Source organism: Lathyrus oleraceus, chromosome 5, assembly GCF_024323335.1.
Source record: "Lathyrus oleraceus cultivar Zhongwan6 chromosome 5, CAAS_Psat_ZW6_1.0, whole genome shotgun sequence".
NCBI lineage: Eukaryota > Viridiplantae > Streptophyta > Magnoliopsida > Fabales > Fabaceae > Lathyrus > Lathyrus oleraceus.
Genome location: NC_066583.1, coordinates 650,098,303 through 650,170,391, shown reverse-complemented (window position 1 = coordinate 650,170,391; position 72,089 = coordinate 650,098,303). Strand labels below are relative to the sequence as shown.

Below are 72,089 nucleotides of genomic sequence, written 5' to 3'. Positions count from 1 at the left end.
CTCTTTCTTTCCTCTGACATCTTCGGGAAAATACTTCCTCAGAAATCTCTCTCTGAATACAGCCCAAGTAATCTCAGCATCTCCAGCAGCTTCCAACTCAGTGCGGGTAGCAACCCACCAATCATCAGCTTCTTCTGACAGCATATGTGTACCGAACCTGACCTTCTGGTTATCAGCACACTCAGTTACTCTGAAGATCCTCTCTATCTCCTTCAACCACTTCTGAGCACCATCTGGATCGTATGCTCCCTTGAACATTGGAGGATTGTTCTTCTGGAACTCACTCAACTGACGAGCAGCTCCCATTCCCATAACATTCGGATTTCCTCCAAGTACTCCAGCTAGCATACCCAGAGCCTCAGCAATTGCAGCATCATCCCTACCTCTTCCAGCCATTCTATTCTGAAAACCCAACAAACTAAAACAAATAAGTACTGATAGGGTTACACAACACCTATCCCGTACAGGGGAAACAGAATAACTACGACTCGACACGACCGACTATGCTCTGATACCACTAATGTAACACCCTTCTAAATACCCCAAATTATTATAATAAAAATACACATATATATTCATCAGAGTAATTATGCCCCGAAGGGTGTCACACAATCATTTCACAACAATTATCAAAATATCCTGTCATGCTCATTTCTTTAATCAAAATAAGATTCTTTGCATAAATCGCAGCGGAATCAATTCAACATCAATGTAAAACATGTAACACAATACATGTCAATCATTCAACAACAGGAATCAAATTAATTAAAACATCCCCTCCCGATGTTACATCTATCAGAGCATGACCCATAAGAAACTACTCTAGACTCCAAGCATTAGCTTCTACTCAACTCATTTCTCGTTACCTGAAAAATAGGCGTAAGGGTGAGTTCCTCAATCAATATAATAAGCATTATAGAACAATATGTAATGCCAAGTAATTAACACATTAATTCACCCTAATCAGACTACGCAGTCAGCAACAGCAATATTCGTTCAAATATCATACTCAACAGTAGATTCTCAGCCATATTCAACATCAATAACACAACACACAATACACATATAATACTGGAATACATCCATTCATATTATATGCCATACATTCATTATGCAATGGGACTCTATGCATGCGGTACCGACTATTTGTGAACATATAGTTCAACCTCACCGTCCAAATCCAGGCACGGCTACCAAGCTCACTAGTCCCACTCATTTGAGACATAGTGACTCACTCACTAATTCCTCACCATGGGAATTAGCTACCACCCCAAATGGGCCATGAAATGCACGCTAATCACCTAGCATGCAAACATCAACAACAACAATCAAATGATATACTCACTAATTCCTCACCATGGGAATTAGCTACCACCCCAAATGGGCCACAACATGCATGCTAATCACCTAGCAATGCAACATCAACAATAATCAAGAATAGACACATGCTCACACTCTAAGCCATAATACAGTCTATTCACAAACGTATACATTCACATCATCATGTATACCATCACACATTATCAACATAATTAATCACAAAAGCACATCATATCATGCCACATAATCAACCACAGTATTAGCCCGCTCTACTAATACCTATACCACTCAAAACAACGGGAAATGATCCCTACAACATCATATCTCAGCTAAGTACATCACTCAGCCTAAACAACCAAAAACTGCACAACAACAGTTCAGGAAAATCCCAACTCTGCCCATACGCGTACTGTCCATGCCATACGCGTATTGCCCAAACCTGGCCAACTCCATACGCGTAATGCCTACTCTCTTACGCGTATTGCGCATTTCCTCGCCCAACTCATACGCGTACCACCTATCCCATACGCGTACGCTACGCGTAACAACTTCCCATTATGCGTACCAACAGAGGCCAATTCACGTTCAAAATGCCATCTTTTCCACCCATACGCGTAAAGCTTCCCCCCATACGCGTACCAACATCTCATACGCGTATTGCCTAGTGCCATACGCGTATGACCAGAGACCAGAGCTCTCAGATCTGCAATGGCTTTCTCTGCTACGAGATCTACCCAATTCAACCTTCTACAATCCAATTTCACACACAATTCATTCATATCATCTAACACGAATCATACTCTTTCGATTTCACAAATTTCTAACCTTTCTACCTCTAATTCCTGCGAATTTCGTCAATTATAATCCCAATTTTCGTTCATCTCGAAAGTTCACAAATTCAATATATATCATCCAATCAGAGGTAAAACAATGGTCTATCACTACCCAGTACATATCATCCCATAATACCCGTTAATCGATGATAAACCCCCCTTACCTGAGTTAATCCGGCAGCCTCTGAGCTCCAAGCTTCTCCTTCCTTCAACCTTCGTTCTCTGGTTCTCTTTTTGCCCTTTCTGCCTCTTTTCCCCTTTCACGTGAAAACCTTTTTCCAAAAATTGGGACTTTTTATTATTCCAACTTATATATTATTCCAATAATTATTATTCCAAAATAATAATAAAATAATAATAATCCAAACTTCCAATTATTCAATTAAATTAATAAATAAAATATTAATTTAAATTAAATAATTAGCTTAGTTTAATTGGGGTGTTACAGAGATCAGCGTCACAAAAGCTCAAAGTGTTGCAAGCGGTAATGTTTGCAACGATGCTATCAAACTGCTCAAGGGTGACGTCGTGATCAACGTACGCCAGATCCAAGACTTTCTGCAGAGACTCCCTATGAGGCTCTGAATTCAGTAATAAAGAAAGAATGGAAATCTTGGAGGGCGTGTGTAGAAGCTGGTCTACAATGTTGTACTCACTTTTTCTGATGAGCCTCAGCATCTCATCAGATTCTTCATCAACAATGCCACTTGGGCCACCTGAAGAAACAGGAGTCTTTTGTACAGACGAGGAGGGTTTGGCAACATCAAGTGCCGGATTCTGAACTTTCACAGCGGTCCCCACCGGGCGCTCAACAGTATCAGAAGCAGTAGCCTTTGGAGGCGCAGAAAACACACGACCACTGCGGGTCAACCCACTGACATCAGCAATATTAGTCACAGCGGTGGAAGGCAAAGGCGTTTCGACTCCATCCTGGACAGCAACAGGATTATATCTGAAAGGTACAGCTCGATCAGATGAATAAGGCACAGGGCCGGCCGGTTTGATGATCAAAGCAGGGGAAGCCTTCGACTTGTTGCTATTATAGCGAATAACAACGGGCTCTGGTAGCTTGAACACTGGTGATATGACATTCACTTCGGGTTCAACTGTATCAACATTGCGATTCTGGAGAATCTCAATGGTACCTTCATTCAACAGCTTCTGAAGTTCACGGCGTACTTGGTCGCAACCCAAGCGATTAACCGAACAAACGCGGCACTTGTCGTGGTTATGCTCCAAATAGCTGTACTGACACAGCATCTTATGTAAATCAACCAACGACTGCCTGATATGGCTGACATATCTGACCTTGTATTTCCCAAGGTCCTCCTGGATCATGTTCACAGATTTCCCATGCGACGGCAATGGGTTCTTGGTGACATTCGGGCTAGAGTCTTCAAAACTCAGGATTCCACTTCTCATAAGGTCTTGCACCTTAGTCTTCAGCTGGAAGCAATTTTCTATGTCATGGCCCGGAGCGCCAGAGTGATAGACACAGTGCAGATCAGGCTTATACCACCACTGAGGGTTGACCGGTATAGCCGGAGGATCCCTCGGAGAAACCAACTTCCGCTCTATTAGAGAGGGATATAACTCCGCATAAGACATAGGAATCGGATCAAAACTAATCTTCTTCCTTTCATAACCCATGTTTGCTTGATTACTCGAATTCCCACGAGGCTGGTAAGCCTGTTGCTGTGGACGAGATTGTTGTTGATGGTATTGCGGTTGTTGATATTGCTGTTGATGCTGATACTGTTGAGGTTGATATTGTGGCGCACTGTCTTTGAATACAGGTGCTATATGAGCCACCTGATGCTGATGTCCGGCACGTCGTGCAGGCTTCCTCTGAACAGAGGGTCTTCTTTGTTTTGGCTGAGACTGCACGGCATGGGCTTCGCCTTCTTTCCTCTTAAACGCTCCATATCGTTTAGAGGAGGAACTGTCATCCTTAGCCAACCGTCCTTCTCGGACACCTTCTTCGAGACGCATCCCCATGTTCACCATCTCGGTGAAGTCAGAGGGAGCGCTTGCCACCATTCGTTCATAATAAAATGAACCAAGAGTTTTCAGAAAAATCTTGGTCATCTCCTTCTCTTCCAATGGTGGGGTGATTTGAGCTGCCAGCTCACGCCATCTCTGGGCGTACTCCTTGAACGATTCCTTGTCTTTCTGAGACATGGACCTGAGTTGATCTCTGTCAGGCGCCATATCAACGTTATATTTGTATTACTTGACGAAAGCTTCGCCAAGGTCATTGAAAGACCGGATGTTAGCACTGTCCAGGCTCATGTACCATCTGAGCGCGGCACCAGACAAACTGTCTTGAAAATAATGGATCAAGAGTTGATCATTATCAGTTTGTGTTGACATCTTCCTGGCATACATGACCAGGTGAGCTAGTGGACAGGTGTTCCCCTTATATTTTTCAAAGTCTGGGACCTTGAATTTGACTGGTATTTTGACACCAGGAACCAGGCAGAGTTCGGCTGCAGATTTGCCGAAGAGATCTTTGCCACGGAGAGTCCTCAATTCCTTTCTCAGCTCGAGGAATTGATCGTTCATTGCGTCCATCTTCTCATGAACATCTGAGCCCTCAGATGCCTCAGAGTGATAAATGGTGTCGTCTACCCTGGGCATGGTATGCACGACAGGAGGAGCGGGAACAGGGACCGGGCTAGATGCCGGCATTTGAGCGAATGTTGGAGCTGGCAGATCAGGCATAAAACCTGGAGGCATCCCCCAAGGAAAACCGGGAGGCATGGCATTAGGCTGATGGGCGCTGACAGGCACCGTTGAAGTAGACACTTCAGAAATAACCGTCCGCTGAACGGGAGTTGCTGGCTGTTGAGCAGGTTGGTTCTGGGCAGCAAGAAGTTGCTCCATCAAAGCGCCAAGTCTGGCGACCTCTTCCCTTAGATCTCGGTTCTCTTGCTCCAACTGCTCCATGATTCTGGCAGAGTTGACTCTTGTATAATACCGGTGAGTCAGCTTGTCTTCAAAATAAATGAAGAACAGAGGTTAGAACCAGAAGACCAGAAACAAAGGAGTACCTGTTTATGCAAGAATGATGCATGAAATGCTTGTGCAAATGCTTTGTTTTCAAGGAACCCTTAGGGTTTTGTTTGCAATATTTTGAATATTTAAACATTTTAATTGTTCATGGAAAATGTTTCATTCAATATATCAAAGCAAAGAAATACAGCATTCTTGATTATTACAAAGAGAAAAGGTAAATGACATCCTATGGATCCCTAGAAGCTCGGGATGCTGGAAGACGAGAAGTGCACAACTTCTTGATCTCTCTCTCATAGGCAGCCTCCATATCAGCTTTCTCCTTAGCAAGTCGATCATACTTCCTCTTCCAGAATTTGGATGACTGAGGAAGCAGAGAAGTCCAAGTGTCGTTCGGATCGTCGATCACTCGGTGCTCGAGAAATTCAATCATAGCATCTTTCTCCTTGAGCTGCTGCAGCAATTCCTCCCTCTCACGGATCCAGGCACGCGAAAGGTCCTCTTCTCTCAACTCCTCTACACGTTGGGTAGGGAGGGTTGAAGGCCCAGCCACATCCAACAGTGTAGGTCTCGGATGATCATACGGCATCAGGTAGGTGGCAGCTCTCTGTCTGACCCAAGAAGTGTATGGCTCCAAAGCAATGCAGTTCTTTGGACCCAACTCGTTCCTACTCTTCTTGTGAATACTGCGCCATGCACGGACAAATCTGGCTTTCAGGCCTTGGGGATCTTTACCCTCCTGAAAGAACACACCTTCTAACAGAATGTTATTGGGTTTATCCTTTAGGGGGAACCCAAGCTGACGACGTGCAAGTGTAGGGTTGTAGGTAATCCCACCACATGTGCCAAGAAGAGGCACATTCGGGAATTCCCCACAATAATCGATGATCTGAACGGTATCATACACGCGATCATACCAGGTGATATCATCATTGGTGAGAGACATGAGTCTCTGAGACCACCGTAGACATCCCTTGTTCTCCTTGAAAGCAACTGTCTGCGGCAAGTGCGAAATAAACCACTTGTATAGCAGGGGTAGACAGCAGACAATGACTCCTCCATTCTTCATATTCCTCAGGTGCATGGAGACATATGTATCACCCAACAAGGTCGGAACTGGATTAAGAACTGAAAAGATTCTGATGGCGTTCATATCCACGAACTTGTCGAAGTTGGGGAATAGCACCAATCCATAGATGAGTAACACAAATAGAGCCTCAAAGGCATCCTCACTCATGGCCTTCCCATAAAAGGTAGCTTGGTTAATAAGGAACTCGGAAGGAAAACCCTGAATTCCGCCTTTGGTAGTCAGATTAGCTCCAATCAGATCCTCATCTATGTGCAACAAACTGGAAATCTCTCGAGCAGATAGAATACTCTCTAGGCCACTGAACGGCACTTGATCCAGAATCGGAATCCCAATAAGGTGAGAATATTCTTCCAAAGTCGGCAAAAGCTGGAAGTCCGGAAATAAGAAGCAGTGATGCAACGGATCGTAGAACTAAGCCAAGGTACTCATCAATCCTTCGTCAACCTGAGTGGTGAGCAGAGGTAGGAGCTTCCCATAGCGAGCTTTGAAACCCAAGGGATCTAATACATACGATGTCAGATTCCTTAACTCTTTTACATCGGGCTGCTTGAAGCTGTACTTCTTTGTATGCCTTTTTGGTCTTTCCATGTCTGAAAATTTTGCAAATAAACCCTTTTTAAGTTCCTTGAAAATTTTCCTTTTTTCTGATGATATGAATGCGGATGAATGCGTGAATGCATGAATGCAACAAACACACTCAAGGATCAAACAAAGCACACCAAACAAAGGTCGTGGGAAAGCTCATTGTGTCCCTAATATCAATCATCCATTTTGGTGGATTTAGGTTTTCACCTTATCGACACCCAAGTTCCATTGATATTAACGGTACATGAACCGGTTCAGACATTCTTAATATCAACCAGCCGCTTTGGTGGATTTAGGTTTTACACCTGATCCGGGATCCATTGATATTAACAATGTTTGAACGACTCAACCACGAATCACGGGTTTGTTGAGAGTCACGAGCATGGAGTCTCGGTTAAGAACCACCCAAAGGGAGTGTACTAGGGTTTAAACCTGCCAGACATGTTCTATCAGAGGTTCCCATAATCATCGTTCCATCTCTCGAATATTATCGGAGGAACGAATACTCGTATTCCAAGAATATTCTCAAGAGAAACTCTTATGAGTGTAGTATCGCGTAACAGTCGTATCAGAACTGACATCTGAACGACCTCCGCACTACGGTCCTAAAAATAGGCCAAGATGGGTTTGGTAAACTAAGGTCCTTGGCTTCTGCGGCACATGATTGAAAGAATAATGCCTAACCACAAATAACTTGTGTGACATTATTAGTTCAACATGACCTCCACCAAGTGAATGGACTCGCAAGTCAACTGGCTAAGGAATACTCCACACCAATCAACAAGACTATGCCATTCTCCTATCCTAGAGAGCACTCGAGTTCGGGTACAGAACTCATCTCACAGATCACCAAAGCAAACAGCAATTGTATATCAAGCAATTCACACATTACAATCAATACAGTGATCCCAAATTGTACAAAAATATGTCAAATAACAAATAATAATATAGCACAACAAGGGTGAAAAGTAGGCAATACCACCAAGGATCGATTATCCCCAGCAGAGTCGCCACTTTTTCCTGTAGCGGTGTATTCGTCGCTATATGATTTATCGATTAAACCATAAGCAAAGCATACAATGAAATTTTCGAGTCGCCACCGCACTTTTATTTATCCAAAGGACTGGCTAAAAAGCGAACAAAAGCCTAAGAAGTTTTACACGTAGAAAACTAATAAAAAGATCAGAGAGTCTGGGTAAGGGGTAAATTACGCAATGGGAAGATGTTAGGCACCCATCACGTCCTAGGTACTCCTAGGGAGCCCTTTTCACACTTGTTGTATAAAGGTTGTTATTTGTTATGACATAAACATTGTGCAAACATGATTGGGATGATGAGAAAAGAATATACAATTTTATTATTGGGTTTGAACGGATGAACCCGTTGCCTACGTACCTTCCATCAAAGGTAAGGATCAAAACGCCGTAGTTCGGCTAAAGATTTCCAAAAGTGGGTGGATTCAATTTTAAACACAAGCACTGAGGCTTTTCATTATCAATGGGAGAAAACTCGACCAAGAACAACATCCACCATGTGAGGATAGCTTCGACGCACTAGAGGGGTTAACCCTGTTTTCAGTACGGAAGTCTTATAGTCGACTCACTAAGGATAGGCAAGATTTACATCAACCACAATGATAATTGAAACCTATGGCTAATGCATGAAAAGATTAACAATGGACAAAGCCAAAACAATTGAGTGGGTGAAGTTAATTGATTGTGATTATGAAAATGGAGTCAAAGTATGATTAAGATTAATTCACAGAAGTATTATGAAATGAGTTTGAAAAAAGTCAAGGACTTGAGTCCAGGTTTTTAGTTTGAAAAGCATGAAGATGTTTGCACAACACTTATGTCAAGTTTAAAAGCAAAGTGTGAAAAAGTCTAGGACATAATGAATGATGAATGAATGAAGATGGAAAGTAAAACTTCTCAGAAGGTTCACTTCTTGAAATCATATAGGAGATGATTCAAGTGTGTCCTTTGGAATGAGCAATGGATAATAACAAACAAACAAGAAAGAAAAGAAAAGCGGATATCGGATGCCAATCACTGGTCTTATACCAATCTCCTAAAACAGAACTGGATATCAGAGGCCACTCACTGGTCTTACACTAATCTCCTCAAACAAAGAAATGAAAGGCGGATACCGGATACCAATAGATGGATTTACACCAGTCTCCTAAAACAGAAATGGATATCAGAAGCCACTCAATGGTCTTACACTAATCTCCACAAAAGAAAACAAGAATGAAATATGGAAGTCAACTGCCAATCTATCTGGACTTAGGTTAACTCCACAGATGCTCATAGGAAATCCAATGCCACATTACAGGGACTTACAATGGATCCTCACATACAAGAACAAAAGCAACAATATGATCACAGGAAAGCAAATGCCAACTTACAGGGACTTATAATTGCATCCTCACATAAACAAAGAAAGCAAAACATGGATGTCAGATGCCAATCTGTCTGGGCTTACTCTAACATACACAGTATGATCCTAGGAAAACAAATGCCAACTTGCAGGGACTTACAGTTGTATCCTCACATACAAAGTATCAAGAAAAGATAAGATGAGTGGCCAAGGTGATGGTCTTATACTCACTTCCATATCATAGGAGCAATGGCCAAAGAGATGGACTTACAATTGTCCTCAATGGGTAAACAACAATGACAATATCACAAAGACAAATGAGATGATTGTGCATTAATGAGCAATTAATGATGATGATAAATGCATGAAGCATACAAGCAAACATGTGCATATGAGGTAATCAATCAATCAATGAATATCAAACAGCACACTCTATATCCAAACAAGGAGGCTCATACGAGAGGGTTAGGCACTGAGGCCAACTGGAATAGGGTCAAAAGTTGCTCTTAACCTTGCCATTGAGAGGCCAAGGTGAAGCAGATGAAAAGATATGAGGGGTGTGCCTCATTGCTCTTATCCCTGGTCAGGGAGAGCGTTATCAGAAAGTGTGGGAGTTCAGAAAGTAGGAACTCTTTCCACATTATTGACTCGATAGATCTTGGGTTTTGATCCCAATGCTACAACCATGTAATGGGAGCATGGAGAAGACTCACTGAATAGTAGGGGATAGGTTGCTTATCCCTTTGATCTACCAATTGCCTTATTTGAAGGACTTTTCCTGCTTGGGACAAAAATTAAACACACACAAGCATGGCCTCTTAAGGAGGACTTCAGACAGTTTGCCCGGCCAAATAACAGGCCGGGTCTCCAGACTACATGAAGAAAGAGGGATTACCTCAAAGCAAATTGCTAAATAGCAAAGCAAAGCAAGTTCAAAGAACTTAAGCAACTAATGGTACCTGAAATAGTCAAACAAATCAGTACACAGTTCAACAGTTTTAAATCAAAAGGAATTGGGAAACAACAGTCAACACAGAGGGACCAATGTGCAAAGCACAAGACTCAAACTATATGAGTCATACCACCTACAAAACAAAGGTTAGCACATGATATATAATCAAGCTCAATCAAATTTGTATGGTTTCTTTGAAGCATTGATGCTTAACCTGAAACAATGAACTCAAACATAAGCCAGGAGACCTCTAGGACAAGCCTAGGGTCAAAAACAAATGAGAAAGTCAAAACAGCGAATGAAAGTCAACCAAAATCAAATTCAAACTTTTAAGAAGCAAGCATAATTGGTTCCACACTCATATCATGCATCATCATCATTTTATAGACAAAAGAAGTCAAAGCATGGCAAATTGGTGCATATAAAAGTCAACAGAAAGACTTGGCTCAAACCCAAACATAATCAACTCCAAAAATCATGAAATAATTCATGCTCAATCACAATCCACATAATGACATGCATATAAAATTTCAGCTCAATTGGATCATGGGAAGATGGTCAATTAAAATCAGGAAGTCAAACAAGTTTCAAGTATGCACAAAGAAGTCAAACACACATGTATCATCTTCAAAAAATCATAACTAAATGAAAACAGATGAGAAATGGATGGGATTAACACCAATGCAAAGCTCAAGATGTCTAGTATTCACATGTAAAATTTCATGATCATCCAATAAAGTATGAGAATTTCCCAAATGAAATGGCAAGAAGTATCACACAAAGTCAACAATTGACTAGGCAGAGAAGAAAAATCTCAAACAAATAGGAAATGGCACAATTAATTCCAGGAAAATTCACACATCAAATAGACATATAATAGATGGCTCATGCAAAATTTCACATTATTTGAAGGCCAGGAAGCATGTAAACAAAAATCATGAACTTGCATATCAATGGTGTGACACAAATTGTCACACCCTACTTCCAAAATTCATATCTCACAAACCACATATGATAAATTCAAGAACTCTACATCAAAACAAACATGAATGAGTGTAGAATAACCACAAAAAATTTCAGAATCATTGGATGCATCCTCATCATTTCACAAGGGTTTTGGCAAAAGGTATCAAATATGCACACATGTTAAGAACCCTAATGCCATAAAAAATCCAGCCACACAAAAAATAATTAAAAATCATGATAAAAAAGTAGACATTCTCATGAACATGATGCAAAAAATTTCATGATTTTTGGATGTGAAATGAATGAATTAGGAATTTTGTAAAATGATGAACCAAAATGAAATAAACATTGAAATGAATTGATTTAAATTTGGAATTAAATAAACCGTGGGGGCACTTTTGTAAATCCCAGTCCACTTAAATGAAACGGTGCGTAGCACCTGGGGATGTGTCACGCATCAAGTGGTAGCATGGCAAAGGAATAATGCTGCGTATGTAAAACAAAATAAACTAACAGCCCAAACGTGTTTCATGAAGTGAACAAATTACTGGGTGCAAATAAATGAAACGGTGCGCATCGGTTTAGAGCGTGGCAGATGGTGATAGGCAGCATGGTAGCGAAACAGTAAGGACATGCAACAAGCACAAACGACAACAGCCAATCACGTTCTTCCAAATCAAAACAGATTTCTGGGTAATAGAATTAGGGTTTCTTGTACAGTGTTATCGCGTTCATCTTCAACAAAATCATGAAGAAATCATTTGCCCAGAAATCACTAACAAGCATACCATTCGAACAAGTAAATCAAACACAATCATAATATAACAATCATTTTTCTCAAATCAAGCTATCAAAGGAGAATTAATCAAAAACATATTTGATAGTGAAACTTTGAATCCACTTTTCTCACTCAATACCGGACCATTTTTAGTGACTCAAGGCTCATTGGAATCAGCAATCTAAGATCTAACTAAAGCACCTCATGATTTTTGAAATAAAGAGGGTCGAAAACTTACTTGGATTTGAAGAAATGGAGGAAACAGTTGTTATTTGGATGATGCAGCTCGAAACAGATGTCCACAATGCTTTGAAATGATGAATGCTTGAAGCTATTTGGCTCAGCAAGGCTTAGAATCCTTCAAATCTCGATTTGCCATTGTTGGTCCATGGAGAAAACAGAGCTCAGTGCTGCAGTACAGATGGGATTTGCTGCTTGAAAAAGCCTCCAAATGTTGTCCAAATGAAGAAACAATGAAGATGGCTCGTGGTGTTTTGGGAGTTTTGTGCAGAAAAATGTAAATCGTGAAATTGCAAGATTGAGAGAGAATGAGAATTCCTGTGCTGTCAAGGCTGCTGCTAGGGTTGGTTTGTGCAGAAAATGAGGTTTTATATGACTGTTTAACATTGCTAATGGATGTACTAAACATGTTTAGTTCAAATGAAGTGAAATGGCCAATTGCTAATTTTGGACAAATGAACATGGAGGTGCATGGTTCTGCACGAATTGGGCCTCAAAACAGGCTGCAAATGACCTTCTAAACAGATCCCAAATGGCCAAAATGTCTAAAAACATTTAATTCAAAAAGTCACTTTTGCAACTCACTTGAATTTAATAAAGTCAAGTCCAAAAATGGCATTTTGCATGGTAAGGTTTTGGTAAAAGATGAATGCATTTTTGGAAAGAGGGGAACAAATGGAGCTTGTGGGAAAAAACCCCACCAAAATTGGCCTTGTGGTTCATGAGATATGGCTCTTTGAAGTTCATGAATTTGTGAAAATGAATTGATCATATCTTGACAACCATACATGGGATTTGAGAGTTCTTGGACTTTTTGAAAATGGGAGAACAAGATCTTCAACTTTCATGTTGGGCAAAAATCCATTTGGAGCTTGTATCATGATGTAAGTTGAGGATCAAGAAGTTTCCATTTTTGGCAGTTAAAATTACAGGTCCACTTTCTATTTCTGGAAATTTTCTGTTTGACCTCAAATTCTTCCATGATGAGGTTTGACATGATATATGAGGCTTGTCTAGACATGAATGAGCTCCTTCAAATCAATTCCATCCATCAAATCATTGATTAAATCCACAGTTGACCAAGTTTGACTTTCTGTTGACTTTTCTAGGGTTTTGCATGATTGAACCACTTCTGATGAATTCCAAACCCTAATTCCTTGAGAACTTGATTCCAAATGATGTCATAAGACATATGAACTCTTGATCATTGATCATGGTGCCCAAATTCTGCAAGAATGGCCACCATCCACTGCTTTGACTGACTGCTGACTGACTTTGACCTAATTGCTGATGATTGCTTCAGCTGCAAGTAACAAGGTTAAACTGACAATATTTTTGTACTTTTTGGTTGATAAACATATGAAAAGCAAAGATATACAAATGCAAAGTATGCTTGGTGATCAAGAACCACACTCACAAAGCAACCTACCTACCAGGAGGAAAGCTAGGGCATGCAATGATCCTTGAGGCCATGATATGATATGATATGGGCCATGAGGGATCTTAGGGCCAAAATTGGGGTCTTACAATAACCAACCCCCTTACCCAGATCTCTGATATTTTTACTAGTTTTTGATTCGATAAAACTTTTCGGTTTTTGTTCACTTTCTAACCATTCCTTTGGATAAATAGAAGTGCGGTGGCGACTCGACTTGTATGATTTACCTTGGATTTAGTCAATATCTCTAATGGTGACGAAAACCCCGCTACAGAAAAGTGGCGACTCTGCTGGGATGATTTGCCTAGTGGGTTTTGCCAACTTTTCATATTTGTTGTATTGTATTGTATATTTTTTTTTGTGACATATTTTTGTGCAATGTGGGATTACTGTATTGTATGTAATGATTGAATTGCTTGAATATTAATTCCTTGTATGCTTGGTGATCTTTGTGAGATGAGTTCTATACCCGAACTCGAGTACACTTAGGATAGGAGAATGGCGTAGTCTTGTTGACTTGTGTGGAGTTATTCCTTAGCAAGTTGACTTGTGAGTCCATTCACTTGGTGGAGGTCATGTTGGGATCAATAATGTCACACAAAGTAGTTGTGGTTAGACATTACTCTTTCCAATATAGACCTTAGAAGCCAAGTACCTTAGTTTACCAAGCCCATCTTGGCCTATTCTTAGGATGTAGTGCGAAATTCGTTCAAGTGTAAGATTTGATACGATTGTTACGCGATACTACACTCATAAGAGTCTCTCTTGAGAATATTTTTGGAATACGAGTAGTCATTTCTCCGATAATATCCAAAAGATGGGATGATGACTATGGGAACCTTTTGTAGAACTTGTTTTGCAGGTTTAAACCTTAGTACACTCCCATTGATTGGTTATTAACCTAAACTCCATGCTCGTGACTTGCAACAAACCCTTGATTCATGGTTGATCCGTTCAGGTATCCTTAATATCAATGGAACCTGGGTGTTGATAAGGTGTAAACCATAATCCACCAAAATGGATGGTTGATATTAAGGATAACATGATCCATCCCATGACCTTTGTTTGGTGTGCTTTGCTTGATCCTTGAGTGTGATTGTTGCATTCATGCATTCATGCACCCATTTGCATCCATATCATCAATAAATAAGAAAATTCTTAAGGAACTTAAGGGGTTTATTTGCAAAATTTTCAGACATGGAAAGACAAAGAAGGAATATAAAGAAGTACAGCTTCAGGCAACCAGATTTGAAAGAGTTAAGGAATCTGACATCCTATGTATTAGATCCTTTGGGTTTCAAGGCTCGTTTTGGGAAGCTTCTTCCTCTTCTGACTACTCAGGTGGATGAAGGATTGGTGAGTGTATTGGTGCAGTTTTATGATCCCTTGTACCGTTGCTTCACGTTTCCGGATTTCCAACTTTTTCCTACCCTTGAAGAGTATGCTTATCTTGTGGGTATACCTGTTCTAGATCAGTTGCCGTTCAGTGGCTTGGAAAGGGTTCCTACTTCTCAAGAGATAGCAGACATGTTACACATAGATGAATCTCTAGTTGATGCTCATATGACTACCAAAGGGGGAATTCAAGGTCTCCCTTCTGAGTTCCTCATTGCTCAAGCTACTATGTATGGGAAGGCCATGAGTGAGGACGCCTTTGAGGCCATATTTGTACTTCTCATCTATGGGCTAGTGTTATTCCCCAACATCGAAAAGTTTGTGGATGTGAACGCTATTAGGATCTTCTCTACTCTTAATCTCGTTCCGACTCTGTTGGGCGATACATACTTCTCTTTGCATATGAGGAATGCAAAGGATGGTGGCGCCATTGTGTGTTGTTTGCCGCTGTTGTATAAGTGGTTTATTTCTCACTTACCTTAGACGGTCGCTTTCAAGGAGAACAAGGAGTGTCTACGGTGGTCCACGAGACTTATGTCTCTCACTAATGATGATATCTCTTGGTATAACCGTGCATATGATGGTGTGCATATTATCGACTCTTGTGGTGAATTCTCCAATGTACCCCTTCTTGGTACATGTGTTGGGATTAACTACAATCTTGTTTTGGCACGTCGGCAGCTTGGGTTCCCCTTAAAGGATAAACCCAATAACATTCTATTAGAGGGTGTATTCTTTCAGGAAGGTAAAGATCCCAAAGGCTTGAAAGCTAGGATGGTCCGCGCTTGGCGCAAGATTCATAGGAAAGGAAGGATAGAGTTGGGTTCTAAGAATTGTATCGCTTTGGAGCCTTACACCGTTTGGGTTAGGAAGAGGGCGTATGAGTATCTCATGCCTTACGAGTATCCGAGACCTACACCTATGATTATGGCTGGGCCTTCAACCCTCCCTATACAAAGAGTAGAGGAGTTGAGAGACGAAGACCTTTCACGTGCCTGGATCCGTGAACGTGAAGAGTTGCTTCAGCAGATTAAGGAGAAGGATGCGTTGATTGAGTTTCTTGAGCATCAGGTTATTGATGACCCTGATGATGTATGGACTTCTCTACTTCCTCAGTCTTCTAAGTTCTGGAAGAGGAGGTATGATCGACTCGCCAAAGAGAAGGCCGATATGGAGGAAGCCTACGAGAGGGAGGTGAAGAGGCTTCGCGCATCTTATCTTCCTGTGTCTCGAGCTTTAGATGATTGTTTCTAGGGATCCATAGGACGATTATTTTCCTTTTCTCTTGTATATGATTGACGATGCTGCACTTCTTTTCCCTGATATTATTTGATGATATATTTCCATATGTGATAAAATGCTTAATATTTCCAAAATTTGCAAATAAAACTCTAAAGTTCCTTTGAAATAAAAAACAAATTATATGCACAAGCATTGCATGCATCATATGCATAAGCAGGTTTTGTTTCCGGTCCCTTGCCCTGTGGTCTAACCCCGTGTCCTTCATTTATTTTGAAGACAAGCTGACTCACCGGTACTACACTAGAGCCAACATTTCAAGACTGATGGATCACCTAGAACAAGAGATTCGTGAGTTGAAAGAGGAAGTGGCCAGATTGAATGCCCTAATGGAGTCACTCATGGCTGCCCAGAGCCAGTCTTCTCCGACACCTTCAACTCCTCCCCAGAGGACAGTTATCTCCGAGATTGTCTCCTCTATTGTGCCCTCTGCCAGTGCACACTTTGTTCCAACAGCCATGCCAACCGGGTTCCCGTGGGGGATGCCTCCCAATTTCATGCCTGAGGGTCTTGTTCCCACCTTTTCTTCTCTACCGGCATCTAGCCTGGTCCTTGTCGTTCCTCCTCCTATCATGCATACTTTGCCCAGGGTAGACGACACCATCTATCATTCTGAGCCGTCTGAGGGTCCAGATGTTTATGAGAAGATGGATGCTATGAACGATCAATTTCTTGAGCTTCGCAAGGAATTGAAAACTCTCAGAGGGAAGGATCTTTTCGGCAAGTCTGCTGCCGAACTCTGCTTGGTTCCAAATGTGAAGATCCCTGTGAAATTCAAGGTCCCTGATTTTGAAAAGTACAAAGGAAATACTTGTCCTCTCAGCCACCTGGTCGTGTATTCTAGGAAGATGTCGACTCAAACCGATAATGCCAACTACTCATCCACTACTTTCAGGACAGTCTGTCCGGTGCCGCTTTGCGTTGGTATATGGGTTTAGACAGCGTGAACATCTGATCCTTCAATGATCTCGGCGAAGCCTTCGTCAAGCAATACAAGTACAACGTGGATATGGCTCCCGATAGAGATCAATTGAGAGCCATGTCCCAGAAGGATAAAGAAACATTTAAGGAGTACGCCCAGAGGTGGCGAGAGGTGGCAGCACAGATCGTGCCTCCGCTAGAAGAGAAAGAGATGACTAAGATCTTTTTGAAGACTTTAAGTTCTTTTTATTATGAGCGGATGATTGCTAGCGCTCCTTCTGACTTCACCGAGATGGTGAATATGGGGATGCGTCTAGAAGAAGGGGTCCGTGAAGGACGGTTAACCAGAGAAGAAGGCTCTTCTTCCAAACGTTATGGGGCATTTGGAAAGAAGAAAGATGGAGAGGCACATGTTGTGACCTCCCATGAGAAACCAAGAAGACCCTCTGTGAGGAGGAAGACTGTGCGTCCCGCCAGTAACTAGCACCAGGAGGCTCATATAGCACCTGTTTTCAGAGACAATCAACAGTATCAGCAACATAGTAACAATCAGCAACCACATCCGCAATAACAGCAATAACAGCACTGACCGCAGCAGCAGGCCTACCAGCCTCGAAACAGTAATCAAACCAGCACGAGTTACGAGAGGAAAAAGGTCACTTTCGATCCTATTCCTATGACGTACGCAGAGTTATATCCCTCTTTGATAGAAAGGAAGTTGATTACTCCGAGAGACCCACCAGCTATACCTGCTAACCCCCAGTGGTGGTATAAGCCTGAGTTACATTGTGTTTACCATTCTGGTGCTCCCGGCCATGACGTGGAGAATTGTTACCCTTTGAAGACCAAGGTTCAAGACCTTGTGAGGTGTGGTATTCTATGTTTTGAGGACGTAGGTCCTAATGTGAAGAAGAACCTATTTCCCGAGCATGTGAAATCTGTCAACATGGTCCATGTTTGCCCTGGCAAGCACAAAGTCAAATATGTCAGTCATATTCAACAGTCTCTGGTCCAGATGCATCGTTTGTTGTGTGACTACAGTCATTATGAGCATGACCATGATAGATGCCGAGTCTGCTCTGTCAACCGATTAAGTTGTTGCCAGGTGCGCAAAGATGTTCAGGAAATGCTGGACGAAGGAGTCATTGAGATCCTTCAGAACAGGAATATTGATGAAAATGAGCCCGAGGTCAATGTGATCTCCCCAGTGTTCCGGATACCCGAGCCTGTTATCATCAAGTACAATGGTAACAAGCAGAAGGCTTATACCGCTCTGATCATTAAGCCAGCCGGACCAGTACCGTACTCTTCTGAAAAAGCGGTCCCTTATCGCTACAACGTCGTAGCAGTAGAGAATGGGAAAGAGATGTCCTTGCCCTCTTCATCTGTTGTGAATATTGCCGATGTTAGCGGTTTGACCCGTAGTGGCCGTGTATTTTCAGCACCGCCGAAGCCTCAAATTAATGCTGATTTTGGTGAACGCCCGATCGGGAACGCTGTGAATTCTCCGAATCCGGCACTTGCTGTTAAGCCCTCCTCCATAGTGAAAACTCCTACTTCTGTTGGCCCGAGTGGCAATGTGAAAGAAGACTATGATGAGATGTTGAGACTCATCAAAAGGAGCGAGTGCAATGTTGTAGACCAACTTCTACAAACGCCATCCAAAATATCTGTGTTATCCTTACTCTAAAATTCAGAACCACACCGAGAGGCTCTGCAGAAGGTGTTGGACGTGGCATATGTGGATCATGATGTCACTTTGGAGCAATTCGATAGCATTGTTGCAAACATTACTGCTTGTAACAACCTGAGCTTTTGTGACTCTGATCTCCTTGAGGAGGGAAGAGACCACAACTTGGCATTACATATATCTATGGGTTGTAGAGACGACGCCATGTCCAATGTACTGGTGGACACTGGGTCATCATTGAACATATTGCCGAAGTCAACTATCTCAAAGCTATCATATCAAGGGCCTCCCATGAGGCAGAGTGGAGTAGTTGTGAAGGCTTTCGATGGGTCTCGCAAAACTGTGATTGGGGAAGTTGATCTCCCAGTCAAGATCGAACCAAGTGATTTACAAATTACCTTCCAGGTTATGGACATTCACCCATCGTATAGTTGTCTCTTAGGTAGACCATGGATTCACGAGGCAGGCGCCGTGACGTCCATCCTACACCAGAAATTGAAATTCTTGAAAAACAAGAAGCTGGTGGTGGTAGGGGGAGAAAGGGCTCTCCTGGTTAGCCATTTGTCTTCCTTCTCTTATATAGATGCTGAGGTTGAAATTGGAACTCCTTTCCAAGCTTTATCTATTGTTGAGCCTATTGAGAAGAGAACTCCTTCATTTGCTTCCTACAAAGATGCAAAGCTGGCCATTGAGCGTGGTGCAACCACTGGTTTAGGAAAAATGATTGAGTTAGAAGACAACGAGTCCCGGGCTGGCATAGGTTTTTCTTCTGGTACTTTCAACAAGCAAGGGTTATTCAAGAGTGGAGGTTTCATCCACACTGGTCTAGATGAGGAGGTTGCTTCCGTTTTAGAAGAAGATGCAGAGGATTCTGGCAATTTCATCATCCCTGGAGGGGTCTGCAACAATTGGGTCGCTGTGGATATTCCAACAGTTGTCCATAAGTCAACGTAATGATCACTTTGTTTAAAAACCCTTCCCCCATGCCAAAAGGAGGAGTGATAACATTGATGGCGCATAAATACAATGATATTTTCATTCAATAAATTCATGTTAAATGTTTGTTTTTCCATTTATTTTCCCTTTTCGCTTTTGCATGAAATTGGTGATCAGATAAAACCCCAAAAAATAGAATAAAATCAATCTTTTCATATGCATAATGATTTGCCTTGTTTTATTTCTAAAAAGTTTTTCATATCCAAAATTATTACGCAGGTTGATTTCTAAACCCATTGAACATAATGACCCAACACCATCTCCCAATTTTGAATTCCCTGTATTTGAGGCAGAGGAAGATGATGTTGAAGAGATTCCTGATGAGATCACCCGGCTACTTGAGCATGAAGAGAAGATCATTCAGCCGCATCTTGAGAATCTGGAAACAGTCAACTTGGGGTCTGAAGATTGTGTGCGAGAGGTAAAGATTGGGGCACTTCTAGAAGAATCTGTTAAGAAGGGGTTGATTAAGTTGCTACGAGAATATGTTCACGTATTTGCCTGATCATATGAAGACATGCCTGGTCTAGATACTGATATTGTGCAACATTTCCTACCTTTAAAGCCTGAGTGCGTGCCTGTGAAGCCGAAGCTCAGAAGAACTCATCCTGATATGGCAGTGAAGATCAAAGAGGAAGTTCAGAAGCAAATTGATGCAGGGTTTCTGGTGACTTCTACATATCCTCAATGGGTGGCCAATATTGTGCTCGTACCTAAGAAAGATGGAAAAGTCCGGATGTGTGTGGACTATAGAGACTTGAATAAAGCTAAATTCAAGGTGTTCTCGTTTATGGATGGATTTTCTGGATATAATCAGATTAAAATGGCACCCGAGGATATGGAGAAGACAACATTCATCACACCTTGGGGAACATTCTGTTATCGAGTGACGCCCTTTGGTTTGAAGAACGCCGGAGCCACGTATCAACGAGCTATGACTACCTTGTTCCATGACATGATGCACAAGGAGATTGAGGTGTACGTTGACGATATGATCGTTAAGTCAAGATCGGAGGTTGTACTCCCTGTAGAGGTGGAGATCCCAGCAGAGAATGAAGAAAGCTTTTGATAAGAAGGTCAAGCCTCGTGTGTTCCGAGAAGGTGACCTTGTGCTCAAGAGAGTCTTGTCTTTCGCGCCCGATTCCAGGGGCAAGTGGACTCCGAACTATGAGGGTCCGTATGTTGTTAAGAGAGCCTTTTCAGGCGGTGCTTTGATACTTACAACTATGGATGGGGAGGATTTCACTCGTCCTGTGAATTCAGATGCAGTCAAGAAATACTTTGCCTAAAAAAATAAAAACTGAATAGCTCGTTAAGTTGTAAACCCGAAAGGGCGGCTTAGGCAAAAATGAGTGTCTCGGTGGATTGAAAACCCGAAAGGGCGGTCCAAGCAAAAGTTAGAGACATGAAAAATGAATATAGGCATCCCGCTAGATTGAGTACCTCATCCTGGGGCAATCTAGGAAAAAAATTGGGATTTGGCAAGTAACTGCATCCTGACAAGACTTTGTTCTACAACTGTCGTCCGTCAGAATCCTTGCTCATTATCAGCCAAAGCTTCAAATACATCGGATTCAGAATTGGTGGAGAAATGGTCATTATGTTCAATGTAGCCCTTTTCCAATATATATCACCAATTTCAAACTTGTAAAGATCTATGGAGTCTTGCCATTCGCGGACTACCATTCTATCAAATAAACTTGAGCCTTTTATCCAATTATTGGCACTCTTATCTGTTTCTATTCAACAAATGTTTTGCATGTTTTGATTAAGAAAATATCATTGTTTTAAACGATCAAAGTTTTTATAATTTGTTTTTAAACAAAGTGAACATTCACAATGACGAAAGGATACTTAGGAGATCCTCAGTGCTCTCCCAAGGGTGGTACGATCCCCAACAGGGTAAGATTTTTGTCCATATTCCTGGCATGACTGTATCTCCTCCCTCCGAAACCCCTTGTGGTTTATCCTACCAAGTGGATTGCTTGTTGAGAGTCACCTCTCTTCCCTTCAGCAGAGTAGCAATCTTTCTTCCTCAGCAGCTTGGATCTCTTTGGGCAAGAGCGGTATTTGGTGGTTGATCCCGATAAATCCTTTATCTCCTCGGATAGATTCCCCAGTAGAGTTGTTGGTGTCATGGACCTTGTCTGTGATAACTCTCGTCCCCAGCTGGAATGATTGATGATTCATCCCTTGCAGAGTTCTTTGCTTCCTGGTATCTCTGATCCCTAGCAGATTGGATACTCTCTGGTGAACTTGGCTTTCTCTCTTGAGATGTAGTACCGGGTGGTTGATTCCTAGACCTGGTTGTGTTAGATACGTTTGTTTGTCAGCATACATCATACATAAACCACGCATATACATGCATAATTATAACATTCAGATATTCATGTTGCAATCTTTGCAATATATCATTGTTTGTTGTCTCCTGCTATTTGGTGATATATTTCCCCAAGCAGATGTGCGTGTCTGATCTCTCCATATAGAGTCAGCTCCATAGGCAGAAAGCGTTTATCCTTTCTTCCATATTCCCCACCGGGTTATATCCTCGTGGATGTTGATTATTTTTGTTCCTTCCTAACACATATATTGGGATGGTTTTCCCCATTGAGTTATATCCTCACCGGGACAAATCTTGATTTGGTGTGCCTATCTAGTTTGATCCTAGATCGGTCTCTTGAGACTCTTTTCCTGTTTCCCCGTAGTAAATGAATAATTGCTCAATAATTAGTAATTATTATCCCCGGCGGAGTCTGTGTTTCTCTACCCTCATACCGGTAGTTGTAAACCATATTTCTTCCCTTTTTGCAGAGTAACTATTTTTGCTCATCTTTAATTGGTGACAGTTATCTTCATCCAGTATTCGGTGATGATATCCCCTCATCTGCTTGGATAATTGCCCTGATTACGCAATTTATCCCCAGCGAGTCATCTCTCGTCTACCCTGTTGTTGTTGGTAACGTTTGTTTCTCTCTTGAATTGGTCGTCATTATATACCTAGTTTCGGTATCCCGATGCCTTTTCTTTTCGTTCGATTTATCCTTTACTAACCCAGTAATCGGTTGTGGATAATCGCCCATGCGAGTATATTATCTACGTTCTGACGGTAATAGATAATATATCTCATGCACTCTTTGGTCGAAGCTTTGTTCTTCCCCAGTCGAGTAAGAGTCATATCCCCTTTACGGAATCGAATATCCATCCTATAATCGAGTTTGATTTTTAGCCCTCTTGTGGATGATGAGTGTCTTGGGAATATTCCCCAACTCACGTCTTGGTTGGTCACCTATAATATGCCCATTAACCGGTATCCTTGGTGTTCCTTCCTCTCTGCTCCCTATTATGACTTTTTGTCCCTTGTGGAGTCAGAATCCCTGAGTTGAAGTATACCTTTTTGGTTTTCCTCAGACGTTTTGAAGTTTTGATATCTCTCACCCTTATACCGGTCTTGGATATTCATCTCTTCCTGAGCATGTTGTATCTCTCACCCTCATACCTGGCGTTCAGATCACATGTCTCCTTGAGCTTATTACCCAGTAACCGGTAATACCTGGTCCCGCTGCTTCCCCAGGAGTGTCCTTGTGGACATCCCCAGCGAAGTCCCTTAGTGGATTGTTTTCATCCGGATTTTATCCGAAGTATCCGCTGTGGATAGTTTTTTGCTGTATTGGCATATTCCCCAATACATGCATCTTCGAGTCAGCTCGAGTCCTTCCATTGGATCTTTTCCCTTTGGAATTTTGTTCCCCACGCATTGAGTCGTGACCTGCTCGCTCATTTTTATCCCTTTTCTATCCCCAGGAGAGTCCCCAGGATCTTGGTCCCATGGAGTGAATTGCTCATATGGATTATCAGTGGCTTCTGTAACACCCCGATAATAATAAAATAATTATTTAAATTGAGTTAATAATATATTTATTAATTTAATTAAATAATTGGAAATTTTATTATTATTATTATTGGATTATTATTATTGGAAAATATATATAAGTTGGAAATAAGGAAAAGAGCCCATTTTGGAGTAAAAAGGTTTTACGTGAAAAACAGAGAAGCGATCGTGAAAGTGGAAAAGGGCAAGAGAAAGAGCAAGAGCTGAAGGTTGAAGAAGGAAGAGCTTGAAGCTTATAGAGTTGCCGGATTAACTCAGGTAAGGGGGGTTTATCGTCGATTAATGGGTATTATGAGATAATATGTAATGGGTAGTGATAAGCCGTTGATTTGACCCTAATTGGGATTGTTGATGCCGAAGAATTATGTTGGATGAATTGTATTTAGACTGTAATTGAATTTGTGTTTGGGTTAGTTGTGAAATTCCGATCGTATAGCTTTTTACGGAATCGGAATCGGAGGTCCGGAAGTCCTCCAACGGCGGAAAATGCGGAGAATTCTGCATTCTGCCTTGTGTTAGCGCAGGAACTGCTGTTTTGTCTGCGTTAACCGGTTAACCCAGGGCGTTAACCGGTTAACACTGTTTTGAATTATGAAAATGTACTGTTTTGCCTGCGTTAACCGGTTAACCCAGGGCGTTAACCGGTTAACACTGTTGCGTTTTGCCAGAAAATGTGTTTTTGCCTGCGTTAACCGGTTAACCCAGGGCGTTAACCGGTTAACACTGTTGCAGAGTGGAAAAATGTTAAGTTAAATGTGGTGTGCCTAATTGGTGGTTGCCTATATCAGTGTGTGATATAGTAGGGATTATTTCCCGCTGTTTTGAGCAGTATAGGTATTAGTAGAGTGTGCTAATACTGTGTTTAATTGATTTACATGAGAATGATGTGTTGATGATGTATGATGGCATGCATAATGATGTGAATGTATATATTATGCCTGTATTTGTGAATGGACTGTTGTATGGCTTAGAGTGTGAGCTTATGTCCGTTGTGAATTGTTGTTGATGCTGCATTGCTAGATGATTAGCGTGCATAGCATAGCCTTTGGGGCTGTAGCTAATTCCCATGGTGAGGAATTAGTGAGTGAATCATTGTGGATTTGTTGTTGATGTTTGCATGCTAGATGATTAGTGTGCATAGTCTAGCCTTCGGGGCTGTAGCTAATTCCCACGGTGAGGAATTAGTGAGTGAGTCATTAGATCTCAAATGAGTGGGACTAGTGAGCTTAGTAGCCGTATCTGGATTTGATCGGTGAGCTTGAACTGTATGTTCAAGAATAGTCGGTACCGCATGTGTGGAGTCTCATTGCATAAATATATGTATGGCGTATAATATGAATGGATGTATTCCAATATTATACGTGTGTTCGTGTTGTTGTTAAGTATGATTTGAGATTATACTTGTGTTTTATGTTGGTGTTGAGCATGATGTTTGAGTTGATGTGCTGTTACTGAATGTATGTTGCAATTAGGGTGATTGATGTGTTAAATTACTTAACATGACATAATATTTTATAATGCTTATTATATCGATTGAGGAACTCACCCTTACAACTATTTTTCAGGTAACGAGCAATGAGTTGAGTAGAAGTTAATGCTTGGAGTCTAGTGTAGTCTCCTTAGTGGGTCATGCTCTGATAGATGTAACATCGGGAGGGAACATTTTAATTGTTTTGTGGTTGGTTGTTGGACCATTTTACATGTAATATGCTACATGTTTTGCATGATTGAGTTGACCTCTATCCGCTGCGTATTGTGCAAGTATTTTATGTTTTGAATTAAATAATGAGCATGACTAAGTATTTTGGTGTGAAATATTGTGTGACACCCTTGGTGCATAATTACTCTGATTGATATTTTATTGAATTGATTAAATATTTGGGGTATTTTAGAAGGGTGTTACATTAGTGGTATCAGAGCATAGTTGGTCGAGTCGAGTCATAATTATTCTGTTTCCCCTGTACGGGATAGGTGTTGTGTAACCCTATCAGTACTTATTGGTTTAGCTTGTTGGGTTTTCAGAATAGAGATGGCTGGAAGAGGTAGAGATGATGCTGCGATTGCGGAGGCTCTGGGTATGCTAGCTGGAGTACTTAGAGGGAATCCGAATGTTGTGGGAATGGGAGCTGCTCGTCAACTGAGTGAGTTCCAGAAGAACAATCCTCCAATGTTCAAGGGAGCATACGATTCAGATGGCGCTCAGAAGTGGTTGAAGGAAATAGAGAGAATCTTCCGAGTGACGGAGTGTGCTGATAATCAGAAGGTCAGGTTCGGTACGCATATGCTGTCAGAGGAAGCCGATGATTGGTGGGTTGCTACCCGTACTGAGTTGGAATCTGCTGGGAATACTGAGATCACTTGGGTTGTGTTCAGAGAGAGATTTCTGAGGAAGTATTTTCCAGAGGATGTCAGAGGAAAGAAAGAGATAGAGTTCTTGGAATTGAAGCAGGGTAACAGGTCTGTTACTGAGTATGCTGCTAAGTTCACAGAGCTGTCAATGTATTACACTCCCTATAATGAGGCTGCTGGAGAATTTTCGAAATGTGTGAAGTTTGAGAACGGGTTGCGTCCCGAGATCAAACAGGCTATTGGATATCAGCGGATCAGAGTGTTTTCTGACTTGGTTGACTGTTGCAGGATTTTTGAACAGGATTCCAAGGCTAGAGCAGAGAGCTATCAGCAGAGGGTTGATAGGAAAGGTAAGAATCAGATTGATCGTGGGAAACCGTATGCAGCTGGCAAAGGTTTTCAGAAGCAGAGTGGGATGAAGAGGCCTAGTGGGGGAGACTCTAGTGCTCCTGTTAAGTGTTATAGATGTGGTCGGGCTGGACATCGTGTTCATGAGTGTACCAGTGCTGAGAGGAAGTGTTTCAAGTGTGGCAAAGATGGTCATTTGGCTGCAGAGTGTCGGTTGAAGACTGTAACTTGTTTCAACTGTGGAGAGTTGGGTCATATCAGTCCACAGTGTCCTAAGCCGAAGAAAGAGAATCAATCAGGAGGCAAGGTCTTTGCCTTACCGGGTTCTGAGACTTTTGCAGATGATCGTTTGATCCGAGGTACGTGTTATATTAATGGCTTTCCTCTTGTAGCTATTATTGACACCGGTGCTACTCATTCTTTCATATCTTTGGATTGTGCTGTGAAACTTAAGTTAGAGATATCTGAGATGTATGGTAGTATGGTGATTGATACTCCTGCAAAGGGTTTAGTGACTACTACTTCAGTTTGTTTGAATTGTCCTTTGAGTATTTTTGGTAGAGACTTTGGGATAGACCTCGTGTGTCTTCCATTAGTGCAGATTGATGTTATCTTGGGTATGAACTGGTTGGTGTTTAACCGAGTTTCTATCAATTGTTTTGATAAGACTGTGATATTTCCTGAGATTGAGGAAGGAAAGAGTTTGTTTCTATCAGCCAGGCAGGTGAATGAGGAAGTAGCAGATGGGGCAGAGTTGTTTATGCTGTTAGCGACTTTGGAGGCTAAAGATAAACTGGTGATTTGCGATCTCGCAGTGGTGTGTGACTTTCCTGATGTGTTTCCTGAAGAAGCGAATGAATTGCCGCCAGAGCGTGAAGTTGAGTTCTCGATTGATTTGGTGCCTGGTACTAGGCCGATATCGATGGCTCCGTATCGTATGTCTACTGTTGAGTTAGCTGAATTGAAGAGTCAGCTGGAAGATCTGTTGGATAAGAAATTTATTCGTCCGAGTGTGTCACCGTGGGGTGCACCAGTGTTATTGGTTAAGAAGAAAGAAGGTACTATGAGGTTGTGTGTGGACTACAGGCAACTGAATAAAGTGACGATCAAGAATCGGTATCCTTTGCCGAGGATTGATGATTTGATGGATCAGTTGGTTGGTGCGAGTGTGTTCAGCAAAATAGATTTGAGGTCTGTGTATCATCAGATACGTGTGAAAACTGAGGATATTCAGAAGACTGCTTTCAGAACAAGGTATGGACATTATGAGTATTCTGTAATGCCTTTTGGTGTGACTAATGCGCCTGGAGTATTTATGGAGTATATGAATAGGATTTTCCATCCGTACCTAGATAAGTTTGTTGTGGTGTTTATTGATGACATTTTGGTGTATTCAAAATCTGAAGAAGAGCATGCTGAGCATTTGAGAGTGGTTTTAGGAGTTCTACGAGATAAGAAGTTATTTGCTAAACTGTCAAAGTGTGAATTTTGGTTAGAAGAGGTTAGTTTTCTTGGTCATGTGATTTCAAGAGGTGGTGTTGCTGTTGATCCTTCTAAGATAGAAGCAGTGTCTAAGTGGGAAGCTCCTAAGTCTGTTGCTGAGATTCGAAGTTTCCTTGGATTGGCTGGTTATTATAGGAAGTTCATTGAGGGATTTTCTAAGTTGGCGTTACCGTTGACGATGTTGACTAGAAAGGGGCAAGCGTTTGTTTGGGACTCAAAATGTGAAGAAGGTTTCCAAGAGTTAAAGAGAAGGTTAACTACTGCTCCTATTCTGATATTACCGAGTCCGTCGGAACCATTTGAGGTTTACTGTGATGCTTCATTGTTGGGTTTGGGTGGTGTGTTGATGCAGAATAAGTAGGTTATAGCTTATGCTTCGAGACAACTGAGGGTTCATGAGAGGAACTATCCGACGCACGATTTAGAGTTGGCAGCTGTGGTATTTGTTCTGAAGTTATGGAGGCATTATTTGTACGGGTCCAGATTTGAGGTTTTCAGTGACCATAAAAGTTTAAAGTATTTGTTTGATCAGAAAGAGCTGAATATGAGACAGAGGAGATGGTTAGAGTTTCTGAAGGATTATGACTTTGGTTTGAATTACCATCCGGGTAAAGCAAATGTAGTGGCTGATGCATTGAGTCGGAAATCATTACATATGTCTATGTTAATGGTTAAGGAATTGGATTTAATTGAGCAATTTAGAGACTTGAGTTTGGTGTGTGAGAGTACTCACAATAGTGTTAAATTGGGAATGTTGAAGTTAACGAGTGGTATTCTGGAGGAGATCAGAGAGGGTCAGAAATCCGATATGCTTTTGGTTGATAAGTTTACTCTAGTGAATCAAGGTCAAGGTGGTGAATTCAGAGTTGATGAGAATGGCATTTTGAAATTTGGTAGTCGGGTGTGTATTCCGGATGTTACCGAACTTAAGAAGAGTATTCTTGAGGAAGGACATCGTAGTGGTTTGAGTATTCATCCTGGAGCTACGAAGATGTATCATGATTTGAAAAAGTTATTTTGGTGGCCGGGAATGAAAAGAGAAATTGCGAGTTTTGTTTATTCTTGTTTGACTTGTCAGAAGTCAAAGATTGAGCATCAGAAGCCGTCTGGGCTAATGCAACCGTTGGCTATTCCAGAGTGGAAGTGGGATAGTATCAGTATGGATTTTGTTTCTGGTTTACCGAGGACAAGTAAGAATTTTGAATCCATTTGGGTGATTGTGGATAGATTGACGAAATCGGCTCATTTCATTCCGATCAGAATGGATTATCCGTTAGAGAGATTGGCTGAGTTGTATATTGAGAAGATTGTAAGTTTGCATGGTATTCCGTCGAGTATTGTTTCGGACAGAGATCCTAGATTTACATCGAAGTTCTGGGAAGGTTTGCAGAAGGCTTTGGGAACTAAGCTGAGATTGAGTTCTGCATATCATCCGCAGACTGATGGTCAGACTGAGAGGACGATTCAGTCCCTAGAGGATCTTTTGAGAGCTTGTGTTTTGGAAAAAGGAGGTGCTTGGGATTGTTATTTACCTTTGATTGAGTTTACCTACAACAATAGTTTTCATTCGAGCATTGGTATGGCACCGTTTGAAGCTTTGTATGGTAGGAGATGTCGGACACCTTTATGTTGGTATGAGTCCGGTGAGAGTGATGTGGTTGGACCGGAGATTGTTCAACAGACTACAGAAAAGATTAAGATGATTCAGGAGAAGATGAGAATTGCTCAGAGTCGTCAGAAGAGTTATCATGATAAGAGGAAGAAGTCACTTGAGTTCCAAGAGGGAGATCATGTGTTTCTTTGCGTCACTCCGATAACTGGTGTTGGTCGAGCTTTGAAGTCGAAGAAGTTGACACCTCGATTTATTGGTCCTTATCAGATTTTGGAGAGGATAGGGGAGGTAGCCTATCGTGTCGCTTTACCGCCGTCGCTTGCGAATTTGCATGAGGTTTTTCATGTGTCTCAGTTGAGGAGGTACATTCATGATCCGTCGCATGTAGTCCAAGTAGATGATGTACAGGTGAGAGATAACCTGACTGTTGAAACATCACCTATGAGGATCGAGGATCGAGAGTTGAAACAGTTGCGGGGTAAAGAGATTGCCTTGGTGAAGGTAGCTTGGGGAGGACCAGCAGGTGGCAATGTGACTTGGGAACTTGAGAGTCAGATGAAAGAGTCTTATCCGGAGTTATTCGCTTGAGGTATGTTTTCGAGGACGAAAACTCTTTTAGTGGGGGAGAGTTGTAACACCCCGATAATAATAAAATAATTATTTAAATTGAGTTAATAATATATTTATTAATTTAATTAAATAATTGGAAATTTTATTATTATTATTATTGGATTATTATTATTGGAAAATATATATAAGTTGGAAATAAGGAAAAGAGCCCATTTTGGAGTAAAAAGGTTTTACGTGAAAAACAGAGAAGCGATCGTGAAAGTGGAAAAGGGCAAGAGAAAGAGCAAGAGCTGAAGGTTGAAGAAGGAAGAGCTTGAAGCTTATAGAGTTGCCGGATTAACTCAGGTAAGGGGGGTTTATCGTCGATTAATGGGTATTATGAGATAATATGTAATGGGTAGTGATAAGCCGTTGATTTGACCCTAATTGGGATTGTTGATGCCGAAGAATTATGTTGGATGAATTGTATTTAGACTGTAATTGAATTTGTGTTTGGGTTAGTTGTGAAATTCCGATCGTATAGCTTTTTACGGAATCGGAATCGGAGGTCCGGAAGTCCTCCAACGGCGGAAAATGCGGAGAATTCTGCATTCTGCCTTGTGTTAGCGCAGGAACTGCTGTTTTGTCTGCGTTAACCGGTTAACCCAGGGCGTTAACCGGTTAACACTGTTTTGAATTATGAAAATGTACTGTTTTGCCTGCGTTAACCGGTTAACCCAGGGCGTTAACCGGTTAACACTGTTGCGTTTTGCCAGAAAATGTGTTTTTGCCTGCGTTAACCGGTTAACCCAGGGCGTTAACCGGTTAACACTGTTGCAGAGTGGAAAAATTGTTAAGTTAAATGTGGTGTGCCTAATTGGTGGTTGCCTATATCAGTGTGTGATATAGTAGGGATTATTTCCCGCTGTTTTGAGCAGTATAGGTATTAGTAGAGTGTGCTAATACTGTGTTTAATTGATTTACATGAGAATGATGTGTTGATGATGTATGATGGCATGCATAATGATGTGAATGTATATATTATGCCTGTATTTGTGAATGGACTGTTGTATGGCTTAGAGTGTGAGCTTATGTCCGTTGTGAATTGTTGTTGATGCTGCATTGCTAGATGATTAGCGTGCATAGCATAGCCTTTGGGGCTGTAGCTAATTCCCATGGTGAGGAATTAGTGAGTGAATCATTGTGGATTTGTTGTTGATGTTTGCATGCTAGATGATTAGTGTGCATAGTCTAGCCTTCGGGGCTGTAGCTAATTCCCACGGTGAGGAATTAGTGAGTGAGTCATTAGATCTCAAATGAGTGGGACTAGTGAGCTTAGTAGCCGTATCTGGATTTGATCGGTGAGCTTGAACTGTATGTTCAAGAATAGTCGGTACCGCATGTGTGGAGTCTCATTGCATAAATATATGTATGGCGTATAATATGAATGGATGTATTCCAATATTATACGTGTGTTCGTGTTGTTGTTAAGTATGATTTGAGATTATACTTGTGTTTTATGTTGGTGTTGAGCATGATGTTTGAGTTGATGTGCTGTTACTGAATGTATGTTGCAATTAGGGTGATTGATGTGTTAAATTACTTAACATGACATAATATTTTATAATGCTTATTATATCGATTAAGGAACTCACCCTTACAACTATTTTTCAGGTAACGAGCAATGAGTTGAGTAGAAGTTAATGCTTGGAGTCTAGTGTAGTCTCCTTAGTGGGTCATGCTCTGATAGATGTAACATCGGGAGGGAACATTTTAATTGTTTTGTGGTTGGTTGTTGGACCATTTTACATGTAATATGCTACATGTTTTGCATGATTGAGTTGACCTCTATCAACTGCGTATTGTGCAAGTATTTTATGTTTTGAATTAAATAATGAGCATGACTAAGTATTTTGGTGTGAAATATTGTGTGAAACCCTTGGTGCATAATTACTCTGATTGATATTTTGTTGAATTGATTAAATATTTGGGGTATTTTAGAAGGGTGTTACAGCTTCTAATTTCTTTGCTTTTGTGGACACATATCTCCACAGAGTGCTACCATTTTTCATAGCTACATTTGCATCATGAGGTCTCTTAGGGAGCAAAATTCGTCTCTTTGTTATTATTTAAGCCCATTCTACCCCGTCGAGACGAAGATTTTAAACTTCACTTCTCCGGCTAGAATGACCTTAAATAGGGGCATCTGTAAGACCCCAATTTTGACCCTAAGATCCCTCATGGCATCATAACATTGCATTTGCATTTCCTAAAGGATCTTTAGCATCTTGGTTCCATTTGCCTTTGGGTGGGACTCCTTGTGATTGGTTTGAGATCACCAAGCATGCTTGAATTATACATCATTGTTTCTCTTACTTTTTTTTACTAACCAAAAGCACAAAAATGTGTCACTAACATCTTTTGTTTGAAGCTTGAGTATCATCCAAGACACTTGTGGATTCTATTTAGAGGGTCAGTCAACACAAGGGAATGGCTTGAGATACTTCCAACAGGTTCGAATGGGGTCTATTCGTCAGTCAAAACGTTAATCTTGAAGGAGCAAAAGTTTGTTCATGAGTTGTCATGCTCGCTAGGCAAAGCCCACGTGTTTTAAAAAAAAACGAAAAAAACGAAGAAAAAAAAACGAAAAATAAATAAATAAAATATAACAGAAAAATTTTGGACTTGGGCCTCTCTCATTTGAGCCCACAGGTCCATAAAAATCAGGTTATAAATTCAGAGTTTCAGTGAAACAAAATTTCATTATATTCCTATTACCCTGGCAGGGAAAAAGATAGTGAGAGAAGAGGTAAAAGAGTTCAGAGCAACCTCCAGAGACTGAAGGGAACTCATCGGCAAAGAACCAATTCCCTCTCATATAAACCCTAAGAGTGCTTTGCAAACCCAGCCGTGCCATTCAATTTCATCGGTCTCTCCAATCAGGTTTGCCCTTATTCCCATTACTTTATGCTTTTAATTTGAATGCTCTGAATGTATGAGGTATTATGGGTGAATTTCATACCCTTTTGATGCATGTGTTTGACAAGAGGTTTAGGCCTCCTACCCTTGGTTGCTTTTTGTGAGCTTTTGTGAATTTTAATGGCATGATTCATGTGATTACATTTTGATTTGGGGGCAACTCTTGATTACCCTATCTTGTTTCTCTAACCTGTTTATTGAGTTTTGTTTTATGAGGGCTCACATACTCTTGCAGGGATAGCTTGCTTGGTGTTCCACTTTATTTGGTGGGATACCACCTGGAGGTTTATTCTGATTACCTGTACTGACTCGCTTTCTTTGATGATGCTTAGCTTGGAAGGGTATTTGGGTTTCTTACCTCTTAAATTGTTGTTGCCTCGAATCTTTATCCGCGTGGTACTTTATTTTTCCCGCATTTTACCGCTTTCTTAGGTTTCGTATAGCCTCTCGTGGCATGTCAATTAAGGTTGCGCGGTTCCTTCATCTAGGACTGCCTTTTTGCATGAGCATCCCTAAAACCACAAACTCATTGATTTTTCTTCTCCTAAGAACACGTTATCTCCTTCTACTACATGCGAGTAAGTCTCCAAAGGTCGAGCATCCGGTAAATTGTGTAGTAACGTCGTTCACCCCAAAACACAACCCTTACCCCAAAGGTGGTCGAACTACGTTTTGCTCTGATTTTCATCCCAGATGAGATACGTAGGCATAAGACGCGATGTCTTAGGGAACACACTCCTCTTTAACCCATAGGTAGCCGAGCTACGAAGACTCTGATTCTCAGATTCAGATGAGATACGTATGCAGTGGATGCGACATCCGTGCGAGTCATTTTCTTTTGACCCTTCTTTTAGTAAGTAGTACATTAGATAAACATACACGTTTTTCTCATCCCTTCAATCATGTTTGCACAAATAAATTTTCAAAAAAAAACAACAACCTTTGCAACAAATGTGAAAAGGGCTCCCTAGGAGTACCTAGGATGCTTTGGGTGCCTAACACCTTCCCATTGCATAACCAACCCCCTTACCCAGATCTCTGACATTTTTACTAGTTTTTGATTCGATAAAACTTTTAGGTTTTTGTTCGCTTTCTAACCATTCCTTTGGATAAATAGAAGTGCGGTGGCGAATCGACTTGTATGATTTACCTTGGATTTAGTCAATATCTCTAATGGTAACGAATACCCCGCTACATTGGTCGAACTACGTTTTGCTCTGATTTTCATCCCAGATGAGATACGTTGGCATAAGACGCGATGTCTTAGCCAGCACACTCCTCTTTAACCCATAGGTAACCGAGCTACGAAGACTCTAATTCTCAGATTCAGATGAGGTACGTATGCAGTGGATGCGACGTCCGTGCGAGTCATTTTCTGTTAACCCTTCTTTTATTAAGTAGTACATCAGATAAACATACACGCTTTTCTCATCCCTTCAGTCATGTTTGCACAAATAAATTTTCACAAAAACAACAACCTTTGCAACAAATGTGAAAAGGGCTCCCTAGGAGTACCTAGGATGCTTTGGGTGCCTAATACCTTCCCATTGCATAACCAACCCCCTTACCCAGATCTCTGACATTTTTACTAGTTTTTGATTCGATAAAACTTTTAGGTTTTTGTTCGCTTTCTAACCATTCCTTTGGATAAATAGAAGTGCGGTGGCGACTCGACTTGTATGATTTACCTTGGATTTAGTCAATATCTCTAATGGTAACGAATACCCCGCTACAGTTTCTAAAAATGCTGAAATTTTTTGTCAAACTTTGTTTGACCTTGTTGAACTTTAGGATGATCCATTTGGACTTTTCAAAGTTGATTTGAAATGGATTTGAAGTTTGACCTTTAATTGTTTATTTTAATTCAAGTATTATTTTAATTTCCAAAAATACCAAAACTATTTTATTTGTTTCTTGACTTCTAAGTTTCATTATGCTTCTCTTTACTAATGTTGGACCTTGATTCCATCTACCTTTGGTCAATGTATGTTGATTACTTCATTTGAATTTCCATTAATGTTCCCTCTTATTCATCTTTTTCTTCATCTTTTTCTTTTTTGATCAATTAGTTAAAGATTGGTGGTTAGCCTTGATGAATGGGAGGTTTAACCTTCCTTGATTCAAATCTAATTCATCTTGATCATAGATCAAGTGAGTGGCTTTGCATTAAGGATAGGTTGCTTCCTAATCAAGCAAAGAACCTAAATCAATACAAGATCATTTCTCATCTTCTTTTGGCATGGCAAGTTGTAGGAGCTTGATTCACTAATCAAGATCTCTAACTTGTGTTGTTGCCTATATTTTTATTGACCGGCCTCAGATAGGTGTGACTACTACATTAGTCCACTTACGATTTCTTAACATGGCGCTAAATTGCCTTATGGCACACTAACACTAACAATTGACCATTAACATTTAATTCTTGCACTTTACATTTATGCAATTTAATATTCTTGTACATATTATTCATTTGCTTTTTCCCTTTGCTCATTTGAGCACATGTTTATGTTAATTCAATTTGCCTTTTGCTCACTTGAGCACATAATTGTGTATATACTATTGTGCTTGTGTTTTGTTTTGATTGTTGTAAACCAAATACAAATGGACAAAAGGACTTAGACTTTAGGACATTACCTATGCAAAAATGGAGTGAAAAGGACTTAATATTGAAGATGAGTTGGAAGAACTTAATCTCTAAGCTCACTCTTGTCCACTCTTGGTTTGCATTATAGAACTTTTTGATGTGTGTGCTTTTGTGTTAGGGGTTTCTATTTGAGCCAAATTGAAGAACCATTGTCATGTGCATCTAAAGTGAGAGATACAAGAGCCATTGGAGGATTCCTAAGAGCTTATTTGTTTGATTGATTGCTTGAGTACACACTTATTTGCTTGCTTATTCCAAAGCATGGGAGATACTTGGATCATCAATGTGATCTCAAGAAGGGAACTCCATTTATGGTCTTATTTCTTTTCCTTCATCTCTTGTATGTTTAGGACTTATCCATTCTTCTTCTTCCCTCCACTTTAACCCAAGCCAAAACTTTTGTGCAAACATTAACATTTGTTTTCAAACATTAGAAACCTAAGCATTATGCTTTTGATTTTTTCCAAACTTCTTTTCATAACACTTATTTTGAATTGAATCCTTAAGTCAACTTTGACCATATTTTGTAAATACTTTTCATTGGTAAATACAACTCATTCAAATGTTTTGTGGTTTCAATTGCGACTTCTTATCAAAAAGCTTTTCATAAACATTAGCTATTAGGTTTGAGTTATCCTAGAGATTGATATAATACTCACCTGTATCCTTAGTGATGGACAATGAGTCTTCCATGCTTATTATAGGGTTAACCCCTCACTAGCATGTTGAAGCTATCCTCACATGGTGGATTTGTGGTTTTAGGTTGAGTTTTCTCCTTTGGATAACTGTCGCGGCGGGATTTTTCACGAGATTAAGTATTGATTGAACATAACCCATTTGAAAAATATTTTAAATGTAAGAGTCGCCACCGTCTTTTATTTTTTCCAAAAAGAGGAAGGGAAAAATAACGATAAATCCCTTTAGAGTTACGGGTTCGGGGGTTGGTTATGCAAAGGGAAGGTATTAGCACCCTCTACATTTGTGGTACTCCACAGGAACCTTTTTGCTTATGTTTATGTGAATGCTTTGCTTTTTTCGCTTTGATCGTTTGATTGGGGAGATGAGAAAAGAACTTGATTTTATTGTTTTTGGACTCGATAAAGTCGTAGACTTCATGCCTACGTATCTCCAAGGCGCAATGGAGAAATCAGAATCCACGTAGTTCTCCCAAAAGAAAAGGGGAAAGTCTGTTTTGTTGATTTTAGATTTGAACGAGCCTAAACCCTAAAGAAATAAATAAATGGGCTCATTACAGAAAAACCCAAGAGTAAGGCTTATGAGTGTGTGAAAAGGGTTTCTTAAACGGCGACCGTTGGAATCGCATCGGGTTTCTCTTTTCTGGATTTTTCGATTTCTTAACATAAAACGTGAACAATACGATTAAACACACAATACAGAAAATAAAAAATGCGAGAAAGTAAATTATTACAACACAGTTAGCTATGAATAGTTAGTATTACGAATAGTTAGTGGAGTTAATCGAGCTGAAACTGAAACGAAACGGTTAGTAACAACATAAACAAATATAAAAAAAAAAAATATAAACATTTACTTTAGACAAAATAAACATTTGATATAAATAAACATTTAATTAAAATAAACATTTAAACAAATAATTAATTTAACTAACATTTAAATAAAACATATATGCAAAATAATAATAAAAGATAAACAATATTTAGTAAACAAAAGTAATATATATATATATATATATATATATATATATATATATTTATTTATTTATTTTTTAGACAATAAGTATATAGTAGACAAAAATAATATATATGTACATTTAGACAAATAATATATAATAGACAAAAATAATATATATGTACATTTAGACAAATAATATATAATAGACAAAATATATATATATATATATATATATATATATATATTATATATATATATATATATATATATATATATATATATATATATATATTTAGATAAATAATATATTAAAACACATGTCGGCAAGCCGGAACTTTGCCGATTTCAGAGATGAGTGAAGAATATTACCTTGTGTGAAGAGGATGAACTTCTGATCGTCCAAATGATCGACCGAAAGCTGGAAACCGACACCGACGCAGTGCTGGCTGCCTTCGTGAGTACCTGACTTCAACGTCGCTTTTGATCGGTGAAACGACGCCGGAATGAAATGAACCTTGGATATTTGTGACCTGGACTCAACGAACTTCAAAGATATGAAATCGGTTTTGTGTTTCGGTGAATAATCGAGACGATTTTGGGTTACCGAAAATGAAGAACAAGTGAAATACGGTAATGCTTTTGGAAAAATATTTCTTTTCAATTCTCTGTTTCTCTCACCACACGTTTTTTCCTTACTGATCTCCTCCCTCCTCTTTTCTTACTAACAACATCTATAAATATATATATATATATATATATATTTAGATTACTTAAACAATAGGAAACCTAAAAAATATCTAACATAAATTAATAATATATATTTAGATTACTTAAACAATAGGAAACCTAAAAAATATCTAACATAGATTAATAATATATATTTAGATTACTTAAACAATAGAAAACCTAAAAAATATCTAACATAAATTAATAATATATATTTAGATTACTTAAACAATAGGAAACCTAAAAAAATATCTAACATAAATTAATAATATAATTTATATATTATATAATAATAATAATAAACTAATATAATATTAATCCTAATTAAATAAACTAATTAACAACTAAACACAATTAATATTGAGCACAAATAATATTAAACGGCACACGATTAAAATACGATAAAATCGAGCGACACGAACGCGATAAAAACGATGACAATTTGCACAGCAAAACAGACAAATTGATAAAACCAATAAACCAGTAAACCGATAAACCAGTAAAATCAACAACACGACTCAAACAGACTCGATTAAATCATACAGCATAACACGTAATTAAATAAACAACCCTAGGCAATAATAAAATCAACACGACATCACGAAAACGCTGACAAACACAATCACAAATAATCGGACAATACGAAAACTCTAATATATTCGAAATATAGTCAAAATACCGACAAACACAATTAAATAGATAAAAACGCACAAAACCTAATCAAAGCGATGCCACGCACAAAAGAGATAAGCGAGATAAATACGAGGCAACGATATCGGCCAGGTTTTGCTAAAACAACGAAATACAACACGGTAAACAACGAAAACACACAAAACCTAATCAAACCAGTTGTCACGCGAAGTTTAAGAAATTGAGATGAATACGAGACAACGAGATTAATCAAGATGTGGTCAACAAAGCCAAAGTCAAATTTTGGGGTGCGACAGATGCCCCTATTTAATTAACTTAGGCCAGATAGCCGGAGGCTATCGAATGGCGTAAGGTAATTAAATATGACAAACGCCACAAAATTTGGCCGCAAATGCATGTATGCATGATGCAAAAGACAGACAGACACAGAGACACAGGAGTGCAAACTCTAATGGGGAAGGACATACACCGACTCAATGCATGAAGGTAAACACTGAGAATACTCAGCTGGGGAAGATTCACTACCTATTCATAGATGGAAAATAGGAGGAAAAGAGATATCGACTCACTGTTGACGATACATCACTATCTCATAGATGAAAGTGGGAAAAGATCAATATAACAAGAGTACTGATGTGACAGTACATTACCAACTCAAAGATGGAGGTAACAGAAAAGATGAATACCAACTCAAGGATGAAGGTATAATAAGGGCATAATAAGAATCGAACTGCGTTAACTCATGGTTGACAGCTCACTACCCACTCATTGATGAGGTAAACAGGACATGCCAACTCAAAGTTGAAGGCAAGCTTCAAAAGATTGATAATAACACTGCTAGGGAAATCAAATTCCAACTCATTGATGATGGTGTAGATGAAGAATCAGATCTAAGGATCATTGTGCAGACTTACAGTTGAATGCACACTACCAACTCATTGATGAGGTAGACAGAGAAATGTCGACTCAAAGTTGAAGGCAACCACCGATTCATTGACAAAGGTGTTTAAAAGAATTTAGAACATATTCTCCTGGAGATGTTTATCATTACCGACTCAAAGATGACGGTGGAAGGACAAAATGTACCTAACTCATAGATGAAGGTACTCCATCAACTCAAAGACGAAGGTGGAATCAGAAGTTATCTGTGCAGACTCAAAGATGAAAGCACACTATCAGTTCAACAAGGATCAAACATACCCTACTCATAGATGAAGGTACTCCATCAACTCAAAGACGAAGATGGAATCACAGGAAAATGTGCGAACTCAAGGATGAATGCATATTACCAGCTCAAAGTTGCAGGTACTTCACCAACTCAAAGACGAAGGTGGAATCAAAAGGAATCTGTGCTAAACTCAAAGACGAAAGCACGCTACCAGCTCAAAGTTGCAGGTAGAACCATGGAACTTTCTGTGAGGATGTTATCAACTCATAGATGGAGATAGTAATTAATTTATCCGAGGGATAACAAAGGTTACCACTCATGGATGTAGGTAACTCAAGTTTGTAACGGGTACCAACTCAAAGATGAAGGTATAAAGGACTTGGACACAATATCAGTCATGTCTGTTTTACTGAATGAGAGTCACAAAGACTATATTGTTGCCTTCTTTTATTGGCAATTTCTGAGCTTTATCTGGAGACACGAGGTTCAAACTAGGATAGAACTAGAATGAAACGGTCAAACAAGACTTCAACTGAAGAGGAATGAACTCATCAGGATTTACAACTGAAACAACCATCTTCCACGAGGCATAGATCTCTGTGGGGAACATGACCAATAAAAGGTATTTTGCTGCTTATGAGGATACTCTATATGGAGAGATTGACTCAACCCACAATATAAACAAGGAAACAAGGTGCATATGAATGCAAGCATGATATGTCATAGATATGCATGAATATTTAGTAATGAATGCATGATGGACAGACAAAACTAGGAATAACTAAAAATGTTAACAGCTGCATAAGGACTTGCTGGAGATTTGCACTGAGACTCGCTAGGGAGTAGTACAAAGACTTGCTGGGGAATTGGTACAAGAGCACCATATCCAGGTTTCTTTAAAAGTCTGTCTCTGCTGAGGATTCCGTAGAAGAATGGAGATGCCTTCTACTTTAAAAATGCAGGAGATTCCCTGTGGTTCTTGAATTTGTGAGGTATATGAGGATTGAACCTTTCTGAGGACTCCGCTGAGGATACAAGGTGTTATCCTCTGGAAATAAGATGATATTGTAAGAGAAGTCCTGCAATTCTTGAATTTGCTGATAATGCAGAAGGGATTATTCTTCTGGAAGACTCCGCTGGGGATAAAGTCCGTTGGGGATAGGTGGTATCTTTCCAGGGAATAAGAATATAGGGAAAATCTATCCTTGATTTTTTTGCTTTAATTATCATAGAGACTTTCTGTATCTGAAGACTCTGCGGGGGATTATGGTGTCTGATATCTGGTTACGAGATCTTTCCTCTAGGAGACTCTGCCGGGGAACAGTGATGTCTGACCTTTGAATATAAATGAGAATTCAGGAGAAATCCTGCAATTCTTGAATTTGCTTAAAATGCATAACACACTCTTCTTTTACTACAAAACATTACTGAGGAGGAGACATATCCTTCTATTGAATGGACAGAGAACAACAGGAGATTCCCTGTAGTTTCTGAATATCAACTTTCTTCACTCGCTGAGGGATGGAGACCTATGTATTACTCCTGCTCAGGGAAATCAAATCTTCCTTCTCATCCTCTGTTGGGGACATTGCTGATCCCTCCTTAATAAATTACTGGGGAAATACCTGTAGTAATCCCATAGGCTAAATCTGTAACTTAAAACCTGGATCAAAGTCTTCATGATCAATTAACCGGGGAGTCTTCATGATCAATTAACTGGGGAGTCTTCATGCCCCAAGTGAAGGAATAAACTTCTTGAAATATTTCTTGCATGATCTCTTGAGAAAAACTAGGAAGCATAGCTTGGGATATCCAGAATCACAACATCTGCTGGAGAAATATTACCGCCAAGACACCTGTGGAGATTTTTTTCATCATATACATATAAGTATAGTAACATGAACATGTCTAGTTGGAATAACATGATTTCAGAATTACTGGGACCACATGTCTCAATCCTTTTATTGATGTCCACAAATCAAAATAAATAATCTTTATATTTTTCAAAAACTGTTTTTAATTCAAAACTTTTGTTTCAAAACATATCTGTCAAAGTAAAAGAACTTTCGTAAATTGAAATGAAAATTAAGAGTGCCAAGAAATATAGAAAGGCTCAAATCGATTTGATAGGATGGTAATCAGCCAACAGCGTGATTCCATAGATCTTTACAAATTGGAAAATGGTAATTTCGTGGAAAAAGGGTACGTTGAACTACAATGACATCATTCTCTCTTCCACTTTTGACCTGTATTGCAGCCTTGAGAGAGTTGGAGAACTGTTGAAAATATTCTGATACTTCAATGATCTTATCTCTGTTATGCAGTTACTTGCCTGAAATCCCTAACTTTTGCCTAGATTGCCCTTTCGGGTTTTCAATCTACCGGGATAATATTCTCTTTGTTTTTTTTATGTCTCTAATTTTTTCTTGGACCGCCCTTTCAGGTTTTCAGTCCACCGAGACGCTCATTTTTGCCTAAGCCGCCCTTTCGGGTTTTCAACTTAGCGAGCTGTTCTTTTCATTTTTTAGGCGAAGTATTTCTTGACTGCATCTGTATTCACGGGACGTGGAAGCTCTTCACCATCCATGTTTGTAAGAATTAAAGCACCGCCTGAGAAAGCTTTCTTAACAACATAGGGTCCTTCATAGTTAGGAGTCCACTTGCCCCTAGAATCATTGTGAAATAGTATCATCTTCTTGAGCACAAGGTCACCCTCTTTGAATTCTCTCGGCTTAACCTTCCTATCAAATGCCTGCTTCATTCTCTTTTGATATAACTGTCCATGGCACAAGGCAGTCATTCTTTTTTCTTCAATCAAATTCAACTGATCGTATCTGCTTTGACACCATTCAGCCTCTGACAACTGAGTTTCCATTAGTATCCTCATTGATGGAATTTCAACCTCTATCGGTAACACAGCTTCCATACCGTATACAAGTGAAAATGGGGTTGCCCCAGTTGAAGTACGGACTGATGTTCTATATCCGTGTAGTGCAAAAGGCAGCATTTCATGCCAATCTTTGTAGGTAACAACCATCTTTTGAATGATCTTCTTGATATTCTTATTTGCAGCTTCAACTGCCCCATTCATCTTGGGACGGTTAGGAGAATAGTTGTGATGCTCGATCCTGAAACTTTCACATAATTCATCCATCATTTTGTTGTTCAGATTGGAGCCATTGTCAGTGATGATCTTGTTTAGAATGCCATATCGGCAAATGAGATTATTTTTGATGAATCTGACCATCACTTGCTTTGTCACCTTTGCATACGAAGCTGCTTCCACCCATTTGGTGAAGTAATCAATTGCCACGAGAATGAAGCGGTGTCCGTTGGAAGCTTTGGGTTCAATCATACCGATCATGTCAATGCCCCACATTGAGAATGGCCAAGGAGCAGAAATCACATTCAAAAAGGTTGGTGGTACATGAACCTTATCAGCGTAGATCTGACATTTGTGACACTTCTTTACAAATTTGTAGCAATCTGATTCCATGGTCAACCAGTAGTAACCAGCTCTCAACATCTTTCTTGACATAGAGTGGCCGTTTGCATGAGTACCAAAGGACCCTTCGTGAACTTCTTTCATCAACATTTCTGCTTCCTTTTTGTCAACACATCTGAGTAAGACCATGTCATAATTCCTCTTATAGAGCACATTCTGATTAAGGAAGAAACTACCTGACAATCTTCTCAAAGTCTTTTTATCTTTTTCTGTTGCTCCAAGAGGATACTCCTGAGTCTGAAGGAAATGCTTGATATCGTGGTACCATGGTTTATCATCAAAACTGGCCTCAGCTGTAAACACATGTGATGGTCTATCAAGTCGCTTGATCACAATTTTGGGTACTTCGTTTGGAAAACCCACTTGATACATTGAAGACAACGTAGCTAGAGCATCCGCCATATGATTCTCATCCCGAGGAATGTGATGCAATTCAACCTTGGTGAAGAAAGTCAACAATCTTCTTGCATAGTCTTTGTATGGGATCAAGCCAGGGTGGCGTGTTTCCCATTCTCCTTTGATCTGATTGATAACTAACGCTGAGTCACCATAAACAGTAAGATTTTTGATGCGGAGGTCAATGGCTTCTTCAAGACCCATGATACAGGCTTCATATTCAGCAATGTTGTTTGTACATTCAAAGCAAATTCTTGCCGTGAAAGGAATATGAGAACCTTCTGGAGTGATAATGACTGCACCTACTCCATGTCCATAAACGTTGGAAGCTCCATCAAATACTAAACCCCATTGAGAATCTGGTTCAGGTCCTTCTTCAGGAAGTGGCTCTTTACAATCTCTGGATTTTAGGAACATGACATCTTCATCAGGAAACTCATCCTCATTATCATCGTGATCTTCAACGGGTTGGTGAGCAAGGTATTCAGCCAACACACTGCTCTTGATAGCTTTCTGGGTATGATACTCAATGTCGTATTCTGATAACAGCATCTGCCATCTTGCAATCTTACCAGTGAGTGCAGGTTTCTCAAAAATGTACTTGATTGGATCCATTTTGGATATTAACCAAGTGGTGTGACTTAACATATACTGCCTCAATCTCTTAGCAGCCCAAGTCAATGCACAACATGTCTTCTCGAGTAAGGAGTATCGTGATTCACAGTCAGTAAATTTCTTGCTTAAGTAGTAAATGGCATGCTCTTTCTTTCCAGTTTCGTCTTGTTGACCCAGAATACAGCCCATAGAATTCTCAAGCACTGTCAAATACATAACCAACGGTCTTCTAGCAACAGGTGGTAACAAGATAGGAGGCTCCATGAGGTACTCTTTGATACTGTCAAATGCTTTCTGACAATCCTCTGTCCAAACACAATTCTGACTCTTTCTCAGCAATTTGAAGATAGGTTCACAAGTGGCAGTCATGTGAGAAATAAACCGGGATATGTAATTCAATCGTCCTAGAAAACCTCTCACTTGCCTTTCTGTTTTTGGTGCGGGCATCTCTCGGATAGCTTTTACTTTATCTGGATCAACTTCAATGCCTTTTTGGCTGACAATGAAGCCCAAGAGTTTACCTGACCTGACGCCAAATGTGCATTTGTTCGGATTGAGGCGAAGACGGAACTTCCTCAATCGTTGAAACAGCTTCAATAGATCTACTAAGTGACCTTCTTCTGAACGAGACTTCGCGATCATGTCATCCACATAAACCTCAATCTCTTTGTGCATCATGTCGTGAAAGAGCGTTGTCATGGCTCGCTGGTAAGTAGCACCTGCGTTCTTCAACCCAAACGGCATTACTTGATAACAGAATGTTCCCCATGGTGTTATGAAGGTAGTTTTTTCCATGTCTTCGGGAGCCATTTTGATCTGGTTATACCCGGAGAATCCGTCCATGAAGGAGAATATGTCAAACTTTGTCGTATTGTCTACCAACATGTCAATGTGAGGCAGGGGGAAATCATCCTTTGGGCTTGCTCTATTTAAGTCACGATAGTCGACACACATTCGTACCTTCCCTTCCTTCTTAGGAACTGGCACAATATTTGCTATCCACTCTGGATACACTGAAGTGGCAAGAAAACCAGCATCTATTTGCTTCAGAACTTCTTCTTTAATTTTGACGGCCATATCTGGATGTGTTCTTCTTAATTTTTGTTTGACCGGTGGACATTCTGGCTTCAAAGGTAGCTTGTACTCTATGATGTCAGTGTCGAGATCAGGCATATCTTGATAAGACCAAGCAAACACATCTACATACTCTTTCAACAGGCTGATCAATTGCTCCTTGACCTGTGGGGATAACAATGCTCCAATTTTGACTTCTTTCACATTTTCTTCCGAACCCAAGTTGACTGTTTCCAAAGGCTCCTTGTATGGCTGAATAGTGTTTTCTTCATTTTCAAGCTGGCGGGCGACCTCTTCTGGAATCTCATCCCACTCTTCCTCTTCAGCTTCGAATACAGAATGTTCAAAGTTGGGAGAGGGCATGATGTCATTGTGTTCAACGGGTTTAAGTAGCCTGTACAAACAATTGTTTTTAGAGGACTGACCATGACATGCAAAAATGTGTTCTTTTTAAGGTTTTTTTTTGTTACCATTTTCCGAAAAAGCTGAAAAGATAAAAGGACACAAGTGTATAGGAACACAAAGATCTTTTTCATGGATAGTACGTTTTTGACAAAAGTGCCCATTTTACAAAATTAATGCTTCGCGCTTTGGGCTAAAGCGGAAGATTTTTGAAAACTGAAAAGCTTAATTACTTTGATATGTGGACACAATGTCGGATGTCAACTGCGGTCCAGTTCTTCATAACTACTCCTGGTGTCACAAATCTGGGGCCTTCGTCTTCTGTCTTTCCCTCAAAAGTATCCTCCTCAACTGCTACCATGTTGATAAACCCACCGCTGTGAAAGATATCTTTGAAAGGTCGCACCACTGAAGTCTGCACTTGTTTTCCATCAACAAAGCCTAATCCTGCATGGTTAACGTTTTCTGGCAACTCTATCACCTTGCCCCACATTTCTGTAGGACCTGTCTTGACAATCTGCTGGGCGTCTTTGAATGATGCGATTGAACCTTCACTTTTCTTGTAATCATTGATGGTCAGGGCCTGAAATGGAGTTTGAACGACCGTCTCGTCTACTTCTATCACACTAAACGATGAAAGGTGGCTAATCAGCATAGCCTGCTCCCCATTAACCGTCACTATTTGCCCATTCTTGACAAACTTTAACTTTTGGTGTAACGTGGATGTAATGGCACCCGCCTCGTGAATCCATGGGCGTCCGAGCAGACAGCTATAAGCTGGCACTATGTCCATAACCTGGAAAGTGATCTGGAATACGTGTGGTCCAATACCAATAGGCAAATCAACTTCTCCAATGACTGTTTTTCTTGATCCATCGAACGCTTTCACAATAATTCCACTGTGCCGCATTTGCCCCCCTTTGTACTTTAGCTTCAACAAGGTAGACTTGGGCATGACATTCAGAGATGAACCGGTGTCAATTAGGATATTAGACAAAGAATCCCCTTGACAATTGGCTGAGATATGGAGAGCGAAGTTGTGATTCTTTCCTTCTTCTGGCAGTTCTTCATCACAAAAGCCTAAGCCATTGCACGAAGTGATGCTGCCTACAACATTGTTGAACTGCTCTGCTGTCATATCCTGTTCTACAAAGGCTTGATCAAGCACCTTCAGTAGTTCTTCTCTGTGGACAGCTGAGTTCAATAATAAGGACAGGATCGAGATTTTTGACGGTGTCTGTAGCAACTGATCTACCAATTTGTAGTCACTGAGCTTGATAATTCTGAGTAGTTCATCTGTTTCTTTGTCAAGGGTTGAATTGCTTGTTTGCCCTTCTTCTTCTCTTGTCACTGGTACCACGACTACTGGATCTTTCTCAACATTTCTACTTGGGATAACCGGCGGAGCGAACACGCGGCCACTGCGCGTCATTCGGCTATTTGCTGCGATATTGGTAACTGAGGCTAAGGTTTTAATCTCGACCTCTTTACCGTTCTCAATAATAGTTGCTGCATAGCGGTAGGGGACCGCTTTATCTGAAGTGTAAGGCATTGGGCCCGGAGGGCAAATCACCACTGGCTCCCTCGGATGATAAGTTATCTCTACTTTCTCTGGAATGTTGAAGCAAGGAATGATGACATTCACCTCTTGTTCTTGTGATTCTGGAGAACTCACTTGTCCAGAAATCTGAATCAAAGCCTGATCAAGGACGCCTTGCAAATCATCTTGAATCTTTCTACAACCTCTTGAATTGACTGAACATGTACCACAGATCTGGTGGTCATGTTGGAATAGACCATGAGCACATAAAACAGAATGAATTTCAACCAAAGACTGCCGAATCTCCTCTATCTTCGTAACACGTTGTTCATTGAGACAAACTTCTATATTGTTCACTGATGAAGGACCATGACTTGGCATTGGATTGTCCTTCACATTGGGACCCATGCTCTTGAAGGTCGGGATACCTGCTCTTGTCAACTTCTGTACTTCCAACTTTAAAGCAAAACAGTTGTCTAAGTCATGACCTGGAGCATTCTGATGAAAGGGATAAGATACCTCTGGCTTGTACCACCAAGGTAGCACTTCTGGTACAGGAGGTCGTGGTCGTGGTTGCACAAGGTTTTTAGTGATCAAAGTTGGATACAATTCTGCATATGACATCGGAATTGGATCAAAATTGGTTCTTCTTTGTTGCTGTGGTGGACGTTGTTGTAACTGATGTTGATGTTGTTGAGGTTGATGTTGTTGCTGATACTGAGTATTCTGTTGGAAGCGGTTGGTACGCTGTTGAGGGTATTGGACTTGAACTGGAGCGGAAGTGATTACTGGAGTCACGGCTGCTATATGTTGGTGTTGGGAATGGTAAGGATAATTGATCCTTCTTGGATGATTATAGGATACAACATTAGTTTCTTGTTCCTTCTTTTTCATAAAACCGACGTACCTCTTTGCCCCGCTTGAAGATGAACTTCCTTCTCTAACTAGACGCCCTTCTCGAACTGCTTCCTCTAAACGGACTCCCATGTTTACCATGTCAGTAAAGTCTGTAGGAGCGCTTGCAATCATCCTCTCGTAATAAAAAGTATCAAGAGTCTTTAAGAACACTTTCGTCATCTCCTTTTCTTCCATAGGTGGAACAACCTGTGCTGCAATTTCGCGCCACCTTTGCGCGTATTCACAGAATGTCTCCTTTTCTCTTTGTTGCATGGACCTCAACTGATCTCGGTCTGGCACATTATCCAGGTTGTATTTGTAATGTTTGATAAAGGCCTCGCCTAAATCGTTGAAAGTCTTGATCTGAGAACTGTCTAATCCCATATACCAGCGTAAAGCTGCACCGGTAAGGCTGTCTTGAAAACAATGAATGAGCATCCTTTGGTCGTTGGTGTACATTGACATCTTTCGCACGTACATAACCAAATGGGTCTGTGGACAAGAACTTCCTTTGTACTTTTCAAATTCTGGTAGTTTAAATTTTGCTGGCATCCTTACGTCTAGAACCAAACACATATCATTTACATCTCTGCCAAACAGTTCTTTCCCACGAAGAGCTTTTATCTCTTTTTGTAATTCCGCAAACTGATCCTGGAATTCATCCATTCTATCATTGAGACCAGGATCCTCACTTGGGGTAGGGCCGTGATAGACAGGTTCTCCTAGGTGAGGAGTATAGTGAACAACGGGAGGCACATTAGTGAAGACAGGAGCATTTGGTGGAACGAACTCTTGTTGATATCTATCTTGATTATGTTCCCTGGGTATTTCCCAAGGACGGGATGCTGTGATGGTAACAGAAGTGACTGGGACAGCGTTGATTTCTGAAGCGATGACTGTAGTAACGGGTGCTGCTGTTGTCTGATTCTGAATTTGAGGTTGATTCTGTGCCGAAGTCTGTCCTAAATTATGAACTTTAGCCCTAGCCTTCCTCTGCTTGTAGACGGGCGGTTAACATTTGGTTGCGCATCTCTGCTGCCTGTGCTTGCGCCTGGATCTGTGCATCTTGTGCTTCGGCAACCTGAGCTTGTGCTGTTTGAAGTTGAGCAGCTTGGGCTGCTTGGTTTGCTATCAATGTCTCGACCATAGCAGAAAGGCGGTCAACATGAGCTTTCAATTCTCGGTTCTCGTTATCTGTTATCTCCATTCTTCTTTTGTAGTTGGCTCTTGTGTTGTAATTATGTGTCAGCTTGAAATGGATCTGCTGGCGGGAAGCAACTGTTAGAAGACTGGACCAAGACAGACAACCTGTATGCACGTGATGCATGGATATGCAAAATGAATGATTTTCCAAGGAACTCTAAGTGAAGGGAAAGATAGAATTGCAAACATTTTTGATAACAAAACAAAATTTTCCATTTTAAGCATTTTTATCAAAATATACAAAGTTATCAACCCAAAATACAACCAAGAAAACCATTTAAGGACATGTGTCATCGGGACGAGCATAAACAAGTAGGAGTTGTCCTTCAAGTCTCTCAATTCTTTCTTCATAGGCCTTCTGCATAAAAGCTTTCTCCTTCACCAAACTGTCTACAAGACCTTTCCATGCACCTGAGGACGGTGGAATCTGGGAGTAATCTGTTGTGCCTGAGGAAAATAAATCCTCTTGCACCCTTGGACATTTACCTGCACGATCTTCTCCACTCTGCTCCTTTAACTGTCTCTGAAGTTCTTCATTTTCCATTTTGAGTACCTGGGCCTTATCCTTCCAAGCGTCTCTCTCTTTCTCGACCCTCTCCAAGGTGGCTTGGAGTTCTTCTTTGTCATCTAGCGGAAGGTAGGGGGTCTTCAACGGAGTGGGTTTGATAGGATCATGATGTGGGTATGGCATTTTCAACTGTATAGCTCTGGCTCTGATCCACTGGAGGTACGGCTCATAGGAGGTACAATCTTTCTTACCCAATTCAAGTCTCCCTTTGCGACAAACACGATGCCAAGATCTTACTACTCTCTCTTTCATGGTAGGGTCCTCCTCGTTGTCCCTCAAGAAAATACCTTCTAAAAGAATGTTAAGAGGCTTGTCCTTCATAGGGTAACCGAGTTGTCTCCTAGCAAGTACTGGATTATAAGAAATGATTCCCTTTATGCCCATGAGGGGCACATTGGGGAACTCCCCGCAACTATCAATGATCATCACATCATCTAAAACTCTACTATACCATGCAATATCTGACTGGGTAAGAGACATAATCCTCTGTGACCACTGAAGTCCTGACTTGCGATCCCAAAAAGTAGCTGACTTAGGAAGATGAGAGACAAACCATTTGTAGAGTAACGGTATACAGCAGACTATGGTTCCTCCTCCTTTCAAAGTACGGTAATGGATGGAATGATAGGTGTCTCCGAGCAAAGTTGGAACAGGATTACCACTTAGGAAGATGCGTATAGCATATGAATCCACAAAACCTTCAATATTAGGAAATAGTAACAAACCGTAGATCAACAAGGCGAACAGATGCTCCACAATAATATCACAACCTTGACTGGAAAAATAAGAAACCTTCCCCATTAAGAACTTGGCAGTGAAACCTGGAAGTCCTCCTTTGGTGGTGAAGTTATTCTTGAATTCTGACTTCTTCATGTACAACATTTTTGCAAGAGAACTGTGCTCGGGTAACTTTTCTGAACCAGAGAAAGGTACTGTATCAGCAACTGGGATGTGAAGCAACTGGGCATACTCTTCCAATGTAGGCATGAGTTGATAGTTTGGGAATGTGAAACAGTGATAGACTGGATCATAGAACTGTACTAATGTCTGCAATAACCCTTCTTCCATCCTAAGTGTCAATAAAGATATAAGTGCCCCATATCTGTCTCTGAAACCAATAGGATCTGCGATCGAAGAAACCAGTTTCTTTAGTTCATCTATCTTTGGATTGATGAGATTGTACTTTTTCACACTTCTCTGTCCAAAATCCATGTTTCCTGCAATATTTGCAATCCTCACTTTAAGTTCCTTGGAAAAAGGTTGAAATGATGGGAATGAATGCATGTCATGCATGAATGCAACAAACACAAACATGGTCAAACAATACAAGGCTCAAAATTCATCACCGGCATGGAGTTTAGGACAAAGCCCCAAGATAAGTTCTAAGGTTCACCTGCCAAACGGGTTCTAAAAGTTCCCAAGGTTATGGATCCTTCTTCGGATAATACCGAGTTAAGCAACTGCTCGCTTTCCAATATTATTCTCAAAAGAATCTCGCTTGAGTGTGATATCGCGTATCAACCAAACCAGACTTTTGGTCCGAAGTGGTCACCGCATCACATCCTAAGTAAGGCCAAGATGGGGTAAAGGTAAACTAAGGTCCTTGGCTTCACGGGCCCGTCGAAAGCAACAATGCCTCACAAATGACTTGTTTAGCACTATCACCCTCAAAGAGGCCTCCACCAAGCGGACAAAGGCTCAAGTCAACTCGGTAAGGATTGTCTCCTATCAAGTCAACCTGAATTATCATCCATCCTATCTCAAATGTGCCCCAAATCCAGGTATAGGATTTATCAAAAGTATCCCCCAAAACCCGAAATAACAAACATTACAAACAATACAATTTAGCAAATATTTACAAAGCAAACATATAAACAAGCAAAGATAGGCTAAACCCTCAAATAAGTTTAATCATGTTATCCCCAGCAGAGTCGCCATTCTGTCGCGGCGGGATTTTTCACGAGATTAAGTATTGATTGAACTTAACCCGTTTGAAAAATATTTTAAATGCAAGAGTCGCCACCGTCTTTTATTTTTTCCAAAAAGAGGAAGGGAAAAATAACGATAAATCCCTTTAGAGTTACGGGTTCGGAGGTTGGTTATGCAAAGGGAAGGTATTAGCACCCTCTACATCTGTGGTACTCCACAGGAACCTTTTTGCTTATGTTTATGTGAATGCTTTGCTTTTTTCGCTTTGATCGTTTGATTGGGGAGATGAGAAAAGAACTTGATTTTATTGTTTTTGGACTCGATAAAGTCGTAGACATCATGCATACGTATCTCCAAGGCGCAATGGAGAAATCAGAATCCACGTAGTTCTCCCAAAAGAAAAGGGGAAAGTCTGTTTTGTTGATTTTAGATTTGAACGAGCCTAAACCCTAAAGAAATAAATAAATGGGCTCATTACAGAAAAGCCCAAGAGTAAGCTTATGAGTGTGTGAAAAGGGTTTCTTAAACGGCGACCGTTGGAATCGCATCGGGTTTCTCTTTTTTGGATTTTTCGATTTTTTAACATAAAACGTGAACAATACGATTAAACACACAATACAGAAAATAAAAAATGCGAGAAAGTAAATTATTACAACACAGTTAGCTATGAATAGTTAGTATTACGAATAGTTAGTGGAGTTAATCGAGCTGAAACTGAAACGAAACGGTTAGTAACAACATAAACAAATATAAAAAAACAATATAAACATTTACTTTAGACAAAATAAACATTTGATATAAATAAACATTTAATTAAAATAAACATTTAAACAAATAATTAATTTAACTAACATTTAAATAAAACATATATGCAAAATAATAATAAAAGATAAACATTATTTAGTAAACAAAAGTAATATATATATATATATATATATATTTATTTATTTATTTATTTATTTTTTAGACAATAAATATATAGTAGACAAAAATAATATATGTGTACATTTAGACAAATAATATATAATAGACAAAAATAATATATATGTACATTTAGACAAATAATATATAATAGACAAAATATATATATATATATATATATATAATATATATATATATATATATATATATATATATATATATATATATATATATATATAGACAAATATATAATAGACAAAAATACTATATATATATATATATATATATATATATATATATATATATATATATATATATATATATATATATATATATATATATATATATATATATATATATATATATATATATAATAGACAAAAATAATATATATATATATATATATATATATATATATATATATATATATATATATATATATATATATATATATATATATATATATATTTAGATAAATAATATATTAAAACACATGTCGGCAAGTCGGAATTTTGCCGATTTCAGATATGAGTGAAGAATATTACCTTGTGTGAAGAGGATGAACTTCTGATCGTCCAAATGATCGACCGAAAGCTGGAAACCATCACCGACGCAGTGCTGGCTGCCTTGTGAGTACCTGACTTCAACGTCGCTTTTGATCGGTGAAACGACGCCGGAATGAAATGAACCTTGGATATTTGTGACTTGGACTAAACGAACTTCAAAGATATGAAATCGGTTTTGTGTTTCGGTGAATAATCGGGACGATTTTGGGTTACCGAAAATGAAGAACAAGTGAAATACGGTAATACTTTTGGAAAAATATTTCTTTTCAATTCTCTGTTTCTCTCACCACACGTTTTTTCCTTACTGATCCCCTCCCTCCTCTTTTCTTACTAACAACATCTATATATATATATATATATATATATATATATATATATATATATATATATATATATATATATATATATATATATATATATAATATATATATATATATATATATAATATATATATATATATATATATATATATATATATATATATATATATATATATTTAGATTACTTAAACAATAGGAAACCTAAAAAATATCTAACATAAATTAATAATATATATTTAGATTACTTAAACAATAGGAAACCTAAAAAATATCTAACATAGATTAATAATATATATTTAGATTACTTAAACAATAGGAAACCTAAAAAATATCTAACATAAATTAATAATATATATTTAGATTACTTAAACAATAGGAAACCTAAAAAAATATCTAACATAAATTAATAATATAATTTATATATTATATAATAATAATAATAAACTAATATAATATTAATCCTAATTAAATAAACTAATTAACAACTAAACACAATTAATATTAAGCACAAATAATATTAAACGGCACACGATTAAAATACGATAAAATCGAGCGACACGAACGCGATAAAAACGATGACAATTTGCACAGCAAAATAGACAAATTGATAAAACCAATAAACCAGTAAACCGGTAAACCAGTAAAATCAACAACACGACTCAAACAGACTCGATTAAATCACACGGCACAATACGTAATTAAATAAACAGCCCTAGGCAATAATAAAATCAACACGACATCACGAAAACACTGACAAACACAATCACAAATAATCGGACAATACGAAAACTCTAATATATTCGAAATACAGTCAAAATACCGACAAACAAACAATTAAATAGATAAAAACGCACAAAACCTAATCGAAGCGATGCCACGCACAAAAGAGATAAGCGAGATAAATACGAGGCAACGATATCGGCCAGGGTTTGCTAAAACAACGAAATACAACACGGTAAGCAACGAAAACACACAAAACCTAATCAAACCAGTTGTCACGCGAAGTTTAAGAAATTGAGATGAATACGAGACAACGAGATTAATCAAGATGTGGTCAACAAAGCCAAAGTCAAATTTTGGGGTGCGACAATAACGAAAGACCTTAAGGTTTTTAGACCAATCAATTCACCAACTTGTTTTGAGATTTTTACCCGAACTACGAGATTTTGATCCTAATCTTTTTTAAGATGGTACGTAGGAAGTGGGTTTATCCATTCAAACACAAAAATTGTAAATAATTTGTACATTCTTCTCTCATCCCCCAATCATGTTTGCACAAGAAAATTTTCACAAAATACCAACCTATCTTACAACAAATTGTGAAAAGGGCTCCCTAGGAGTACCTAGGATGTTTTGGATGCTTAAAACCTTCCCATTGCATAACTAACCCCCTTACCCCGGTCTCTGACATTTTTATTAGTTTTTGATTCGATAAAACTTCTCGGTTTTTGTTCGCTTTCTAACCTTTCCTTTGGATAAATAGAAGTGCGGTGGCGACTCGAATTGTATGATTTACTTTTTATTTAGTCAATAAATCTAAAGGTAACGAATACCCCGCTACAACTGCGACACTATCAGTACACTTGTCGAGAATTCATCAAGTTTTTGGTGCCGTTATCGGAAACTGTTGGTACTTTTTTTGTATTCAATTGTAAATATTTTTTGTAATTAGTCATTTTTGTTTCTTCTTAAATTTTATTTCATATTCTTTCTTTTTTTAGTTTATTTTGGTTTAATTTATTTTTATCTAGTGCAATGATACTAAGGTATTTTTATTTTTGTTTTATATGCGAGGTCAAGACAGTCATGCAAGATGACGTCTATGCTAAATTTTCAAAATTTGAAGCTTTTACAAAGGAACTTGCAGCAAAATCGCTAATTCTGGAAAACGCTAGAAATTATTCAAAACCAGAACCTTACATCAACACTGATCATTCATGGGAAGAAGATCCATCATCTCAACTTGAAGAAACCTTGACTCAGTTTATAAACATGACTCAACTCAGTTTTGAGAAAATCAACAAGCATGAAGAAACCGTGCTAAGTAACATGGAAACTTCCTTCGAGAAGTTAGAGATGCAACTTGGTCAAATATCCACCCAATTAGCATTAAAATTGAGATCTAGTAGGGATTTCTATGAAAATATGTTAGATAGTCCTAGAGATGCATAAATTGAAAGAGAAGTCAAACAGGAATTTGAGATGGTCGATGAAGGAGGAATTGCAAAATAAAAAGAAGAAGAAAAATGCACAACATCGGATAAAGAGTTAGAAGCAAGAATAGAAGAAGCAGAGGTGAAAATTATATTTGGAAAAGAACAAGAATGCAATATGAAGATTATATAGTTTTGGATGAAGCTCCAAATTCAATAATTCGTTTAGACGTAGATGTCCAACTACAAGACTTGAGAAAGGGATTGAAAGAATAAAGAGAGACTAAAAACTCTCTCTAATCCTATTATTTTTTTTCCTAATCTCTTAACACTCTCATGTGTTGTTGTTGTTTCAGGCAATGGGTCCAAAGCGAATTCTCTCCTCTCGAGCATCATCATCAATCAGACGAGGGAAGAGTGGACCAAACAGAACCAAAACTTCAACAACACCATGCAAGACGTGTAAGAATTTTTCCGCTCCAATGATATGTTAATTTAATGTTTTCTGAATTTGTATTAATTTCTGCGATTCCCTTTTACGTCCAACAAGTCAATCTCTCAAGTCAATATAGAGTATTAGCTATAATACTTGGTTCTAATTTGTACCAATAGATTTATATTTGTCTTTAATAAACAAGTTTGTTACTGATGTTTCTTTCAGATTTACAAAATTGCAATTTTAGCAGTGAACAAATGAACCATAAGCATCATCAAAAACAAAGGTGACCATCAAGAAAATTCCTTGCGGATTGGGAGTTGAGGAGGAAAGGATCAACCAACTACCTTGTACTCAATCTCCAAATACCTCAACTAGTAAGATTTGAGCCAAATGTTCCATTTTTTATTTTTCCTTCTTATAAGGGTATCAATACAGATACTATTTTCTAGAATTTGGTTTATTTCTTATTTAATCTATTGGTTTGATAAATACACATTGAGGCACTTGTTTGCGGTAAACTCTGAGTCTTTTCAAACTAACCAGTATATCATGTTTATGTTTGAGCCTAAGCCATTTCTTTCGGTGACATATTGATGACACTATAATTCACTGTATTTTCGACTCCGATTTTGCATGCATTCTAGTTGTTTTATTATCATTTTGCTATGTTATTACTATGTTTCACTTTTTTTCAGGTTTTTACTTTAATCAGAGCCCCGATCGAGAAAAGGAGTGAAAACAAGCTAAAAACCCTAAAATTCAGCATTTTACACTTGTGGCTCCCACTGTGGCTGGCGCCATGGGCCCTGCCATGACGTGTCCTAGCTCAACTTCTCTCAACTGCCACATTCCCCACTACTTCCACTAAGGCGCCACATATTGGCCTTGTGGCGGGCGCCACAAGAGGAAAAGTTTTCCCTCCTAAATTCAAATTGAAGGGCATCCTTGTCATTTCCCTTATTTTACTTGCCTATAAATAGAGACTCGAATTCATTTGTTTAAGTATCCAAACTTAGAGCAGAGGCAAACTTAGAGCAAACTTAGTTTCACTTAGGCATATTATCAGTATTTTAAAGTGGTAATCACTTCGCATTGGGGTGTTACCACAATTGTGTAATCGAGTTTGTAATCGAGTTTGGAGCACTTTGGAAGGAAGTTAATCCTGCCGCCATTTTCATTTCCGCTTTGCATTTTATTCAACCCTCCGATTGGAGCAGGTTTTTATTACTTTGCCTTTATCTATTTTATTTTCCCGCACTCGCTTTACTTTATTCATTTCTCGCACTCGCTTTACTTTATTTATTTCTCGCACTCGCTTTACTTTATTTATTTCTCGCACTCACTTTACTTTATTTATTTCTCGCACTCACGTTACTTTATTTATTTCTCGCACTTGCTTTACTTTCATTTATTTCTCGCACTCGCACTACTTTTATTTAAATTAAAATGCACATTTACGTTACCATGTCTAACTAAATTTATAAGGTTAGAATGTAAGGATCGTAATTGAACCAATAATCCATACAATTGTTCGTAGAAACACTTAAGGGCTATTTTAACTTTCAACTTAAGTTTTCCCGCACTTAATTTCCGTTGGGTAAGATCGAAAGCCGTCCAACGTCTTTTTAAACTTAGTTGTTTTTAACTATTTCAAAAACAGCGAAAGCGCTTTGTTTAGTTCATTAGGAGTTTTTAGCTTAAGAAGAAAAGTGATTTTAAAACTATTTCGGACGCATTTATAAGTTTATAGTCTGGTTCGTAAGAACCTCTTTTGGTTAAGAAATCCAGGTTAAAATACTTTTCAACTTAGTCAAGATACTATATTTCTTAAAAATAGGTTTACTACTCTAACGCAATGCGCGCCTTTTTATAAGTGACAATAAGAGGGTTTGATTAGGGAGTACAACTCAGTTCTGAATATGCGAAAGCGACAGTTCCCGTTAAATTGGTTCTTTTTAAAGTAAGAAACACTGCCCATAAGTAGTTCTATTAGCAAGTACTTGGATTATTAATTGATTATGTGAATTACATTCGAGCCCGTCTTTATTAATTGAACTTTATTCAACATTTTACTTTTCATTGCACACTCTAAAAGCCCCTATTTCAATTACCTTAGATAAACATCATAACAATAGATAACGATAGATTGACATTTGGTCTCTGTGGATTCGACAATCTTTTATATTACTCTGACGCGTTCGTATACTTGCGAAAAGCACGCATCAAGTTTTTGGCGCCGTTGCCGGGGACCAATTTTGTCAAATTTTTTACTTTGTTGTTATATCGTTTAGACTTAGGCTATTACCTGCCGGTCAATGCGAAGAACTCGCAGCACCGGAAGTTTAGTATACCCTCTGGCGGAACCTGAACATTATGCTCGCGCACGTTTATTCTTCCATAGAATTAGGGGAGCTATGGCCGAAGATCAAAACCAAAGACCTCTTAAGGATTTTCGCTCAACCATCCAATGAAGAACCTAGTTCTAGTATAGTTAATCCAACCATCCCAGCTAATAATTTCAAACTTAAACCCTCTTTGTTGCAACTAGTGCAACAGAGACAATTCGTAGGTCTCGCTACTGAAAACCCAAACCAACATTTAAAAATCTTTCTTCAATTAGAAGACACTTTTAAAACCAATGGAACTTCTCCTGAGGCGATTCGTTTAAGATTATTCCCTTTTTCCCTCAGAGATAAAGTCATATCATGGTTAGATTCCCTTCCACCCAATTCCATTACGACTTGGGATAACCTTAGAAGAGTATTCCTTGCTAGATATTTTCCCCCAAGTAAGACCACCGTTCTTCGAAACCACATAACTAGATTTACCCAGAACCAAGGAGAATCGTTGTTCGAAGCTTGGGAGAGATATAAAGAGTTGTTAAGAGCATGCCCATATCATGGCTTAAAAAATTGGTTAATCATTCAAACCTTCTATAATGGAATTCATTACAACACTAAGATGACCATCGACGCTGCCGCAGGCGGTGCTCTGATGAACAAACCTTATCCTGAAGCTAGTGCCCTCATCGAAGATATGGCTCAAAACCATCAATCATGGGGAGTCGAACGAGCGACGGTTGAGAAGAAGGAAGCCCAAGGAGGAGTGCATGAACTAAGCTCTATAGACATGATGCGAGCTAAAATGGACGCATTAGACCTTAAGGTCGAGCATATGTGCATAAACCTGAATACTGCAGCCGCAGTTTTGTCGGATTGTGAGATATATGGAACCAAAGGACACCCAAGGGAATCCATACTCGAATACCTATAACCCTGGATGGAGGAATCACCCGAACTTCTCCTATAAGAACAATAACCCTATCCAAAATAATGCACCTCCGAGACAATCAGGTTACCAAGCCCCAAGATCAAATCAACCTATGCAACCTGTACCACCAAAGCCGAGCCTTGAGAAAATTATGGAAAATTTTATCACTGCTCAAACCCAACAAAACAAAGAGTTCATGAACCAAAACATTCACGTTAATGAACTAATTACCCAGTTAGAAACCAAGGTTGACCAAATAGTTACTCATACTAAGATGCTTGAAACCCAGATCTCTCAGGTAGCTTTAAACCAAGCCCCCCAAACCACACCTGGAGGACAGTTCCCTGGACAATCTCAACAGAATCCGAGAGGGAAAGCCAATGCCATTACCCTACGAAGCGGGATTGATTATGATGAGCCACCAAACCCAAGATTGAGTGAACTCGAAACTTCTAAGGTATATACCAAACCCCTGGACGAAGTAAAGGAACCAGTGGAATCTGAAAACCAGGAAAGTCAATAAAAAGGAGAAAAACCTAAAGATAAAACTTATGTACCACCCCCGCCATATAAACCACCTATACCATATCCGCAAAGACTCAAACAAACTCATATCAATAACCAATATCAAAAATTTATTAAAGTTATAGAAAAACTTCACGTAGAAATCCCTTTCACAGAAGACATTACCCAAATACCTTCTTATGCAAAGTTTCTCAAAGACATCCTTACCAACAAACGTAGACTTGACGATCCGAAACCCCTGGAATACAATTTCATTTCCGAGAATAAATTATCCAAAAAAAGATAAAGATCCTGGAAATTTCTCCATTCCTTGTCTTTTGGGAAGTCATGTCATCAAAAAAGCTTTTCTAGACTTAGGAGCTAGTGTGAGCTTAATGCCTTTAGCAGTTTGTGAGAGATTAAACTTAAGAGAATTACAACCTACTAAGATGTCACTTCAGTTAACCGATAGATCTGTTAAGTATCCGATAGGCATTTTAGAAGATGTCCCTGTTAGGATAGGTCAGTTATTTATCCCTACTGATTTTGTTGTCATGGACATCAAAGAAGACAATGATATACCAATCCTTCTAGGTAGACCATTCTTATCATTTGCAGGAGCCATAATAGATATCAAGAGAGGAAAGTTGACCTTTGAGGTAGGTGACGAGAAAATAGAATTTATACTTTCGAAATTTCTTATGGCACCTGTGATGGGAGACGCATGTTATGCCTTAGATATCATTGATGAGTGCGTTAGAGAATTAGAACAAGAAGAAATCATAAAAACAATTAAGTTACCATCAACCCCCATAATGGAAGATGATGACTTTAGAAAACCCTACATCGATGATAACCTTTACGAATGTTTATCCCTTACCCCAGATCCTATGCCATGCCCTAAGAAACCAACCTTAGAACTTAAGGAACTGCCTAAGAACCTGAGATATGAGTTCCTCGATGAAGAGATGAACTGTCCAGTTATAGTCAGTGCTACCTTGAGCCAAGAGGAAACAAACCTACTTTTAAACGTTTTACGAAGATATCCCTCAGCCTTAGGATATAATATCTCTGACCTGAAAGGTATAAGCCCATCCAGATGCATGCATCGGGTTTCGCTCGAAGAAGATTCAAAACCCTCCAGGGAACATCAGAGAAGAATAAATCCTATAATGAGTGATGTTGTTAAAAAAGAAGTTCTTAAGTTACTTGAGGCAGGTATAATCTATTAGATCTCGGATAGTAAGTGGGTGATACCTGTGCATGTAGTACCTAAAAAGGGAGGCATCACAGTCGTGCAAAACGATAAAGGCGAACATGTAGAAAAACGGTTAGAAGGAGGATGACGGATGTGTATAGACTATAGAAAATTAAATAAAGCAACCAGGAAGGATCATTTCCCTTTACCATTTATAGACCAGATGTTGGAGCGTCTAGCCAGACACTCTTACTTCTGCTATCTAGATGGATACTCTGGATTCTTCCAAATACCTATTCACCCCGAAGATCAAGAAAAAACTACCTTTACATGCCCTTATGGAACTTTTACCTACAGACGAATGTCATTCGGCCTTTGTAACGCCCCAGCTACTTTCCAACGCTGCATGATGTCAATCTTTGCAGATTACCTAGATGGTATCATGGAAGTGTTTATGGATGATTTCTCGGTTTGCGGATTTGATTTCCAAAATTGTCTCGCCAACCTTGAGAAAATCCTGGAGAGATGCGTGGAGGTGAACCTTGTGCTAAATTGGGAAAAATGTCATTTCATGGTAACCGAAGGAATTGTTTTAGGACATATAGTTTTCGAAAAAGGTATAGAGGTAGATAGAGCTAAGATAGAAGTTATAGAAAACCTAAAATCACCCAAAACTATCAGAGAAGTCTGAAGCTTTCTTGGACATGCTGGATTCTACCGGCGTTTTATCAAGGACTTCTCCAAAATAACTAAACCTTTAACTGGACTTTTAATGAAAGATGCTGAATTCATTTTCGATGGAAAATGTAATGAATCATTTAATCTTTTAAAACAAGCATTAGTATCAGCACCTATTATGAAACCCCCTGATTGGTCAGAACCTTTTGAGATAATGTGCGACGCTAGTGATTATGCGGTTAGAGTCGTTCTAGGACCAAGGAAAGATAAATAATTACATGCCATTTATTATGCAATAGAACCCTAGATACTTCCCAACTAAACTACACAACAACTGAAAAGGAATTACTCGCTGTAGTTTTCGCTATAGACAAATTTAGATCTTATCTAGTAGGAGCAAAAATTATAGTTTACAATAATCATGCTGCCATTCGTTACCCATTAAGTAAAAAAGATGCCAAGCCCGGGTTACTCCGATGGATTCTGTTACTACAAGAGTTTGATTTAGATATAAGAGATAAAAAAAAGACACTGAAAATGTAGTAGTTGATCACCTTTTTAGGCTAGAACACCTAAAACCAGACTTAGTACCCATAAACGATGATTTTGCCTATGATAGACTGATAGCTAGACTAAAAACCATTGAAGATGATAGCCTAGGCCCTCATGAGAACTTCCAAAAATCCTTAGCAGTAAGTAACGTACCATGGTATGCAGACTTTGTTAATTACCTAGCTGCTGATATCGTACCCCCTGATCTTGACTACCACCGCAAGAAGAAGTTCTTCAACGATGTGAGAAACTTTTATTGGGACGAACCACTCCTTTTCAAAAGGGGTAAAGATGGCCTTTTCTCCGTTGCGTTCCAGAAGAGGAGGTAAAAAGTATCATTGAGCATTGTCACTCTGCACCCTATGGTGGACATGCGAGCACCTCTAAGACATACACCAAGATTCTTCAAGTGGCCTATTCTGGCCTACCATGTGGCGTGATGTCCATGCTTGCATTGTCAAATGTGATAGATGCCAACGCACTGGAAATATTTCAAGGCGTGATGAGATGCCTCAAAGAAACATTTAGGAAGTAGAACTCTTCGACGTATGGGGTATAGATTTCATGGGTCCTTTCCCACCATCCTTAGGAAACAAGTATATCCTAGTAGTTGTGGACTACGTGTCTAAGTGGATTGAAGCCATAGCTGCACCCACAAACGATACTAGGGTAGTGATCAAGCTATTTAAGAACTATATGTTCCCTAGATTTGGAACACCATGTTTAGTCATAAGCGATGGAGGATCACACTTCATATCAAGAATATTTAATAAACTTTTAAGAAAATATGGAGTTAGGCATAGAGTAGCAACACCATACCACCCACAGACTAGTGGCCAAGTAGAAGTATCCAATAGGGAGATAAAACAAATCCTAGAAAAAACTGTTTCAATCTCTAGGAGAGACTGGTCTCAGAAGCTTCAAGAAGCATTATGGGCCTATAGAACCGCTTTCAAAACCCCCATAGGAACTACTCCATACCAACTAGTCTATGGAAAATCATGTCACTTACCTTTCGAATTAGAGCATAAGGCCTATTGGGCCATTAAAACTTTGAATTTAGACTACCTGACCGCTGGTGAGAAGCGTATCCTTGACATTCACAAACTAGAAGAACTCAGGCAATCTGCCTACGAGAATGCCAAGATATACAAAGAGAGAACAAAAGCCTGGCACGACAAAAGAATAGTAAAGAAAGATTTCAATATAGGCGACTCTGTTCTCTTGTTCAACTCTAGGTTACGACTCTTCCCAGGGAAGCTGCCCTCAAGATGGACTGGCCCTTTCGAAGTTTCCAAGATTCTGAGATCCGGAGCCGTAGAAATCAAGAACAAAACCTGTAGTCCATTCATTGTAAATGGACAAAGAATGAAGCTTTACGAAGGAGGAGACATTCCAGCAGACTACTCAAGCCACACACTGATTGATCCACCGATCCCTACTACAGGTGTATAACTTTTGATCGTCAAGCTAATGACGTTAAACAAGCGCTGCGTGGGAGGCAACCCATGGTTTTTCATTTTTCTTTTTCGCATTTATTTAATTTATTTCAGTTTATTTTATTTTTATCATATTTTTACCGAGACTAAATATTTGAAATGTTTGTATTTTCAGGACCCCTTTCCTAACTTTTACAGGATGCAGGACTTCGACGATATGCATGTAGCCTATAGGGATGACGCTCATAGAGAGCGCTACATATCTCTTTATCAGCGCCCTATGGCGCCCACACGTTATCCAGATCAGCACTGCATGGAAGCACTGGGCATTGAGCCAAGTATCCGATTTCTGAGCCTCCAGCTCCACTAGGACGAGTTTGCTGACGATCTGAGCAACACCTACAGGAACTTGACATTGGAGTTCCTCAGTTCATTTGACTATGACCCTTACTCTGGACCGAATGGGTATGCTGCTTTCAGGCTCTTTGGAGTTGAGTACTCTTTCAGCCAGAAAGAGTTTGGTGACCTATTAGGCTTCCAGACCACCCCTGACGCTATCCCTGAGACACTGATGAGATACTTTTGGGGAAGGAAGTGGAAAAGTTCTAGAGTGACATCTCAGGTGGAGGGAGCCAGGATCCTTCTACTCAGTTATCCCAGGCTATAGATAACCCTACTTTTAGATACTTCCAGATGATACTGGCACATTCCTTCCTAGGAAGACCGGATGCTGAGACATTACTGAGTGAAGAGGAGATCTTCCTACTATTTTGTGCATCCCAGTCTCGCGCAGTAGCATGTGGGAACTTTTTGTTATGTGGCCTCAACGGTGTTTCTAGATCGACCGAAGGAGTCATTCATGTAGGAGGGATAATCACACAGATTGTTATCGCTTTAGGTCTATCTCGCAAGCTATTACATCTTCGGACCTACTGTGGGTACACTACCATGGATATCGACTTTTGTTTGACCAGAGGGTTGATGAGGAGAGCCTCCTTCCACCCATGTCAGTTCAGATTGCTAGTCGATAGCGAGGCGATTCATTATTTTACACTGCTTGATCCTATGATGACTAGTGTGCATGATCCAGCTAACTGGAGTTATGCCTTGGAGGGCCAGGGATAGGCTATCGAGGAGCCGAGATCACCACCTATTGCTGAGTACACGCCTATACCACCTTCTCCCAGGATCACTGTATTCTCTAACAATTTATCATTGCAGACCCCAAACATCCGCACCCAGGTTGCAGAGTGTCGTAGAGAGATCGCAGAGCTTAGACAGGAGGTGGCTGACCTCACCTTACAGATGGGAGTATCTGATCTCACACACGTTACCGAGGTCGACTGTTTATATCAGGAGATCGCAAAGCTTAGGCAGGAGATAGCCATGCTCCGTGGTTCTACTCAGGAAGACGACCCCCTACTATTTGATTTTACCATCTCATTCTATTTTGTCTCGTTTATGCTTATATTTTTCGCATTTACCTAACTTATTCTATATCATTGCATTTGGGATATTTTTCTTAACTATGTCAGCATATTGATATTTCCACATTTATATTTATGTTTTATGTTTGTTTATTTTATTTACACTTTTTAAATATGTTAATTGTTTATTTATTTATTAGTCTAATGTTTTAAATTTTATTTTTATAAAATTATGCAAGCCTTATGTCAATAGGATTTACAATGCAAACGCTATCCAGACCCCCAAACCAAAAAGACAACGAGAAGCCCAAGCCAAAATGGCCAAAATCCGGCCCAGCCAAATTTTGCCTTGTGGCGCCCGCCACATTGTCTGTATAAGCTCGGGGAAGACTCCCATTCTTCACCATTTTTTCACCTTAAAACCTCCAAAATCAATTTTTCCACCTTGCAAAAATGTCCTTGAACCCCACAAAAGCTCCCACCTTTCTCATCCTCACACCATACAAATCATTTTCCCGATTTCCATTTTCATTTTCATCCGTCGAATTTCATAAAAATCCAACCTTTTTACAAACCCATTTCATCTTCTTCACCACATTGCAAGAGCTACAAAATGGAGTTCAATGGATTCATTGTTCGAGGAGGGAAACCGGGAGATAGGAAAAGGAAGATTATCGAACGGTTGCAAAATCGGGAGATCCTCCCGACAAGGTATGTTGATGAAAATTGTCTTTACACTTTGGGTATCTACCATAGCATATTTTATTCATTAGATAATTTAGGTTTGCATAGTATCTTTTCAAACAAAGAACCTACCTTTGAGAGATTGACAATCGAATTTTTAAGTTCTTTAATCTACATTGTCAATCCTAACGCGGCTAGCACAATTGGTACTGTCCGATTTAGAATGTTTGTTGTTGAATATGAATTCAGTACTGACGAAATAGCAAGCCTGTTAGGTATTCCTCATCGGGACGACGCTATTTGTGAGGCCCCTTTGGATTCAGATTGGTCGGTCGAGGTGTTTTCCTTCTGGTAGAGATTGTCAAACACTTCCATAAATTCTTTTGAAGGAATTCTTGCCTCGACTATCCATAACCCGACCATCAGAGTTTTTAGATATCTATTGGCATGCACTATTTTTGGCCGGGAGAATCCAAATAAGGTCAATGCTCGAGAGCTTCTATTTTCGCAAGGAAGCCTCACAAATATAAGAATTAACTCGGTCCCGTTCATGCTCATGCATATGGCTTTAACTTTAAATAAAGCGGGACCGATTGTTTTCGGAGGATTGATTACATCTATTGCTCGGGCGCTTAACCTGAACAATGAGATAGCAACCCTAGATCCCTTACCTCCTCGCATAATCAACCTAAAATTTCTGAGAGACATGAAATTGTGCCGATTGAGGAGAGAAGGAGGCTATGTGCTTACGGTTCATGGTGTAGCTATCCCATCTGTTGTTTTACCATGCACTAGATGTACTGATGTACGAGATGAAAGGAATTGGACCTACGTTTTAGATGCTTCACCTGTTTTGGGTCCTCTTCCTCCTAATGTTCCTGATGAGGAGGGACACGACACTGATGATGAATATGATCGGAGAGAGAGATCTCTTGTACCTCATGTGTCCCCCCATCACCCTTCACCACCACCCACCGCACCATCCTCTTCTTTTGCAGGTTCTGCTCCTGGCTTTTATATTACAGAAGAGATGTGGCGTGACCGCATGGCTAGAGAGCAAAGGCGTGACGGCCTACTCTCTACCATCCAACAACAGCTGGCGGATAACATGAGCTTCATACAAGAATCGCAACGGAGGACAGATAGATCCTATGATACTGTTTTACAGTCCCTGCTTACGATTACAAATACGCAAGCCCGTCAGCAACAATACCACTTTCAACATACTGCACTCATAGAACCCATTCAGGGTTCCATTTTGGGTAACCTTCGAGAGGTGAGGACTGCTCAGGATTCCTTACAGACCAGGATAGATCAGCGAGACCGTCGTCGTACCCGATCCCGTTGTCCACCTCATGATGGAGAAGGCACCAGTGGTCAGTAGTAGGATGTCAGGTGACTCTCCCCTTATCTTATTTCGAAACATTGGGGACAATGTTCGATTTAAGTGTGGGAGGACACTTTATTGCTTTACTTTATCACTTTTCTTTGCTATTTTCAGTCAGTTTATTTATTTTCTTTGCTGTTTTTAGATAGTTTATTTATTTTTATTGCTTTTTAGTTGTTTATTTTATTTTGCTTTAAGTGTCTTAGATAATGCATGAGTCTGACGAGTCACCAATATAGTGTATCTTTAGTACAGTCTAATCTCCCCATTACTTGAGCCCTACCAAAAAAACGAATTTTTGCAAAAAGAAAATAGTGTTATTCTGAATGTTTTTGGGTTTTAAAGACGGGTTTTGAGTAAGGATGCGGTGACTTGGGAGAACTTTTTGAAACATCAGTTTTGTTTTAGCACCATAGACTTCATGAAAATAGGAATCATTCCCGAAACCCCATATACCATGGCCTTAATCATCATTTCAGTATAAGTCCTCAGTAGTTTATCCCAGCAGTCAGCTTCGACATACGCATCCTCTACGTAGGGGACCGATGAAAATAAGTGAATAATCCAGTGAAATAAATCAAAGAAAGCAAAAAGGCAAATCCAGTATAGGTGACCTTCACAAAGTCATTTAAACCATAGAGTTGTAAAAATTTGCTACAAAAAGAAAAAGAAAAAGAAAAACTTACCCACTGTTAGTTGGTTCAGAGGTATCTGGCGCTGAACTCGGTAGGGCGGATTACGATCCGATCCCCCACAAGTGCAGTTGGGTCAAATAAAAGGGTTTACACATATTTATGTGCCAGGAACCCCATGTTGGATCATAATCACTAACAGGTCACTCTGCTATGAAGCATGTACGGATAACAGACTTAATGTGATTGCGCCTGAATGAAAAGGATACAAAAAGAGATTAAAAGGCAGGCCTAACTATTGTGGGATAATATGGGTTGATTAATATAGGAATGAGGTTTATGTCTGTATTTGCGGATTAGTGTATCATGATACCCTTAGTTCACTCAGTTAGTACCTATCACTACATCCCGACTTGAACTTAGAAATCTTTTAACCTGAATCACTCGTTGACACCAGTTTTTCTTATATGATCTTTTTAATGTTTTGCTTGAGGATAAGCAAAGGTTTAAGTGTGGGAGAATTTGATGACACTGAAATTCACCATATTTTCGACTCCGATTTCGCATGCATTCTAGTTGTTTTATTATCATTTTGCTATGTTATTACTATGTTTCTCTTTGTTTTCAGGTTTTTACTTTAATCGGAGCCCTGATCGAGAAAATGAGTGAAAACGAGCTAAAAACCCTAAAATTCAGCATTTTACACTTGTGGCTCCCAATGTGGCTGGCGCCATGGACCCTGCCATGACGTGTCCTAGCTCAACTTCCCTCAACTGCCATGTTCCTCTGCTCTAAGACGTCACATATTGGCCTTGTGGCGGGCGCCATGGACTTGTGGCGGGCGCCATGGACTTGTGACGGGCGCCACAAGAGGAAACGTTTTCCCTCCCAAATTCAAATTGAAGGGCATCCTTGTCATTTCCCTTATTTTACTTGCCTATAAATAGAGACTCGAATTCATTTGCTTAAGTATCCAAACTTAGAGCAGAGGCAAACTTAGAGCAAACTTAGTTTCACTTAGGCATATATTCAGTATTTTAAAGTGGTAATCGCTTTGCATTGGGGTGTTACCACAGTTGTCTAATCGATTTTGTGATCGAGTCTGTAATCGAGTTTGGAGCACTTTGGAAGGAAGTTAATCCTGCCGCCATTTTCATTTCCGCTTTGCATTTTATTCAACCCTCCGATTGGGGCAGGTTTTTATTACTTTGCCTTTATCTATTTTATTTTCCCGCACTCGCTTTACTTTATTTATTTCTCGCACTCGCTTTACTTTATTTATTTCTCGCACTCACTTTACTTTATTTATTTCTCGCACTCGCTTTGCTTTATTTATTTCTTGCACTCGCTTTACTTAATTTATTTCTCGCACTCGCTTTACTTTCATTTATTTCTCGCACTCGCACTACTTTTATTTAAATTAAAATGCACATTTACTTTACCATGTCTAACTAAATTTATAAGGTTAGAATGTAAGGATCATAATTGAACCAATAATCCGTACAATTGTTCGTAGAAACACTTAAGGGCTATTTTAACTTTCAACTTAAGTTTTCCCGCACTTAATTTCCGTTGGGCAAGATCAAAAGCCGTCCAACGTCTTTTTAAACTTAGTTGTTTTTAACTATTTCAAAAACAGCGAAATCGCTTTGTTTAGTTCATTAGGAGTTTTTAACTTAAGAAGAAAAGTGATTTTAAAACTATTTTCGGACGCGTTTATAAGTTTAGAGTCTGGTTCATGAGAACCTCTTTTGGTTAAGAAATCCAGGTTAAAATACTTTTCAACTTAGTCAAGATACTATATTTCTTAAAAATAGGTTTACTACTCTAACGCAATGCGCTCCTTTTTATAAGTGACAATAAGAGGGTTTGATTAAGGAGTACAACTCGGTTCTGAATACGCGAAAGCGACAGTTCCCGTTAAATTGGTTCTTTTCAAAGTAGGACACACTGCCCATAAGTAGTTCTATTAGCAAGTACTTGGATTATTAATTGATTATGTGAATTACATTTGAGCTTGTCTTTATTAATTAAACTTTATTCAACACTTTACTTTTCATTGCACACTCTAAAAACCCCTATTTCGATTACCTTAGGTAAACACCATAACAATAGATAAAGATAAATTGACACTTGGTCTCTGTGGATTCGACAATCTTTTATATTACTCTGACGCGTCCGTATACTTGCGAAAAGCACGCATCACATATCCATAATAAATAGTCAATTGAATTAAAAGATTAAATCTTTTCACCCTCTCTCTGGAGTTAGGTAGAAAATTTAGTTCCTTGGTACTATGCAAAAGAATAAGTTTAAGTTTTCTCTTGGAAGTGAGAAAAGTAAGTTTGGGGTTGGTGTACTAGATATTTTGTGTACTAGAGATTTTGATCAAAAATTCAAAAATTAAAATGAGAAAAATCAAGAAGTCAAAGCAACTTCTTCGTAAAAAAAAAGACAAAAGCAATGTTTAGGACCATAAAATGTTAATATCTAGTACCAAAATAATTAAGAAAGAGTTGATATGAAAAGGAATTTAATAAAATAAGGAAAGCTAGGTGTAAGACCCCAATTTTCATCCTAAGATCCCTCATGTTATCTCATCATTTGCATTGGCTTTGGGATCACACCTTGCCATCCTCCTCACCCCTCATTCATTGAGTTTGCATTGGGAGAGATCACCAAGCACTTTTGATTGTATCATAATTTGTTTTTCTTTGTTTACTAACCAAAAAACCAAAAATATGTCTATGTGTAACTTTCTTTCTTTTGTAGGTGTGTGTGTGTGTCCATCTGTGCCTTATCAAGCTCACATTTAGGGTTTGAGACCCTCAGTGCAAGGAATCAGGAAAGCAAATTTTCATATTGGTTATAAGCATCATATATGGATCCCCATGTTCTTTATTTATCATTTTGATCAAGAATTCATCCAGAGTTTGAAGCTTGTTTACCTTGGAAACCCTAATTCATCTGGGTATCTTGTGTGACTTCCTCAACAGGTTTCTTCACCAATTTATCAAGGATATCAAGGGATACTCCACTATACATCATCTCAAGCATATATTATTCTCCATTATCCCCAAATATCAAAGCAACTTCAAATTTGCAAGTTGGTTCAAGGAGGTTGACTAGAGAAGGTCAACTGGTTAAATCTAGGGTTCCATAGACCACATCTCTTACACGTTTTTGAAGGAGAATGGCGATCCAAAATGCAGCGGAATTTAAAATTTCTCCTTTTATGATCCTTACGAATGGGCATGATCAGTGATAGAATCGTTACCTCTTGTGGCGATCACGGACGTTGAACGATGACAACGCCTCTACTCAGTCCACACGAACGGGTTCCTTCAATCTCAGTGCTAACGAATGAAGGCTTTGAGTGAGAGAGAAAAAGAAACGAAATTACAAGTATGACAATGCTTCTACACAAGGGTTCTATTTATACAACCACTTGTGTGGGCTGCAAGCTAAAATGTCCACTCAAGTGTATATGCCCCATATCTTATAATATGCCAAAATCACTTAAGTGTGTGGTACCTTACCATATTTCGTATTCTACTGAAGTACACCGTACCTTACGATGTTCTATAATTCACTTAAGGGAACTGCACATTACAGTATTCCTTAATTACTCTATCTCTCATCAATCCGTCCTTTGTGTGTGACCCTATAGGTTTTCGCGGCATTGACAATTATATTAAATCACGTATTTAACATAATAAACAGTGAGCGGTATCTAGCAACACATCACTGCTACCCAAGACACGAAAATATCATGTGATCTGACAAATCCTTCTGTGATAATAATTATGTGTATAATTACCA

At 39.3% G+C, this 72,089-nt stretch overlaps 1 protein-coding gene and 1 non-coding gene across 2 annotated transcripts; both read right to left on the bottom strand.

Annotated features, from left to right (window-relative positions):
- Positions 1-17,706: 17,706 nt before the first annotated feature.
- On the bottom strand, positions 17,707-53,644 carry LOC127082685 (uncharacterized). Its single transcript, XM_051022912.1, has 5 exons — positions 53,564-53,644; positions 50,677-51,385; positions 46,250-49,217; positions 17,759-17,822; positions 17,707-17,717 (listed from the first exon to the last, which is right to left on the bottom strand). The coding sequence occupies exons 2-5, from the start codon at positions 51,378-51,380 to the stop codon at positions 17,707-17,709; spliced, it is 3,747 nt and encodes a 1,248-aa protein (XP_050878869.1). The 5' UTR covers positions 51,381-51,385; positions 53,564-53,644.
- Positions 53,645-59,295: 5,651 nt separating this feature from the next.
- LOC127088753 (small nucleolar RNA R71) lies at positions 59,296-59,402 on the bottom strand. Its single transcript, XR_007790572.1, has one exon. It is a non-coding gene; the product is annotated as a small nucleolar RNA R71 (small nucleolar RNA).
- Positions 59,403-72,089: the final 12,687 nt, after the last annotated feature.

Excerpts from the sequence above, each read along its gene's own strand:
- LOC127082685 (XM_051022912.1), bottom strand. The coding sequence starts at position 51,380 with ATGGATTTTGGACAGAGAAGTGTGAAAAAGTACAATCTCATCAATCCA. Across the intron at positions 49,218-50,676 it reads GCTACTTTTTGGGATCGCAA|GGAACATAATCAAGATAGAT; the intron begins GTCAGGACTTCA and ends GGAAATACCCAG. Across the intron at positions 17,823-46,249 it reads CCAGATTTGTGACACCAGGA|GCTGGTAGGCCTGCTGCTGC; the intron begins GTAGTTATGAAG and ends TACTGTTTCGAG.